Raw genomic sequence first — 72089 nt, 5'->3', positions numbered from 1 at the left:
GTCACTCAGAAAAAATCAGGACATTCTGATGTACAGTTTCAAAATAAAATACCTTTGAAGCTGAGCTATATATGAGCTATCATCCCTGTTTTTAGATGAGAATAAAACAATAACTGTCCAGTATCAAAAACTCATCTCACTCCAGGGTGATAGCATGACACCCCACCTAGTCACTTAGGGAGAATCAGGACATTTTGATGTAGAGTTTCAAAATAAAAGACCTTTGAAATCTCATATATGAGCTATCATCCCTCTGTATTTAGATAAGAATAAAACAAACACTGTCCAGTATCAAAGACGCATCTCACTCCAGGGTGATAGCAGGACACCCCACCTAGTCACTCAGAAAAAATCAGGACATTCTGATGTAGAGTTTCAAAATAAAATACCTTTGAAATCTCTATTGTATGAGCTATCATCCCTGTTTTTAGATGAGAATAAAACAAAAACTGTCCAGTATCAAAGACTCATCTCACTCCAGGGTGATAGCAGGACACCCCACCTAGTCACTCAGAAAATAACAGGACATTCTGATGTAGAGTTTCAAAATAAAATACCTTTGAAGTCTCATATATGAGCTATCATCCCTGTTTTTAGATGAGAATAAAACAATAACTGTCCGATATCAAAGACTCAACAAACACCAGGGTGATAGCAGGACACCCCACCTAGTCACTCAGAAAAAATCAGGACATTCTGATGTACAGTCTCAAAATAAAAGACCTTTGAAATCTCATATATGAGCTATCATCCCTCTCTGTTTAGATGAGAATAAAACAAAAACTGTCCAGTATCAAAGACTCATCTCACTCCAGGGTGATAGCAGGACACCCCACCTGGTCACTCAAAAAATAACAGGACATTCTGATGTAGAGTTTCAAAATAAAATACCTTTGAAATCTCTATTGTATGAGCTATCATCCCTATTTTTAGATGAGAATAAAACAAATACTGTCCAGTATCAAAGACTCATCTCACTCCAGGGTGATAGCAGGACTCCCCACCTAGTCACTCAGGGAGAATCAGGACATTCTGAATTACAGTTTCAAAATAAAAGACCTTTGAAATCTCTATTGCATGAGCTATCATCACTGTTTTTAGATGAGAATAAAACAAAAATTGTCCCGTATCAAAGACTCATCTCACTCCAGGGTGATAGCAGGACACCCCATCTAGTCACTCAGAAAAAATCAGGACATTCTGATGTAGAGTTTCAAAATAAAATACCTTTGAAATCTCTATTGTATGAGCTATCATCCCTGTTTTTAGATGAGAATAAAACAAAAACTGTCCAGTATCAAAGACGCATCTCACTCCAGGGTGATAGCAGGACACGCCACCTAGTCACTCAGAAAAAATCAGGACATTCTGATGTACAGTTTCAAAATAAAAGACCTTTGAAATCTCATATATGAGCTATCATCCCTCTCTGTTTAGATGAGAATAAAACAAAAACTGTCCAGTATCAAAGACTCATCTCACTCCAGGGTGATAGCAGGACACCCCACCTAGTCACTCAGAAAAAATCAGGACATTCTGATGTAGAGTTTCAAAATAAAATACCTTTGAAATCTCTATTGTATGAGCTATCATCCCTATTTTTAGATGAGAATAAAACAAAGACTGTCCAGTATCAAAGACTCATCTCACTCCAGGGTGATAGCAGGACACCCCATCTAGTCACTCAGAAAAAATCAGGACATTCTGGTGTACAGTTTCAAAATAAAATACCTTTGAAGTCTCATATATGAGCTATCATCCCTGTTTTTAGATGAGAATAAAACAATAACTGTCCAATATCAAAGACTCATCAAACTCCAGGGTGATAGCAGGACACCCCACCTAGTCACTCTGAAAAAATCAGGACATTCTGATGTACAGTTTCAAAATAAAAGACCTTTGAAATCTCTATTGTATGTGCTATCATCCCTGTTTTTAGATGAGAATAAAACAAAGACTGTCCAGTATCAAAGACTCATCTCACTCCAGGGTGATAGCAGCACACCCCATCTAGTCACTCGGAAAAAAATCAGGACATTCTGGTGTACAGTTTCAAAATAAAAGACCTTTGAAATCTCTATTGCATGAGCTATCATCCCTGTTTTTAGATGAGAATAAAACAAAAATTGTCCCGTATCAAAGACTCATCTCACTCCAGGGTGATAGCAGGACACCCCATCTAGTCACTCAGAAAAAATCAGGACATTCTGATGTAGAGTTTCAAAATAAAATACCTTTGAAATCTCTATTGCATGAGCTATCATCCCTGTTTTTAGATGAGAATAAAACAAAAACTGTCCAGTATCAAAGACTCATCTCACTCCAGGGTGATAGCAGGACACCCCACCTCGTCACTCAGGGAGAATCAGGACTTTCTGATGTAGAGTTTCAAAATAAAAGACCTTTGAAATCTCTATTGCATGAGCTATCATCCCTGTTTTTAGATGAGAATAAAACAAATACTGTCCAATATCAAAGACTCATCTCACTCCAGGGTGATAGCAGGACACCCCATCTAGTCACTCAGAAAAAATCAGGACATTCTGATGTACAGTTTCAAAATAAAAGACCTTTGAAATCTCATATATGAGCTATCATCCCTCTCTGTTTAGATGAGAATAAAACAAAAACTGTCCAGTATCAAAGACTCATCTCACTCCAGGGTGATAGCAGGACACCCCACCTGGTCACTCAAAAAATAACAGGACATTCTGATGTAGAGTTTCAAAATAAAATACCTTTGAAATCTCTATTGTATGAGCTATCATCCCTATTTTTAGATGAGAATAAAACAAATACTGTCCAGTATCAAAGACTTATCTCACTCCAGGGTGATAGCAGGACACCCCATCTAGTCACTCAGAAAAAATCAGGACATTCTGGTGTACAGTTTCAAAATAAAATACCTTTGAAGTCTCATATATGAGCTATCATCCCTGTTTTTAGATGAGAATAAAACAATAACTGTCCAATATCAAAGACTCAACAAACTCCAGGGTGATAGCAGGACACCCCACCTAGTCACTCAGAACAAATCAGGACATTCTGATGTACAGTTTCAAAATAAAAGAACTTTGAAATCTCATATATGAGCTATCATCCCTCTCTGTTTAGATGAGAATAAAACAAAAACTGTCCAGTATCAAAGACTCATCTCACTCCAGGGTGATAGCAGGACACCCCATCTAGTCACTCAGAAAAAATCAGGACATTCTGATTTAGAGTTTCAAAATAAAATACCTTTGAAATCTCTATTGTATGTGCTATCATCCCTGTTTTTAGATGAGAATAAAACAAAAACTGTCCAGTATCAAAGACTCATCTCACTCCAGGGTGATAGCAGGACACCCCACCTAGTCACTCAGAAAAAATCAGGACATTCTGATGTAGAGTTTCAAAATAAAATACCTTTGAAATCTCTATAGTATGAGCTATCATCCCTATTTTTAGATGAGAATAAAACAAAGACTGTCCAGTATCAAAGACTCATCTCACTCCAGGGTGATAGGAGGACACCCCATCTAGTCACTCAGAAAAAATCAGGACATTCTGGTGTACAGTTTCAAAATAAAATACCTTTGAAGTCTCATATATGAGCTATCATCCCTGTTTTTAGATGAGAATAAAACAATAACTGTCCAATATCAAAGACTCAACAAACTCCAGGGTGATAGCAAGACACCCCACCTAGTCACTCAGAAAAAATCAGGACATTCTGATGTACAGTTTCAAAATAAAAGACCTTTGAAATCTCATATATGAGCTATCATCCCTCTCTGGGATGGGAAAAATCAGGACATTCTGATGTAGAGTTTCAAAATAAAATACCTTTGAAATCTCTATTGTATGAGCTATCATCCCTATTTTTAGATGAGAATAAAACAAAGACTGTCCAGTATAAAAGACTCATCTCACTCCAGGGTGATAGCAGGACACCCCATCTAGTCACTCAGAAAAAATCAGGACATTCTGGTGTACAGTTTCAAAATAAAATACCTTTGAAGCTGAGCTATATATGAGCTATCATCCCTGTTTTTAGATGAGAATAAAACAATAACTGTCCAATATCAAAGACTCATCAAACTCCATGGTGATAGCAGGACACCCCACCTAGTCACTCAGAAAAAATCAGGACATTCTGAATTAGAGTTTCAAAATAAAATACCTTTGAAATCTCTATTGTATGAGCTATCATCCCTGTATTTAGATGAGAATAAAACAAAAACTGTCCAGTATCAAAGACTCATCTCACTCCAGGGTGATAGCAGGAAACCCCATCTAGTCACTCAGAAAAAATCAGGACATTCTGATGTAGAGTTTCAAAATAAAATACCTTTGAAATCTCTATTGTATGAGCTATCATCCCTGTATTTAGATGAGAATAAAACAAAAACTGTCCAGTATCAAAGACGCATCTCACTCCAGGGTGATAGCAGGACACCCCACCTAGTCACTCAGGGAGAATCAGGACATTCTGATGTAGAGTTTCAAAATAAAAGACCTTTGAAATCTCATATATGAGCTATCATCCCTCTCTGTTTAGATGAGAATAAAACAAAAAATGTCCAGTATAAAAGACTCATCTCACTCCAGGGTGATAGCAGGACACCCCATCTAGTCACTCAGAAAAAATCAGGACATTCTGGTGTACAGTTTCAAAATAAAATACCTTTGAAGCTGAGCTATATATGAGCTATCATCCCTGTTTTTAGATGAGAATAAAACAATAACTGTCCAATATCAAAGACTCATCAAACTCCAGGGTGATAGCAGGACACCCCACCTAGTCACTCAGAAAAAATCAGGACATTCTGAATTAGAGTTTCAAAATAAAATACCTTTGAAATCTCTATTGTATGAGCTATCATCCCTGTATTTAGATGAGAATAAAACAAAAACTGTCCAGTATCAAAGACTCATCTCACTCCAGGGTGATAGCAGGAAACCCCATCTAGTCACTCAGAAAAAATCAGGACATTCTGATGTAGAGTTTCAAAATAAAATACCTTTGAAATCTCTATTGTATGAGCTATCATCCCTGTATTTAGATGAGAATAAAACAAAAACTGTCCAGTATCAAAGACGCATCTCACTCCAGGGTGATAGCAGGACACCCCATCTAGTCACTCAGAAAAAATCAGGACATTCTGATGTAGAGTTTCAAAATAAAATACCTTTGAAATCTCTATTGTATGAGCTATCATCCCTGTTTTTAGATGAGAATAAAACAAAAACTGTCCAGTATCAAAGACGCATCTCACTCCAGGGTGATAGCAGGACACCCCACCTAGTCACTCAGGGAGAATCAGGACATTCTGATGTAGAGTTTCAAAATAAAAGACCTTTGAAATCTCATATATGAGCTATCATCCCTCTCTGTTTAGATGAGAATAAAACAAAAAATGTCCAGTATCAAAGACTAATCTCACTCCAGGGTGATAGCAGGACACCCCACCTAGTCACTCAGAAAAAATCAGGACATTCTGATGTAGAGTTTCAAAATAAAAGACCTTTGAAATCTCATATATGAGCTATAATACCTCTCTGTTTAGATGAGAATAAAACAAAAACTCTCAAGTATCAAAGACTGATCTCACTCCAGGGTGATAGCAGGACACGCCACCTAGTCACTCAGAAAAAATCAGGACATTCTGATGTAGAGTTTCAAAATAAAAGACCTTTGAAATCTCATATATGAGCTATAATACCTCTCTGTTTAGATGAGAATAAAATAAAAACTCTCAAGTATCAAAGACTGATCTCACTCCAGGGTGATAGCAGGACACGCCACCTAGTCACTCAGGGAGAATCAGGACATTCTGATGTAGAGTTTCAAAATAAAAGACCTTTGAAATCTCATATATGAGCTATCATCCCTCTCTGTTTAGATGAGAATAAAACAAAAAATGTCCAGTATCAAAGACGCATTTCACTCCAGGGACACCCCACCTAGTCACTCAGGGAGAATCAGGACATTCTGATGTAGAGTTTCAAAATAAAAGACCTTTGAAATCTCATATATGAGCTATAATACCTCTCTGTTTAGATGAGAATAAAACAAAAACTCTCAAGTATCAAAGACTGATCTCACTCCAGGGTGATAGCAGGACACGCCACCTAGTCACTCAGAAAAAATCAGGACATTCTGATGTACAGTTTCAAAATAAAAGACCTTTGAAATCTCATATATGAGCTATCATCCCTCTCTGTTTATATGAGAATAAAACAAAAACTGTCCAGTATCAAAGACGCATCTCACTCCAGGGACACCCCACCTAGTCACTCAGGGAGAATCAGGACATTCTGATGTAGAGTTTCAAAATAAAAGACCTTTGAAATCTCATATATGAGCTATCATCCCTCTCTGTTTAGATGAGAATAAAACAAAAAATGTCCAGTATCAAAGACTAATCTCACTCCAGGGTGATAGCAGGACACCCCACCTAGTCACTCAGAAAAAATCAGGACATTCTGATGTAGAGTTTCAAAATAAAAGACCTTTGAAATCTCATATATGAGCTATCATCCCTCTCTGTTTAGATGAGAATAAAACAAAAAATGTCCAGTATCAAAGACGCATCTCACTCCAGGGACACCCCACCTAGTCACTCAGGGAGAATCAGGACATTCTGATGTAGAGTTTCAAAATAAAAGACCTTTGAAATCTCATATATGAGCTATAATACCTTTCTGTTTAGATGAGAATAAAACAAAAACTCTCAAGTATCAAAGACTGATCTCACTCCAGGGTGATAGCAGGACACGCCACCTAGTCACTCAGAAAAAATCAGGACATTCTGATGTACAGTTTCAAAATAAAAGACCTTTGAAATCTCATATATGAGCTATCATCCCTCTCTGTTTATATGAGAATAAAACAAAAACTGTCCAGTATCAAAGACTCATCTCACTCCAGGGTGATAGCAGGACACCCCACCTAGTCACTCAGAAGAAATCAGGACATTCTGATGTAGAGTTTCAAAATAAAATACCTTTGAAATCTCTATTGTATGAGCTATCATCCCTATTTTTAGATGAGAATAAAACAAAGACTGTCCAGTATCAAAGACTCATCTCACTCCAGGGTGATAGCAGGACACCCCATCTAGTCACTCAGAAAAAATCAGGACATTCTGGTGTACAGTTTCAAAATAAAATACCTTTGAAGTCTCATATATGAGCTATCATCCCTGTTTTTAGATGAGAATAAAACAATAACTGTCCAATATCAAAGACTCATCAAACTCCAGGGTGATAGCAGGACACCCCACCTAGTCACTCAGAAAAAATCAGGACATTCTGATGTACAGTCTCAAAATAAAAGACCTTTGAAATCTCATATATGAGCTATCATCCCTCTCTGTTTAGATGAGAATAAAACAAAAACTGTCCAGTATCAAAGACTCATCTCACTCCAGGGTGATAGCAGGACACCCCACCTAGTCACTCAGGGAGAATCAGGACTTTCTGATGTAGAGTTTCAAAATAAAAGACCTTTGAAATCTCTATTGCATGAGCTATCATCCCTGTTTTTAGATGAGAATAAAACAAATACTGTCCAATATCAAAGACTCATCTCAATCCAGGGTGATAGCAGGACACCCCATCTAGTCACTCAGAAAAAATCAGGACATTCTGATGTAGAGTTTCAAAATAAAATACCTTTGAAATCTCTATTGTATGAGCTATCATCCCTGTTTTTAGATGAGAATAAAACAAAAACCGTCCAGTATCAAAGACTCATCTCTCTCCAGGGTGATAGCAGGACACCCCACCTAGTCACTCAGAAAAAATCAGGACATTCTGATGTAGAGTTTCAAAATAAAATACCTTTGAAATCTCATATATGAGCTATCATCTCTGTTTTTAGATGAGAATAACACAATAACTGTCCAATATCAAAGACTCATCAAACTCCAGGGTGATAGCAGGACAACCCACCTAGTCACTCAGAAAAAATCAGGACATTCTGATGTACAGTTTCAAAATAAAATACCTTTGAAGCTGAGCTATATATGAGCTATCATCCCTGTTTTTAGATGAGAATAAAACAATAACTGTCCAGTATCAAAAACTCATCTCACTCCAGGGTGATAGCATGACACCCCACCTAGTCACTCAGGGAGAATCAGGACATTCTGATGTAGAGTTTCAAAATAAAAGACCTTTGAAATCTCATATATGAGCTATCATCCCTCTGTATTTAGATAAGAATAAAACAAACACTGTCCAGTATCAAAGACGCATCTCACTCCAGGGTGATAGCAGGACACCCCACCTAGTCACTCAGAAAAAATCAGGACATTCTGATGTAGAGTTTCAAAATAAAATACCTTTGAAATCTCTATTCTATGAGCTATCATCCCTATTTTTAGATGAGAATAAAACAAAGACTGTCCAGTATCAAAGACGCATCTCACTCCAGGGTGATAGCAGGACACCCCATCTAGTCACTCAGGGAGAATCAGGACATTCTGATGTAGAGTTTCAAAATAAAATACCTTTGAAATCTCTATTGTATGAGCTATCATCCCTGTTTTTAGATGAGAATAAAACAAAAACTGTCCAGTATCAAAGACTCATCTCACTCCAGGGTGATAGCAGGACACCCCACCTAGTCACTCAGAAAAAATCAGGACAGTCTGATGTAGAGTTTCAAAATAAAATACCTTTGAAGTCTCATATATGAGTTATCATCTCTGTTTTTAGATGATAATAAAACAATAACTGTCCAATATCAAAGACTCATCAAACTCCAGGGTGATAGCAGGACAACCCACCTAGTCACTCAGAAAAAATCAGGACATTCTGATGTACAGTTTCAAAATAAAATACCTTTGAAGCTGAGCTATATATGAGCTATCATCCCTGTTTTTAGATGAGAATAAAACAATAACTGTCCAGTATCAAAAACTCATCTCACTCCAGGGTGATAGCATGACACCCCACCTAGTCACTTAGGGAGAATCAGGACATTTTGATGTAGAGTTTCAAAATAAAAGACCTTTGAAATCTCATATATGAGCTATCATCCCTCTGTATTTAGATAAGAATAAAACAAACACTATCCAGTATCAAAGACGCATCTCACTCCAGGGTGATAGCAGGACACCCCACCTAGTCACTCAGGGAGAATCAGGACATTCTGATGTAGAGTTTCAAAATAAAAGACCTTTGAAATCTCATATATGAGCTATAATCCCTCTCTGTTTAGATGAGAATAAAACAAAAACTGTCCAGTATCAAAGACTCATCTCACTCCAGGGTGATAGCAGGACACCCCACCTAGTCACTCAGAAAAAATCAGGACATTCTGATGTAGAGTTTCAAAATAAAATACCTTTGAAATCTCTATTCTATGAGCTATCATCCCTATTTTTAGATGAGAATAAAACAAAGACTGTCCAGTATCAAAGACGCATCTCACTCCAGGGTGATAGCAGGACACCCCACCTAGTCACTCAGAAAAAATCAGGACATTCTGATGTAGAGTTTCAAAATAAAATACCTTTGAAAGCTCTATTGTATGAGCTATCATCCCTGTTTTTAGATGAGAATAAAACAAAAACTGTCCAGTATCAAAGACTCATCTCACTCCAGGGTGATAGCAGGACACCCCACCTAGTCACTCAGAAAATAACAGGACATTCTGATGTAGAGTTTCAAAATAAAATACCTTTGAAGTCTCATATATGAGCTATCATCCCTGTTTTTAGATGAGAATAAAACAATAACTGTCCAATATCAAAGACTCAACAAACACCAGGGTGATAGCAGGACACCCCACCTAGTCACTCAGAAAAAATCAGGACATTCTGATGTACAGTCTCAAAATAAAAGACCTTTGAAATCTCATATATGAGCTATCATCCCTCTCTGTTTAGATGAGAATAAAACAAAAACTGTCCAGTATCAAAGACTCATCTCACTCCAGGGTGATAGCAGGACACCCCACCTGGTCACTCAAAAAATAACAGGACATTCTGATGTAGAGTTTCAAAATAAAATACCTTTGAAATCTCTATTGTATGAGCTATCATCCCTATTTTTAGATGAGAATAAAACAAATACTGTCCAGTATCAAAGACTTATCTCACTCCAGGGTGATAGCAGGACACCCCATCTAGTCACTCAGAAAAAATCAGGACATTCTGGTGTACAGTTTCAAAATAAAATACCTTTGAAGTCTCATATATGAGCTATCATCCCTGTTTTTAGATGAGAATAAAACAATAACTGTCCAATATCAAAGACTCAACAAACTCCAGGGTGATAGCAGGACTCCCCACCTAGTCACTCAGGGAGAATCAGGACTTTCTGATGTAGAGTTTCAAAATAAAAGACCTTTGAAATCTCTATTGCATGAGCTATCATCCCTGTTTTTAGATGAGAATAAAACAAATACTGTCCAATATCAAAGACTCATCTCACTCCAGGGTGATAGCAGGACTCCCCACCTAGTCACTCAGGGAGAATCAGGACATTCTGAATTACAGTTTCAAAATAAAAGACCTTTGAAATCTCTATTGCATGAGCTATCATCCCTGTTTTTAGATGAGAATAAAACAAAAATGGTCCCGTATCAAAGACTCATCAAACTCCAGGGTGATAGCAGGACAACCCACCTAGTCACTCAGAAAAAATCAGGACATTCTGATGTAGAGTTTCAAAATAAAATACCTTTGAAATCTCATATATGAGCTATCATCTCTGTTTTTAGATGAGAATAACACAATAACTGTCCAATATCAAAGACTCATCAAACTCCAGGGTGATAGCAGGACAACCCACCTAGTCACTCAGAAAAAATCAGGACATTCTGATGTACAGTTTCAAAATAAAATACCTTTGAAGCTGAGCTATATATGAGCTATCATCCCTGTTTTTAGATGAGAATAAAACAATAACTGTCCAGTATCAAAAACTCATCTCACTCCAGGGTGATAGCATGACACCCCACCTAGTCACTCAGGGAGAATCAGGACATTCTGATGTAGAGTTTCAAAATAAAAGACCTTTGAAATCTCATATATGAGCTATCATCCCTCTGTATTTAGATAAGAATAAAACAAACACTGTCCAGTATCAAAGACGCATCTCACTCCAGGGTGATAGCAGGACACCCCACCTAGTCACTCAGAAAAAATCAGGACATTCTGATGTAGAGTTTCAAAATAAAATACCTTTGAAATCTCTATTCTATGAGCTATCATCCCTATTTTTAGATGAGAATAAAACAAAGACTGTCCAGTATCAAAGACGCATCTCACTCCAGGGTGATAGCAGGACACCCCATCTAGTCACTCAGGGAGAATCAGGACATTCTGATGTAGAGTTTCAAAATAAAATACCTTTGAAGTCTCATTTATGAGCTATCATCCCTGTTTTTAGATGAGAATAAAACAATAACTGTCCAATATCAAAGACTCAACAAACACCAGGGTGATAGCAGGACACCCCACCGAGTCACTCAGAAAAAATCAGGACATTCTGATGTACAGTTTCAAAATAAAAGACCTTTGAAATCTCATATATGAGCTATCATCCCTCTCTGTTTAGATGAGAATAAAACAAAGACTGTCCAGTATCAAAGACTCATCTCACTCCAGGGTGATAGCAGGACACCCCACCTAGTCACTCAGAAAAAATCAGGACATTCTGATGTAGAGTTTCAAAATAAAATACCTTTGAAATCTCTATTGTATGAGCTATCATCCCTATTTTTAGATGAGAATAAAACAAAGACTGTCCAGTATCAAAGACTCATCTCACTCCAGGGTGATAGCAGGACACCCCATCTAGTCACTCGGAAAAAAATCAGGACATTCTGGTGTACAGTTTCAAAATAAAATACCTTTGAAGTCTCATATATGAGCTATCATCCCTCTCTGTTTAGATGAGAATAAAACAAAAACTGTCCAGTATCAAAGACTCATCTCACTCCAGGGTGATAGCAGGACACCCCACCTAGTCACTCAGGGAGAATCAGGACTTTCTGATGTAGAGTTTCAAAATAAAAGACCTTTGAAATCTCTATTGCATGAGCTATCATCCCTGTTTTTAGATGAGAATAAAACAAATACTGTCCAATATCAAAGACTCATCTCACTCCAGGGTGATAGCAGGACACCCCATCTAGTCACTCAGAAAAAATCAGGACATTCTGATGTAGAGTTTCAAAATAAAATACCTTTGAAATCTCTATTGTATGAGCTATCATCCCTGTTTTTAGATGAGAATAAAACAAAAACTGTCCAGTATCAAAGACTCATCTCACTCCAGGGTGATAGCAGGACACCCCACCTAGTCACTCAGAAAAAATCAGGACAGTCTGATGTAGAGTTTCAAAATAAAATACCTTTGAAGTCTCATATATGAGCTATCATCTCTGTTTTTAGATGATAATAAAACAATAACTGTCCAATATCAAAGACTCATCAAACTCCAGGGTGATAGCAGGACAACCCACCTAGTCACTCAGAAAAAATCAGGACATTCTGATGTACAGTTTCAAAATAAAATACCTTTGAAGCTGAGCTATATATGAGCTATCATCCCTGTTTTTAGATGAGAATAAAACAATAACTGTCCAGTATCAAAAACTCATCTCACTCCAGGGTGATAGCATGACACCCCACCTAGTCACTTAGGGAGAATCAGGACATTTTGATGTAGAGTTTCAAAATAAAATACCTTTGAAGTCTCATTTATGAGCTATCATCCCTGTTTTTAGATGAGAATAAAACAATAACTGTCCAATATCAAAGACTCAACAAACACCAGGGTGATAGCAGGACACCCCACCGAGTCACTCAGAAAAAATCAGGACATTCTGATGTACAGTTTCAAAATAAAAGACCTTTGAAATCTCATATATGAGCTATCATCCCTCTCTGTTTAGATGAGAATAAAACAAAGACTGTCCAGTATCAAAGACTCATCTCACTCCAGGGTGATAGCAGGACACCCCACCTAGTCACTCAGAAAAAATCAGGACATTCTGATGTAGAGTTTCAAAATAAAATACCTTTGAAATCTCTATTGTATGAGCTATCATCCCTATTTTTAGATGAGAATAAAACAAAGACTGTCCAGTATCAAAGACTCATCTCACTCCAGGGTGATAGCAGGACACCCCATCTAGTCACTCGGAAAAAAATCAGGACATTCTGGTGTACAGTTTCAAAATAAAATACCTTTGAAGTCTCATATATGAGCTATCATCCCTCTCTGTTTAGATGAGAATAAAACAAAGACTGTCCAGTATCAAAGACTCATCTCACTCCAGGGTGATAGCAGGACACCCCACCTAGTCACTCAGGGAGAATCAGGACTTTCTGATGTAGAGTTTCAAAATAAAAGACCTTTGAAATCTCTATTGCATGAGCTATCATCCCTGTTTTTAGATGAGAATAAAACAAATACTGTCCAATATCAAAGACTCATCTCACTCCAGGGTGATAGCAGGACACCCCATCTAGTCACTCAGAAAAAATCAGGACATTCTGATGTAGAGTTTCAAAATAAAATACCTTTGAAATCTCTATTGTATGAGCTATCATCCCTGTTTTTAGATGAGAATAAAACAAAAACTGTCCAGTATCAAAGACTCATCTCACTCCAGGGTGATAGCAGGACACCCCACCTAGTCACTCAGAAAAAATCAGGACAGTCTGATGTAGAGTTTCAAAATAAAATACCTTTGAAGTCTCATATATGAGCTATCATCTCTGTTTTTAGATGATAATAAAACAATAACTGTCCAATATCAAAGACTCATCAAACTCCAGGGTGATAGCAGGACAACCCACCTAGTCACTCAGAAAAAATCAGGACATTCTGATGTACAGTTTCAAAATAAAATACCTTTGAAGCTGAGCTATATATGAGCTATCATCCCTGTTTTTAGATGAGAATAAAACAATAACTGTCCAGTATCAAAAACTCATCTCACTCCAGGGTGATAGCATGACACCCCACCTAGTCACTTAGGGAGAATCAGGACATTTTGATGTAGAGTTTCAAAATAAAAGACCTTTGAAATCTCATATATGAGCTATCATCCCTCTGTATTTAGATAAGAATAAAACAAACACTATCCAGTATCAAAGACGCATCTCACTCCAGGGTGATAGCAGGACACCCCACCTAGTCACTCAGGGAGAATCAGGACATTCTGATGTAGAGTTTCAAAATAAAAGACCTTTGAAATCTCATATATGAGCTATAATCCCTCTCTGTTTAGATGAGAATAAAACAAAAACTGTCCAGTATCAAAGACTCATCTCACTCCAGGGTGATAGCAGGACACCCCACCTAGTCACTCAGAAAAAATCAGGACATTCTGATGTAGAGTTTCAAAATAAAATACCTTTGAAAGCTCTATTGTATGAGCTATCATCCCTGTTTTTAGATGAGAATAAAACAAAAACTGTCCAGTATCAAAGACTCATCTCACTACAGGGTGATAGCAGGACACCCCACCTAGTCACTCAGAAAATAACAGGACATTCTGATGTAGAGTTTCAAAATAAAATACCTTTGAAGTCTCATATATGAGCTATCATCCCTGTTTTTAGATGAGAATAAAACAATAACTGTCCAATATCAAAGACTCAACAAACACCAGGGTGATAGCAGGACACCCCACCTAGTCACTCAGAAAAAATCAGGACATTCTGATGTACAGTCTCAAAATAAAAGACCTTTGAAATCTCATATATGAGCTATCATCCCTCTCTGTTTAGATGAGAATAAAACAAAAACTGTCCAGTATCAAAGACTCATCTCACTCCAGGGTGATAGCAGGACACCCCACCTGGTCACTCAAAAAATAACAGGACATTCTGATGTAGAGTTTCAAAATAAAATACCTTTGAAATCTCTATTGTATGAGCTATCATCCCTATTTTTAGATGAGAATAAAACAAATACTGTCCAGTATCAAAGACTTATCTCACTCCAGGGTGATAGCAGGACACCCCATCTAGTCACTCAGAAAAAATCAGGACATTCTGGTGTACAGTTTCAAAATAAAATACCTTTGAAGTCTCATATATGAGCTATCATCCCTGTTTTTAGATGAGAATAAAACAATAACTGTCCAATATCAAAGACTCAACAAACTCCAGGGTGATAGCAGGACTCCCCACCTAGTCACTCAGGGAGAATCAGGACTTTCTGATGTAGAGTTTCAAAATAAAAGACCTTTGAAATCTCTATTGCATGAGCTATCATCCCTGTTTTTAGATGAGAATAAAACAAATACTGTCCAATATCAAAGACTCATCTCACTCCAGGGTGATAGCAGGACTCCCCACCTAGTCACTCAGGGAGAATCAGGACATTCTGATGTAGAGTTTCAAAATAAAAGACCTTTGAAATCTCTATTGCATGAGCTATCATCCCTGTTTTTAGATGAGAATAAAACAAAAATGGTCCCGTATCAAAGACTCATCTCACTCCAGGGTGATAGCAGGACACCCCATCTAGTCACTCAGAAAAAATCAGGACATTCTGATGTAGAGTTTCAAAATAAAATACCTTTGAAATCTCTATTGTATGAGCTATCATCCCTATTTTTAGATGAGAATAAAACAAAGACTGTCCAGTATCAAAGACTCATCTCACTCCAGGGTGATAGCAGGACACCCCATCTAGTCACTCAGAAAACATCAGGACATTCTGGTGTACAGTTTCAAAATAAAATACCTTTGAAGTCTCATATATGAGCTATCATCCCTGTTTTTAGATGAGAATAAAAAAATAACTGTCCAATATCAAAGACTCATCAAACTCCAGGGTGATAGCAGGACACCCCACCTAGTCACTCAGAACAAATCAGGACATTCTGATGTACAGTTTCAAAATAAAAGACCTTTGAAATCTCATATATGAGCTATCATCCCTCTCTGTTTAGATGAGAATAAAACAAAAACTGTCCAGTATCAAAGACTCATCTCACTCCAGGGTGATAGCAGGACACCCCATCTAGTCACTCAGAAAAAATCAGGACATTCTGATTTAGAGTTTCAAAATAAAATACCTTTGAAATCTCTATTGTATGTGCTATCATCCCTGTTTTTAGATGAGAATAAAACAAAAACTGTCCAGTATCAAAGACTCATCTCACTCCAGGGTGATAGCAGGACACCCCACCTAGTCACTCAGAAAAAATCAGGACATGCTGATGTAGAGTTTCAAAATAAAATACCTTTGAAATCTCTATTGTATGAGCTATCATCCCTATTTTTAGATGAGAATAAAACAAAGACTGTCCAGTATCAAAGACTCATCTCACTCCAGGGTGATAGCAGGACACCCCATCTAGTCACTCAGAAAACATCAGGACATTCTGGTGTACAGTTTCAAAATAAAATACCTTTGAAGTCTCATATATGAGCTATCATCCCTGTTTTTAGATGAGAATAAAACAATAACTGTCCAATATCAAAGACTCATCAAACTCCAGGGTGATAGCAGGACACCCCACCTAGTCACTCAGAACAAATCAGGACATTCTGATGTACAGTTTCAAAATAAAAGACCTTTGAAATCTCATATATGAGCTATCATCCCTCTCTGTTTAGATGAGAATAAAACAAAAACTGTCCAGTATCAAAGACTCATCTCACTCCAGGGTGATAGCAGGACACCCCATCTAGTCACTCAGAAAAAATCAGGACATTCTGATTTAGAGTTTCAAAATAAAATACCTTTGAAATCTCTATTGTATGTGCTATCATCCCTGTTTTTAGATGAGAATAAAACAAAAACTGTCCAGTATCAAAGACTCATCTCACTCCAGGGTGATAGCAGGACACCCCACCTAGTCACTCAGAAAAAATCAGGACATTCTGATGTAGAGTTTCAAAATAAAATACCTTTGAAATCTCTATTGTATGAGCTATCATCCCTATTTTTAGATGAGAATAAAACAAAGACTGTCCAGTATCAAAGACTCATCTCACTCCAGGGTGATAGCAGGACACCCCATCTAGTCACTCAGAAAAAAATCAGGACATTCTGGTGTACAGTTTCAAAATAAAATACCTTTGAAGTCTCATATATGAGCTATCATCCCTGTTTTTAGATGAGAATAAAACAATAACTGTCCAATATCAAAGACTCAACAAACTCAAGGGTGATAGCAAGACACCCCACCTAGTCACTCAGAAAAAATCAGGACATTCTGATGTACAGTTTCAAAATAAAAGACCTTTGAAATCTCATATATGAGCTATCATCCCTCTCTGGGATGGGAAAAATCAGGACATTCTGATGTAGAGTTTCAAAATAAAATACCTTTGAAATCTCTATTGTATGAGCTATCATCCCTATTTTTAGATGAGAATAAAACAAAGACTGTCCAGTATCAAAGACTCATCTCACTCCAGGGTGATTGCAGGACACCCCATCTAGTCACTCAGAAAAAAATCAGGACATTCTGGTGTACAGTTTCAAAATAAAATACCTTTGAAGTCTCATATATGAGCTATCATCCCTGTTTTTAGATGAGAATAAAACAATAACTGTCCAATATCAAAGACTCATCAAACTCCAGGGTGATAGCAGGACAACCCACCTAGTCACTCAGAAAAAATCAGGACATTCTGATGTACAGTTTCAAAATAAAAGACCTTTGAAATCTCATATATGAGCTATCATCCCTCTCTGTTTAGATGAGAATAAAACAAAAACTGTCCAGTATCAAAGACTCATCTCACTCCAGGGTGATAGCAGGACACCCCACCTAGACACTCAGGGAGAATCAGGACATTCTGAAATACAGTTTCAAAATAAAATACCTTTGAAATCTCTATTGTATGAGCTATCATCCCTATTTTTAGATGAGAATAAAACAAAGACTGTCCAGTATAAAAGACTCATCTCACTCCAGGGTGATAGCAGGACACCCCATCTAGTCACTCAGAAAAAATCAGGACATTCTGGTGTACAGTTTCAAAATAAAATACCTTTGAAGCTGAGCTATATATGAGCTATCATCCCTGTTTTTAGATGAGAATAAAACAATAACTGTCCAATATCAAAGACTCATCAAACTCCAGGGTGATAGCAGGACACCCCACCTAGTCACTCAGAAAAAATCAGGACATTCTGAATTAGAGTTTCAAAATAAAATACCTTTGAAATCTCTATTGTATGAGCTATCATCCCTGTATTTAGATGAGAATAAAACAAAAACTGTCCAGTATCAAAGACTCATATCACTCCAGGGTGATAGCAGGAAACCCCATCTAGTCACTCAGAAAAAATCAGGACATTCTGATGTAGAGTTTCAAAATAAAATACCTTTGAAATCTCTATTGTATGAGCTATCATCCCTGTATTTAGATGAGAATAAAACAAAAACTGTCCAGTATCAAAGACGCATCTCACTCCAGGGTGATAGCAGGACACCCCATCTAGTCACTCAGAAAAAATCAGGACATTCTGATGTAGAGTTTCAAAATAAAATACCTTTGAAATCTCTATTGTATGAGCTATCATCCCTGTTTTTAGATGAGAATAAAACAAAAACTGTCCAGTATCAAAGACGCATCTCACTCCAGGGTGATAGCAGGACACCCCACCTAGTCACGCAGGGAGAATCAGGACATTCTGATGTAGAGTTTCAAAATAAAAGACCTTTGAAATCTCATATATGAGCTATCATCCCTCTCTGTTTAGATGAGAATAAAACAAAAAATGTCCAGTATAAAAGACTCATCTCACTCCAGGGTGATAGCAGGACACCCCATCTAGTCACTCAGAAAAAATCAGGACATTCTGGTGTACAGTTTCAAAATAAAATACCTTTGAAGCTGAGCTATATATGAGCTATCATCCCTGTTTTTAGATGAGAATAAAACAATAACTGTCCAATATCAAAGACTCATCAAACTCCAGGGTGATAGCAGGACACCCCACCTAGTCACTCAGAAAAAATCAGGACATTCTGAATTAGAGTTTCAAAATAAAATACCTTTGAAATCTCTATTGTATGAGCTATCATCCCTGTATTTAGATGAGAATAAAACAAAAACTGTCCAGTATCAAAGACTCATCTCACTCCAGGGTGATAGCAGGAAACCCCATCTAGTCACTCAGAAAAAATCAGGACATTCTGATGTAGAGTTTCAAAATAAAATACCTTTGAAATCTCTATTGTATGAGCTATCATCCCTGTATTTAGATGAGAATAAAACAAAAACTGTCCAGTATCAAAGACGCATCTCACTCCAGGGTGATAGCAGGACACCCCATCTAGTCACTCAGAAAAAATCAGGACATTCTGATGTAGAGTTTCAAAATAAAATACCTTTGAAATCTCTATTGTATGAGCTATCATCCCTGTTTTTAGATGAGAATAAAACAAAAACTGTCCAGTATCAAAGACGCATCTCACTCCAGGGTGATAGCAGCACACCCCACCTAGTCACTCAGGGAGAATCAGGACATTCTGATGTAGAGTTTCAAAATAAAAGACCTTTGAAATCTCATATATGAGCTAGCATCCCTCTCTGTTTAGATGAGAATAAAACAAAAAATGTCCAGTATCAAAGACTAATCTCACTCCAGGGTGATAGCAGGACACCCCACCTAGTCACTCAGAAAAAATCAGGACATTCTGATGTAGAGTTTCAAAATAAAAGACCTTTGAAATCTCATATATGAGCTATCATCCCTCTCTGTTTAGATGAGAATAAAACAAAAAATGTCCAGTATCAAAGACGCATCTCACTCCAGGGACACCCCACCTAGTCACTCAGGGAGAATCAGGACATTCTGATGTAGAGTTTCAAAATAAAAGACCTTTGAAATCTCATATATGAGCTATAATACCTCTCTGTTTAGATGAGAATAAAACAAAAACTCTCAAGTATCAAAGACTGATCTCACTCCAGGGTGATAGCAGGACACGCCACCTAGTCACTCAGAAAAAATCAGGACATTCTGATGTACAGTTTCAAAATAAAAGACCTTTGAAATCTCATATATGAGCTATCATCCCTCTCTGTTTATATGAGAATAAAACAAAAACTGTCCAGTATCAAAGACTCATCTCACTCCAGGGTGATAGCAGGACACCCCACCTAGTCACTCAGAAGAAATCAGGACATTCTGATGTAGAGTTTCAAAATAAAATACCTTTGAAATCTCTATTGTATGAGCTATCATCCCTATTTTTAGATGAGAATAAAACAAAGACTGTCCAGTATCAAAGACTCATCTCACTCCAGGGTGATAGCAGGACACCCCATCTAGTCACTCAGAAAAAATCAGGACATTCTGGTGTACAGTTTCAAAATAAAATACCTTTGAAGTCTCATATATGAGCTATCATCCCTGTTTTTAGATGAGAATAAAACAATAACTGTCCAATATCAAAGACTCATCAAACTCCAGGGTGATAGCAGGACACCCCACCTAGTCACTCAGAAAAAATCAGGACATTCTGATGTACAGTCTCAAAATAAAAGACCTTTGAAATCTCATATATGAGCTATCATCCCTCTCTGTTTAGATGAGAATAAAACAAAAACTGTCCAGTATCAAAGACTCATCTCACTCCAGGGTGATAGCAGGACACCCCACCTAGTCACTCAGGGAGAATCAGGACTTTCTGATGTAGAGTTTCAAAATAAAAGACCTTTGAAATCTCTATTGCATGAGCTATCATCCCTGTTTTTAGATGAGAATAAAACAAATACTGTCCAATATCAAAGACTCATCTCAATCCAGGGTGATAGCAGGACACCCCATCTAGTCACTCAGAAAAAATCAGGACATTCTGATGTAGAGTTTCAAAATAAAATACCTTTTAAATCTCTATTGTATGAGCTATCATCCCTGTTTTTAGATGAGAATAAAACAAAAACTGTCCAGTATCAAAGACTCATCTCTCTCCAGGGTGATAGCAGGACACCCCACCTAGTCACTCAGAAAAAATCAGGACATTCTGATGTAGAGTTTCAAAATAAAATACCTTTGAAATCTCATATATGAGCTATCATCTCTGTTTTTAGATGAGAATAACACAATAACTGTCCAATATCAAAGACTCATCAAACTCCAGGGTGATAGCAGGACAACCCACCTAGTCACTCAGAAAAAATCAGGACATTCTGATGTACAGTTTCAAAATAAAATACCTTTGAAGCTGAGCTATATATGAGCTATCATCCCTGTTTTTAGATGAGAATAAAACAATAACTGTCCAGTATCAAAAACTCATCTCACTCCAGGGTGATAGCATGACACCCCACCTAGTCACTCAGGGAGAATCAGGACATTCTGATGTAGAGTTTCAAAATAAAAGACCTTTGAAATCTCATATATGAGCTATCATCCCTCTGTATTTAGATAAGAATAAAACAAACACTGTCCAGTATCAAAGACGCATCTCACTCCAGGGTGATAGCAGGACACCCCACCTAGTCACTCAGGGAGAATCAGGACATTCTGATGTAGAGTTTCAAAATAAAAGACCTTTGAAATCTCATATATGAGCTATAATCCCTCTCTGTTTAGATGAGAATAAAACAAAAACTGTCCACTATCAAAGACTCATCTCACTCCAGGGTGATAGCAGGACACCCCACCTAGTCACTCAGAAAAAATCAGGACATTCTGATGTAGAGTTTCAAAATAAAATACCTTTGAAATCTCTATTCTATGAGCTATCATCCCTATTTTTAGATGAGAATAAAACAAAGACTGTCCAGTATCGAAGACGCATCTCACTCCAGGGTGATAGCAGGACACCCCACCTAGTCACTCAGAAAAAATCAGGACATTCTGATTTAGAGTTTCAAAATAAAATACCTTTGAAATCTCATATATGAGCTATCATCCCTGTTTTTAGATGAGAATAAAACAATAACTGTCCAGTATCAAAAACTCATCTCACTCCAGGGTGATAACAGGACACCCCACCTAGTCACTCAGGGAGAATCAGGACTTTCTGATGTAGAGTTTCAAAATAAAAGACCTTTGAAATCTCTATTGCATGAGCTATCATCCCTGTTTTTAGATGAGAATAAAACAAATACTGTCCAATATCAAAGAATCATCTCACTCCAGGGTGATAGCAGGACTCCCCACCTAGTCACTCAGGGAGAATCAGGACATTCTGAAGTACAGTTTCAAAATAAAAGACCTTTGAAATCTCTATTGCATGAGCTATCATCCCTGTTTTTAGATGATAATAAAACAAAAACTGTCCAGTATCAAAGACGCATCTCACTCCAGGGTGATAGCAGGACATCCCACCTAGTCACTCAGGGAGAATCAGGACATTCTGATGTAGAGTTTCAAAATAAAAGACCTTTGAAATCTCATATATGAGCTATCATCCCTGTTTTTAGATGAGAATAAAACAATAACTGTCTAATATCAAAGACTCATCAAACTCCAGGGTGATAGCAGGACACCCCACCTAGTCACTCAGCAAAAATCAGGACATTCTGATGTAGAGTTTCAAAATAAAAGACCTTTGAAATCTCATATATGAGCTATCATCCCTGTTTTTAGATGAGAATAAAACAAAAACTGTCCAGTATCAAAGACTCCTCTCACTCCAGGGTGATAGCAGGACACCCCACCTAGTCACTCAGAAAAAATCAGGACATTCTGATGTAGAGTTTCAAAATAAAAGACCTTTGAAATCTCATATATGAGCTATCATCCCTGTTTTTAGATGAGAATAAAACAAACACTGTCCAGTATCAAAGACCCATCTCACTCCAGGGTGATAGCATGACACCCCACCTAGTCACTCAGGGAGAATCAGGAGATTCTGATGTACAGTTTCAAAATAAAAGACCTTTGAAATCTCTATTGTATGAGCTATCATCCCTCTCTGTTTAGATGAGAATAAAACCAAAACACTCCAGTATTAAAGACTCATCTCACTCCAGGGTGATAGCAGGACACCCCACCTAGAGAACCCAGAAAAGATCAGGACATTCTGATGTACAGTTTCAAAATAAAAGACATTTGAAATCTCTATTGCATGAGCTAGCATCCCTGTTTTTAGATGAGAATGAAACAAAAACTGTCCAGTATCAAAGACTCATCTCACTATAGGTTTATAGCAGGACACCCCTTCTAGTCACTCCGAAAACAAATCAGGACATTCTGATGTAGAGTTTCAAAATAAAATACCTTTGAAATATCATATATGAGCTATCATCCCTCTCTGTTTAGATGAGAATAAAACAAAAACTCTCCAGTATCAAAGACGCATCTCACTCCAGGGTGATAGCAGGACACCCCACCTAGAGAACTGAGAAAACATCAGGACATTCTGATGTAGTGTTTCAAAATAAAAGACCTTTGACATCTCTATTGTATGAGCTATCATCCCTGTTTTTAGATGAAAATAAAACAAAAACTGTCCAGTATCAAAGACGCATCTCACTCCAGGGTGATAGCAGGACACCCCACCTAGTCACTCAGGGAGAATCAGGACATTCTGATTTAGAGTTTCAAAATAAAATACCTTTGAAGTCTCATATATGAGCTATCATCCCTGTTTTTAGATTGGAATAAAACAAACACTGTCCAGTATCAAAGACTCATCTAACTCCATGGTGATAGCAGGACACCCCATCTAGTCACTCAGAAAAAATCAGGACATTCTGATGTAGAGTTTCAAAATAAAAGAAAATTGAAATCTCATATATGAGCTATCCTCCCTCTCTGTTTAGATGAGAATAAAACAAAAACTCTCCAGTATCAAAGACTCATCTCAATCCAGGGTGATAGCAGGACACCCCACCTAGTCACTCAGGGAGAATCAGGACATTCTGATTTATAGTTTCAAAATAAAATACCTTTGAAGTCTCATATATGAGTTATCATCCCTGTTTTTAGATGGGAATAAAACACACACTGTCCAGTATCAAAGACTCATCTAACTCCATGGTGACAGCAGGACATCCCATCTAGTCACTCAGAAAAAATCAGGACATTCTGATCTAGAGTTTCAAAATAAAAGACCTTTGAAATCTCATGTATGAGCTATCATCCCTCTCTGTTTAGATGAGAATAAAACAAAGACTCTCCAGTATCAAAGACACATCTCACTCCAGGGTGATAGCATGACACCCCACCTAGTCACTCAGGGAGAATCAGGAGATTCTGATGTAGAGTTTCAAAATAAAAGACCTTTTAAATCTCTATTGTATGAGCTATCATCCCTGTTTTTAGATGAGAATAAAACAAACACTGTCCAGTATCAAAGACCTATCTTACTCCAGGGTGATAGCAGGACACCCCATCTAGTCACTCCGAAGAAAAATCAGGACATTCTGATGTAGAGTTTCAAAATAAAAGACCTTTGAAATCTCATATATGAGCTATCATCCCTCTCTGTTTAGATGAGAATAAAACAAAAACTCTCCAGTATCAAAGACTCATCTCACTCCAGGGTGATAGCATGAAACCCCACCTAGTCACTCAGGGACAATCAGGACATTCTGCTTTAGAGTTTCAAAATAAAATACCTTTGAAATCTCATATATGAGCTATCATCCCAGTTTTTAGATGGGAATAAAACAAACACTGTCCAGTATCAAAGACAGATCTCAATCCAGGGTGATAGCAGGACACCCCACCTAGTCACTCAGGGAGAATCAGGAGATTCTGATGTAGAGTTTCAAAATAAAAGACCTTTTAAATCTCTATTGTATGAGCTATCATCCCTGTTTTTAGATGAAAATAAAACAAAAACTGTCCAGTATCAAAGACTGATCTCAATCCAGGGTGATAGCAGGACACCCCACCTAGTCACTCAGGGAGAATCAAGACATTCTGATTTAGAGTTTCAAAATAAAATACCTTTGAAGTCTCATATATGAGCTATCATCCCTGTTTTTAGATGGGAATAAAACACACACTGTCCAGTATCAAAGACTCATCTAACTCCATGGTGACAGCAGGACACCCCATCTAGTCACTCAGAAAAAATCAGGACATTCTGATCTAGAGTTTCAAAATAAAAGACCTTTGAAATCTCATGTATGAGCTATCATCCCTCTCTGTTTAGATGAGAATAAAACAAAGATTATCCAGTATCAAAGACACATCTCACTCCAGGGTGATAGCAGGAAACCCCACCTAGTCACTCAGGGACAATCAGGACATTCTGCTTTAGAGTTTCAAAATAAAATACCTTTGAAGTCTCATATGTGACCCGCTCTATCGAAATCAGTCGGAAGTCGCAACGGCTCATTTCAAAATAAACGTGGATTTGAGTAAAAAACTAGTTTTTCGGGGTTTTGGTGTTTTGTTTGATTTCAAATAAACAACGTCTTGGCTTTCAGAATCTGAAACTTTTATTTCCAAAATCAAACGATAAATACATGTTTGAAGCTTGTAATGGGAAGATGACAGCTCTCACGCTGCTCTTCCGCAGCGCTGCCCCCCCTCCCTCCGGCTGACATTATGAATGAAAAGCGTATAGTAAACATGAATAACACGGCAGAGTCCGTGATAGTTTATTTTCATCTGATTTCAAATAAACAAAGTCTTGGCTTTCAGAATATTAAACTTGTTTTGCCAAATTCAGATGATAAATACAACTTTGAAGCTTGTAAAGGCATCATTACGAGCGGAGAACGGAGTAACGTAACGTCACAGCTGGCATAACAACAGCCGGTGTTTCTTGTGAGGGTTTTCCCCGGGAAACCAACACAATACACACAAACGCAAAATACACAAACACACACACACACACACTATATAAACCAACATTATTCCTCGCGACCTTCACCCAGTAAAACGAAAATATTTTTCCTCCGTACTTTGACAATTTATTAGCCGCTAATCAGATCGATGGATTCCAGAGAAGATCAAATCGCAAGACTGTTGAACTCCAACATTGTGAGAGGGACAGCCTCTGATGAGCAATGGGTTCAGCTGATCACTGATTACTTTTTGATGGCACCGGTTGAAGTTTCCCCGTTATCCGGCTCCGATTTAGAGTCAGACAGCCCTGACACTGACAGCAGCCCTCAGACCACGGATGCTGAAGAGGATGAGGACACCACAGAGGAACAACCACTGCTGAACGACCCGGTGGCTGAGACACTTCAGTCCGTACGGCATTATGTGAGAGAGGACAGCGCTCAAGAGATTGAGAGGGCCCGTGACTACAGGTGTAGCTGTACATTTAATGATGGAGTTCCCTGTTACACCCGTTACACCCCTGAGGAGATGGTCAAGAGATGAGACCAAATGAATGAAATGACTAATGGTAAGTAACGTTATAACGTTATATTATTTAAATACCTTTGACTGTGGTAACGATGTGTGTGTGAGTATGGGTTAGTGTTAAAAACATAACAATTAAAATAATGCTCACATAACCACCTACAACTTAAAGTTGGCTAATACTCATTGAAAAATTATTGTGGTGAACATTTTCATAAATGTTTCAACCCTACATTTTATCCACATGGGGAGACATATTTTTTTGGCTACCCCTTAAATCACATGTGGCCCCAGCCTAATTATCTAAAGATTTGCAGAGATAGGCAGCTACAAATGTATTATCTCATGTGAGAGCAGTTTACTCTGGAGTCACTGCCAGACTAGCCTGTACTTATTATTACCCTTTATAATAGATAGAATATGTGTGTATGGGAGTGTGTTTAACATAATACTATAGGCAATGTGTAGGGGGTGGGCCTGTGTGTTCTGTTACACGTTAAAGATTTAAGTTGTGTGTGATGAGTGATTGACACAACACATTATGCAATGTTATATGATTTTCCAGGTGAAAAGCATTTGGTGCTACTTGGAAAGATAAGCTCCAACATAAACCTCTCCAAAGAGACCGCTTGTGCAAAGAGAGGACACCAAAAGGAGCGGAAACAGCAGAGAACGTCCTATTTCTTAGATGGGCACAAAATCTGCCGGGAGACTTTCAAGTTTCTACATGGGTGAGTTTGATTTTGAAAAGGCTACTTCACTTTTGGTAGTGTTACTATTTTCAAATGAAGTGGTAATAAGCCATGCATGAGTTGAACTGAGTTTGACAATAACTGAATAGAAGCAGAATTTACAGCAATAGTAATACATAAATAAATAAATAAATATATATATATAAACATGCTTTTACATAATGAAAAAATACAACGACAATGTATATACTACAATGCATACATTAAAGAAAGCCATAAAAAACAATCAAAGACTGATGTTTTAAACCATTCCAGAATTTCTCAAGACAAGCTGACAGGTATCATCAAGTTCTTCAAGGAACATGGCTTGGCCTCAAGGATAAGACGTGGTGGTCGTGTGGTGACCAAAAGGGTGTTGTCCTTTGAAGACATCCAGCGAATTGTACGGTTCATTACCAACTTTGCAGATGTCTTTGCCATGCCACTTCCTGGACGGATTCCAGGGTTTAAGAGGACGGACATCAGTGTTCTACCAACAACTGAGACCAAGTCCTCTGTGTGGCGGAAATACAAGGTTCAGATGCAGGAGAAGGGTGGGTATTTTCTTATATTTTAATCTTGTTTTTTTGGGGGTTTTTTACACGAGGAAACCTCAATGGAAAACTAATGATGAGTAATCTAACAATGCTATATTTGTCTTTAATCACCTTTCCAGGTCACCGTGCTGCTGGCAACAGCACATTTAGGAAGCTGTGGAAGGAGCTGACTCCCAGTGTCATTATTGGGAGGCCGATGACAGACCTATGTTGGTTCTGTCAGAAAAACAACATTGCCATCTACCGCAGCTCCAACTTTCCCGACTGTGTCAAGTCAGCGAAGCTCAGGAAGCAGGAAGAACACCTCCGCACCGTGGGGGTGGAGCGTCAGGCTTACCAGGAGATGGTCGCCAGCTGTAAAGAAACAGCTAGAGAGCTGGGTGTCAAATTAGGACCCAACCAACCCTGTAGCAGAGACATCACCATCCACTACAGCTTTGACTATGCACAGCAGGTGAGGTGTGTGAATGCGATGAATGCTGTTATAATCCAGAATGTTTGGAATGTAACAATATGAATATTCACACATTTTTAGAATTAGAGTATAGATCACTCATTAGTTAATTCATCTGTTGGTCTGGTGTTACAGGTTCACTACCCCAGTGACCCTCTCCAGCCCGGGCCCATTTACTTTATGGTTGCCAGGAAGTGTGGACTGTTTGGTGTCTGCTGTGAAGGTGTTCCTCAGCAGGTAAACTACCTCATAGATGAGGCTCATTGCAGCAGCAAGGGTTCCAATGCTGTCATTGCCTACCTCCACCACTTCTTCTCTCAGTATGGGCTTGGGGAGAAACATGTTCACCTGCACTGTGACAACTGCTCTGGTCAGAACAAAAACAGATACCTCCTCTGGTACCTTGCTTGGCGGTGCATGGTGGGACTCCATGAAGATATCTCCCTCAACTTTCTTATTGCTGGCCACACCAAATTTGCACCTGACTGGTGCTTTGGCCTGTTTAAGCAGCAGTTCCGCCGCACACCAGTGTCCTGCCTGAAGGACATCAGCCAGGCTGTCAGGTCCAGTACCGTCACTGGAGTCAACATCCCCCAGCTGGTTGGCAATGAGTCAGGGGAGACCTTCGTCAAAACAGACGACTGGCACAACTTCCTTGCCCCCAGCTTCAGACCGCTTCCAGGTATCAAGAGGTACCATCACCTACGCTTCACCAGTGCCGAGCCTGGAGTGGTCTACGCCAAGGAGTTTGAACGTAAAGAAGAAGAATCCTTCAAGCTGCTACGCACAGGGTGCTTTACTGACCAGGAGGCACGTCCCACTGAACTGACTCCCCCTGGGCTTGATGAAAAACGGCAGTGGTATCTTTTTGAGAAGATCAGAGAGTTCTGCACTGAGGACACCAAAGACATCACCTGCCCCAAACCCTTAACACCTCATCCTTAATGAGTGAGAGTGCATAATACATCAACACTATGTCATTCTTCTATAACTGCTGTAAATATATATTTCAAATTGGTTTTAAGTACTGTTAGCTACTCTGTTGATTGTTTGCTATTTTTATATTGTGTAGTATATTTATCTGTTCTGTTGCTTGCTTCTTTCTCTAAATTAGCTTTTGTGCCAAATTATTCTAATGTTGTTAGAGGTTAACATGCAATCAGTTCATTTAAGTATTTATTCATAGTGTTTTTCATAAAAATTGTATATTGATGATTCTGCACGTGGGTGTGGGTGTGCACGTGAGTACGGGCGTGCACGTGAGTACGGGTGTGCATGTGGTCTGGGTGTGCACATGGCCATGTACATGGGAATAGATGTGTGCGCATAAGCATGTGCTCAAACATGACCAAAATACATACATAAATTGATGAACGTGCACGTGAGTTCGGGAGTGTACGGGAGTGCACGTTGGTACGGCGTGCATGTGTATGTGAGTGCCTTTGTTCCATGTATTGATGTATGAAAGTGACAACAAGAGAACAGTATATTGTGTGTGTGTGTGTGTGTGTGTGTGTGTGTGTGTGTGTGTGTGTGTGTGTGTGTGTGTGTGTGTGTGTGTGTGTGTGTGTGTGTGTGTGTGTGTGTGTGTTTTTGTGCAAACAGCTCTAGATGAATTCGTTTTATGGTATGGTTCATTTGAATAAATACCTAAGAAAGTACTGCAAACTTTGAAGGCCTTTTTCTCAAAATCATGGTTCGATGACATTCATTATGTAAAGTGACGTATTTTGCTTAATATTTGGAGGACAAAAACAATATTGATATCATTAGAAAGCTAAGAATCTCATCTTTCCAACAGTGTATCAAACTCAAAATGTGTTTCAGGGTCAATGTGACTGAAAATGATAGAGCAGGTCACATATATGAGCTATCATCCCTGTTTTTAGATGGGAATAAAACAAACACTGTCCAGTATCAAAGACAGATCTCAATCCAGGGTGATAGCAGGACACCCCACCTAGTCACTCAGGGAGAATCAGAACATTCTGATGTAGAGTTTCAAAATAAAAGACCTTTGTAATCTCTATTGTATGAGCTATCATCCCTGTATTTAGATGAAAATAAAACAAAAACTGTCAAGTATCAAAGAATCATCTCAATCCAGGGTGATAGCAGGACACCCCACCTAGTCACTCAGGGAGAATCAGGACATTCTGATTTAGAGTTTCAAAATAAAATACCTTTGAAGTCTCTATTGTATGAGCTATCATCCCTGTTTTTAGATGAGAATAAAACAAACACTGTCCAGTATCAAAGACCTATCTAACTCCAGGGTGATAGCAGGACACCCCATCTAGTCACTCCGAAGAAAAATCAGGACATTCTGATGTAGAGTTTCAAAATAAAAGTCCTTTGAAATCTCATATATGAGCTATCATCCCTCTCTGTTTAGATGAGAATAAAACAAAAACTCTACAGTATTAAAGACTCATCTCACTCCAGGGTGATAGCATGACACCCCACCTAGTCACTCAGGGAGAATCAGGAGATTCTGATGTAGAGTTTCAAAATAAAATACCTTTTAAATCTCTATTTTATGAGCTATCATCCCTGTTTTTAGATGAGAATAAAACAAACACTGTCCAGTATCAAAGACCTATCTTACTCCAGGGTGATAGCAGGACACCCCATCTAGTCACTCCGAAGAAAAATCAGGACATTCTGATGTAGAGTTTCAAAATAAAAGACCTTTGAAATCTCATATATGAGCTATCATCCCTTTCTGTTTAGATGAGAATAAAACAACAACTCTCCAGTATCAAAGACTCATCTCACTCCAGGGTGATAGCAGGAAACCCCACCTAGTCACTCAGGGACAATCAGGACATTCTGCTTTAGAGTTTCAAAATAAAATACCTTTGAAGTCTCATATATGAGCTATCATCCCTGTTTTTAGATGGGAATAAAACAAACACTGTCCAGTATCAAAGACAGATCTCAATCCAGGGTGATAGCAGGACACCCCACCTAGTCACTCAGGGAGAATCAGGACATTCTGATTTAGAGTTTCAAAATAAAATACCTTTGAAGTCTCATATATGAGCTATCATCCCTGTTTTTAGATGGGAATAAAACACACACTGTCCAGTATCAAAGACTCATCTAACTCCATGGTGACAGCAGGACACCCCATCTAGTCACTCAGAAAAAATCAGGACATTCTGATCTAGAGTTTCAAAATAAAAGACCTTTGAAATCTCATATATGAGCTATCATCCCTCTCTGTTTAGATGAGAATAAAACAAAGATTCTCCAGTATCAAAGACACATCTCACTCCAGGGTGATAGCATGACACCCCACTTAGTCACTCAGGGAGAATCAGGAGATTCTGATGTAGAATTTCAAAATAAAAGACCTTTTAAATCTCTATTGTATGAGCTATCATCCCTGTTTTTAGATGAGAATAAAACAAACACTGTCCAGTATCAAAGACCTATCTCACTCCAGGGTGATAGCAGGATACCCCATCTAGTCACTCCGAAGAAAAACAGGACATTCTGATGTAGAGTTTCAAAATAAAAGACCTTTGAAATCTCATATATGAGCTATCATCCCTCTGTATTTAGATAACAATAAAACAAACACTGTCCAGTATCAAATACTCATTTCCCTTCAGGGTGATAACAGGACACCCCACCTAGTCACTCAGGGAGAATCAGGACTTTCTGATGTAGATTTTCAAAATAAAAGACCTTTGAAATCCCTATTGTATGAGCTATCATCCCTTTTTTTAGATGAGAATAAAACAAAAACTGTCCAGTATCAAAGACACATCTCAGTCCAGGGTGATAGCAGGACACCGCACCTAGTCACTCAGGGACAATCAGGACATTCTGCTTTAGAGTTTCAAAATAAAATACCTTTGAAGTCTCATATATGAGCTATCATCCCTGTTTTTAGATGGGAATAAAACAAACACTGTCCTGTATCAAAGACTCATCTAACTCCATGGTGATAACAGGACACCCCATCTAGTCACTCAGAAAAAATCAGGACATTCTGATGTAGAGTTTCAAAATAAAAGAAAATTGAAATCTCATATATGAGCTATCCTCCCTCTCTGTTTAGATGAGAATAAAACAAAAACTCTCCAGTATCAAAGACTCATCTCAATCCAGGGTGATAGCAGGACACCCCATCTAGTCACTCAGGGAGAATCAGGACATTCTGATGTAGAGTTTCAAAATAAAATACCTTTGAAGTCTCATATATGAGCTATCATCCCTGTTTTTAGATGGGAATAAAACACACACTGTCCAGTATCAAATACTCATTTCCCTCCAGGGTGATAACAGGACACCCCACCTAGTCACTCAGGGAGAATCAGGACTTTCTGATGTAGAGTTTCAAAATAAAAGACCTTTGAAATCTCTATTGCATGAGCTATCATCCCTGTTTTTAGATGAGAATAAAACAAAAATTGTCCAGTATCAAAGACGCATCTCACTCCAGGGTGATAGCAGGACACCCCACCTAGTCACTCAGGGAGAATCAGGACATTCTGATTTAGAGTTTCAAAATAAAATACCTTTGAAGTCTCATATATGAGCTATCATCCCTGTTTTTAGATTGGAATAAAACAAACACTGTCCAGTATCAAAGACTCATCTAACTCCATGGTGATAGCAGGACACCCCTTCTAGTCACTCAGAAAAAATCAGGACATTCTGATGTAGAGTTTCAAAATAAAAGACCTTTGAAATCTCATATATGAGCTATCATCCCTCTGCATTTAGATAAGAATAAAACAAACACTGTCCAGTATCAAATACTCATTTCCCTTCAGGGTGATAACAGGACACCCCACCTAGTCACTCAGGGAGAATCAGGACTTTCTGATGTAGAGTTTCAAAATAAAAGACCTTTGAAGTCTCATATATGAGCTATCATCCCTGTTTTTAGATGAGAATAAAACAAAAACAGTCCAGTATCAAAGACTCATCTAACTCCAGGGTGTAGCAGGACACCCAACCTAGTCACTCAGGGAGAATCAGGACATTCTGATGTAGACATTCAAAATAAAAGACCTTTGAAATCTCTATTGTATGAGCTATCATCCCTGTTTTTAGATGAGAATAAAACAAACACTGTCCAGTATCAAAGACAGATCTCAATCCAGGGTGATAGCAGGACACCCCACCTAGTCACTCAGGGAGAATCAGAACATTCTGATGTAGAGTTTCAAAATAAAAGACCTTTGTAATTTCTATTGTATGAGCTATCATCCCTGTATTTAGATGAAAATAAAACAAAAACTGTCCAGTATCAAAGACTCATCTCAATCCAGGGTGATAGCAGGACATCCCACCTAGTCACTCAGGGAGAATGAGGACATTCTGATTTAGAGTTTTAAAATAAAATACCTTTGAAGTCTCATATATGAGCTATCATCCCTCTCTGTTTAGATGAGAATAAAACAAAGACTCTCCAGTATCAAAGACACATCTCACTCCAGGGTGATAGCATGACACCCCACCTAGTCACTCAGGGAGAATCAGGAGATTCTGATGTAGAGTTTCAAAATAAAAGACCTTTTAAATCTCTATTGTATGAGCTATCATCCCTGTTTTTAGATGAGAATAAAACAAACACTGTCCAGTATCAAAGACCTATCTTACTCCAGGGTGATAGCAGGACACCCCATCTAGTCACTCCAAAGAAAAATCAGGACATTCTGATGTAGAGTTTCAAAATAAAAGACCTTTGAAATCTCATATATGAGCTATCATCCCTCTCTGTTTAGATGAGAATAAAACAAAAACTCTCGAGTATCAAAGACTCATCTCACTCCAGGGTGATAGCAGGAAACCCCACCTAGTCACTCAGGGACAATCAGGACATTCTGCTTTAGAGTTTCAAAATAAAATACCTATGAAGTCTCATATATGAGCTATCATCCCTGTATTTAGATGGGAATAACACAAACACTGTCCAGTATCAAAGACAGATCTCAATCCAGGGTGATAGCAGGACACCCCACCTAGTCACTCAGGGAGAATCAGAACATTCTGATCGATAGTTTCAAAATAAAAGACCTTTGAAATCTCATGTATGAGCTATCATCCCTCTCTGTTTAGATGAGAATAAAACAAAGACTCTCCAGTATCAAAGACACATCTCACTCCAGGGTGATAGAATGACACACCACCTAGTCACTCAGGGAGAATCAGGAGATTCTGATGTAGAGTTTCAAAATAAAAGACCTTTTAAATCTCTATTGTATGAGCTATCATCCCTGTTTTTAGATGAGAATAAAACAAACACTGTCCAGTATCAAAGACCTATCTTACTCCAGGGTGATAGCAGGACACCCCATCTAGTCACTCCGAAGAAAAATCAGGACATTCTGATGTAGAGTTTCAAAATAAAAGACCTTTGAAATCTCATATATGAGCTATCATCCCTCTCTGTTTAGATGAGAATAAAACAAAAACTCTCCAGTATCAAAGACTCATCTCACTCCATGGTGACAGCAGGACACCCCATCTAGTCACTCAGAAAAAATCAGGACATTCTGATCTAGAGTTTCAAAATAAAAGACCTTTGTAATCTCTATTGTATGAGCTATCATCCCTGTTTTTAGATGAGAATAAAACAAACACTGTCCAGTATCAAATACTCATTTCCCTTCAGGGTGATACCAGGACACCCCACCTAGTCACTCAGGGAGAATCAGGACCTTATGATGTAGAGTTTCAAAATAAAAGACCTTTGAAGTCTCATATATGAGCTATCTTCCCTGTTTTTAGATGAGAATAAAACAAAAACAGTCCAGTATCAAAGACTCATCTAACTCCAGGGTGTAGCAGGACACCCCACCTAGTCACTCAGGGAGAATCAGGACATTCTGATGTAGAGTTTCAAAATAAAAGACCTTTTAAATCTCTATTGTATGAGCTATCATCCCTGTTTTTAGATGAAAATAAAACAAAAACTGTCCAGTATCAAAGACTCATCTCAATCCAGGGTGATAGCAGGACACCCCACCTAGTCACTCAGGGAGAATCAGGACATTCTGATTTATAGTTTCAAAATAAAATACCTTTGAAGTCTCATATATGACTTATCATCCCTGTTTTTAGATGGGAATAAAACACACACTGTCCAGTATCAAAGACTCATCTAACTCCATGGTGACAGCAGGACATCCCATCTAGTCACTCAGAAAAAATCAGGACATTCTGATCTAGAGTTTCAAAATAAAAGACCTTTGAAATCTCATGTATGAGCTATCATCCCTCTCTGTTTAGATGAGAATAAAACAAAGACTCTCCAGTATCAAAGACACATCTCACTCCAGGGTGATAGCATGACACCCCACCTAGTCACTCAGGGAGAATCAGGAGATTCTGATGTAGAGTTTCAAAATAAAAGACCTTTTAAATCTCTATTGTATGAGCTATCATCCCTGTTTTTAGATGAGAATAAAACAAACACTGTCCAGTATCAAAGACCTATCTTACTCCAGGGTGATAGCAGGACACCCCATCTAGTCACTCCGAAGAAAAATCAGGACATTCTGATGTAGAGTTTCAAAATAAAAGACCTTTGAAATCTCATATATGAGCTATCATCCCTCTCTGTTTAGATGAGAATAAAACAAAAACTCTCCAGTATCAAAGACTCATCTCACTCCAGGGTGATAGCATGAAACCCCACCTAGTCACTCAGGGACAATCAGGACATTCTGCTTTAGAGTTTCAAAATAAAATACCTTTGAAATCTCATATATGAGCTATCATCCCAGTTTTTAGATGGGAATAAAACAAACACTGTCCAGTATCAAAGACAGATCTCAATCCAGGGTGATAGCAGGACACCCCACCTAGTCACTCAGGGAGAATAAGAACATTCTGATGTAGAGTTTCAAAATAAAAGACCTTTGTAATCTCTATTGTATGAGCTATCATCCCTGTATTTAGATGAAAATAAAACAAAAACTGTCCAGTATCAAAGACTGATCTCAATCCAGGGTGATAGCAGGACACCCCACCTAGTCACTCAGGGAGAATCAAGACATTCTGATTTAGAGTTTCAAAATAAAATACCTTTGAAGTCTCATATATGAGCTATCATCCCTGTTTTTAGATGGGAATAAAACACACACTGTCCAGTATCAAAGACTCATCTAACTCCATGGTGACAGCAGGACACCCCATCTAGTCACTCAGAAAAAATCAGGACATTCTGATCTAGAGTTTCAAAATAAAAGACCTTTGAAATCTCATGTATGAGCTATCATCCCTCTCTGTTTAGATGAGAATAAAACAAAGATTATCCAGTATCAAAGACACATCTCACTCCAGGGTGATAGCAAGAAACCCCACCTAGTCACTCAGGGACAATCAGGACATTCTGCTTTAGAGTTTCAAAATAAAATACCTTTGAAGTCTCATATGTGACCCGCTCTATCGAAATCAGTCGGAAGTCGCAACGGCTCATTTCAAAATAAACGTGGATTTGAGTAAAAAACTAGTTTTTCGGGGTTTTGGTGTTTTGTTTGATTTCAAATAAACAACGTCTTGGCTTTCAGAATCTGAAACTTTTATTTCCAAAATCAAACGATAAATACATGTTTGAAGCTTGTAATGGGAAGATGACAGCTCTCACGCTGCTCTTCCGCAGCGCTGCCCCCCCTCCCTCCGGCTGACATTATGAATGAAAAGCGTATAGTAATCATGAATAACACGGCAGAGTCCGTGATAGTTTATTTTCATCTGATTTCAAATAAACAAAGTCTTGGCTTTCAGAATATTAAACTTGTTTTGCCAAATTCAGATGATAAATACAACTTTGAAGCTTGTAAAGGCATCATTACGAGCGGAGAACGGAGTAACGTAACGTCACAGCTGGCATAACAACAGCCGGTGTTTCTTGTGAGGGTTTTCCCCGGGAAACCAACACAATACACACAAACGCAAAATACACAAACACACACACACACACACTATATAAACCAACATTATTCCTCGCGACCTTCACCCAGTAAAACGAAAATATTTTTCCTCCGTACTTTGACAATTTATTAGCCGCTAATCAGATCGATGGATTCCAGAGAAGATCAAATCGCAAGACTGTTGAACTCCAACATTGTGAGAGGGACAGCCTCTGATGAGCAATGGGTTCAGCTGATCACTGATTACTTTTTGACGGCACCGGTTGAAGTGTCCCCGTTATCCGGCTCCGATTTAGAGTCAGACAGCCCTGACACTGACAGCAGCCCTCAGACCACGGATGCTGAAGAGGATGAGGACACCACAGAGGAACAACCACTGCTGAACGACCCGGTGGCTGAGACACTTCAGTCCGTACGGCATTATGTGAGAGAGGACAGCGCTCAAGAGATTGAGAGGGCCCGTGACTACAGGTGTAGCTGTACATTTAATGATGGAGTTCCATGTTACACCCGTTACACCCCTGAGGAGATGGTCAAGAGATGAGACCAAATGAATGAAATGACTAATGGTAAGTAACGTTATAACGTTATATTATTTAAATACCTTTGACTGTGGTAACGATGTGTGTGTGAGTATGGGTTAGTGTTAAAAACATAACAACAATTAAAATAATGCTCACATAACCACCTACAACTTAAAGTTGGCTAATACTCATTGAAAAATTATTGTGGTGAACATTTTCATAAATGTTTCAACCCTACATTTTATCCACATGGGGAGACATATTTTTTTGGCTACCCCTTAAATCACATGTGGCCCCAGCCTAATTATCTAAAGATTTGCAGAGATAGGCAGCTACAAATGTATTATCTCATGTGAGAGCAGTTTACTCTGGAGTCACTGCCAGACTAGCCTGTACTTATTATTACCCTTTATAATAGATAGAATATGTGTGTATGGGAGTGTGTTTAACATAATACTATAGGCAATGTGTGGGGGGTGGGCCTGTGTGTTCTGTTACACGTTAAAGATTTAAGTTGTGTGTGATGAGTGATTGACACAACACATTATGCAATGTTATATGATTTTCCAGGTGAAAAGCATTTGGTGCTACTTGGAAAGATAAGCTCCAACATAAACCTCTCCAAAGAGACCGCTTGTGCAAAGAGAGGACACCAAAAGGAGCGGAAACAGCAGAGAACGTCCTATTTCTTAGATGGGCACAAAATCTGCCGGGAGACTTTCAAGTTTCTACATGGGTGAGTTTGATTTTGAAAAGGCTACTTCACTTTTGGTAGTGTTACTATTTTCAAATGAAGTGGTAATAAGCCATGCATGAGTTGAACTGAGTTTGACAATAACTGAATAGAAGCAGAATTTACAGCAATAGTAATACATAAATAAATAAATATATATATATATATACATGCTTTTACATAATGAAAAAATACAACGACAATGTATATACTACAATGCATACATTAAAGAAAGCCATAAAAAACAATCAAAGACTGATGTTTTAAACCATTCCAGAATTTCTCAAGACAAGCTGACAGGTATCATCAAGTTCTTCAAGGAACATGGCTTGGCCTCAAGGATAAGACGTGGTGGTCGTGTGGTGACCAAAAGGGTGTTGTCCTTTGAAGACATCCAGCGAATTGTACGGTTCATTACCAACTTTGCAGATGTCTTTGCCATGCCACTTCCTGGACGGATTCCAGGGTTTAAGAGGACGGACATCAGTGTTCTACCAACAACTGAGACCAAGTCCTCTGTGTGGCGGAAATACAAGGTTCAGATGCAGGAGAAGGGTGGGTATTTTCTTATATTTTAATCTTGTTTTTTTGGGGGTTTTTTACACGAGGAAACCTCAATGGAAAACTAATGATGAGTAATCTAACAATGCTATATTTGTCTTTAATCACCTTTCCAGGTCACCGTGCTGCTGGCAACAGCACATTTAGGAAGCTGTGGAAGGAGCTGACTCCCAGTGTCATTATTGGGAGGCCGATGACAGACCTATGTTGGTTCTGTCAGAAAAACAACATTGCCATCTACCGCAGCTCCAACTTTCCCGACTGTGTCAAGTCAGCGAAGCTCAGGAAGCAGGAAGAACACCTCCGCACCGTGGGGGTGGAGCGTCAGGCTTACCAGGAGATGGTCGCCAGCTGTAAAGAAACAGCTAGAGAGCTGGGTGTCAAATTAGGACCCAACCAACCCTGTAGCAGAGACATCACCATCCACTACAGCTTTGACTATGCGCAGCAGGTGAGGTGTGTGAATGTGATGAATGCTGTGATAATCCAGAATGTTTGGAATGTAACAATATGAATATTCACACATTTTTAGAATTAGAGTATAGATCACTCATTAGTTAATTCATCTGTTGGTCTGGTGTTACAGGTTCACTACCCCAGTGACCCTCTCCAGCCCGGGCCCATTTACTTTATGGTTCCCAGGAAGTGTGGACTGTTTGGTGTCTGCTGTGAAGGTGTTCCTCAGCAGGTAAACTACCTCATAGATGAGGCTCATTGCAGCAGCAAGGGTTCCAATGCTGTCATTGCCTACCTCCACCACTTCTTCTCTTAGTATGGGCTTGGGGAGAAACATGTTCACCTGCACTGTGACAACTGCTCTGGTCAGAACAAAAACAGATACCTCCTCTGGTACCTTGCTTGGCGGTGCATGGTGGGACTCCATGAAGATATCTCCCTCAACTTTCTTATTGCTGGCCACACCAAATTTGCACCTGACTGGTGCTTTGGCCTGTTTAAGCAGCAGTTCCGCCGCACACCAGTGTCCTGCCTGAAGGACATCAGCCAGGCTGTCAGGTCCAGTACCGTCACTGGAGTCAACATCCCCCAGCTGGTTGGCAATGAGTCAGGGGAGACCTTCGTCAAAACAGACGACTGGCACAACTTCCTTGCCCCCAGCTTCAGACCGCTTCCAGGTATCAAGAGGTACCATCACCTACGCTTCACCAGTGCCGAGCCTGGAGTGGTCTACGCCAAGGAGTTTGAACGTAAAGAAGAAGAATCCTTCAAGCTGCTACGCACAGGGTGCTTTACTGACCAGGAGGCACGTCCCACTGAACTGACTCCCCCTGGGCTTGATGAAAAACGGCAGTGGTATCTTTTTGAGAAGATCAGAGAGTTCTGCACTGAGGACACCAAAGACATCACCTGCCCCAAACCCTTAACATCTCATCCTTAATGAGTGAGAGTGCATAATACATCAACACTATGTCATTCTTCTATAAATGCTGTAAATATATATTTCAAATTGGTTTTAAGTACTGTTAGCTACTCTGTTGATTGTTTGCTATTTTTATATTGTGTAGTATATTTATCTGTTCTGTTGCTTGCTTCTTTCTCTAAATTAGCTTTTGTGCCAAATTATTCTAATGTTGTTAGAGGTTAACATGCAATCAGTTCATTTAAGTATTTATTCATAGTGTTTTTCATAAAAATTGTATATTGATGATTCTGCACGTGGGTGTGGGTGTGCACGTGAGTACGGGTGTGCACGTGAGTACGGGTGTGCATGTGGTCTGGGTGTGCACATGGCCATGTACATGGGAATAGATGTGTGCGCATAAGCATGTGCTCAAACATGACCAAAATACATACATAAATTGATGAACGTGCACGTGAGTTCGGGAGTGTACGGGAGTGCACGTTGGTACGGCGTGCATGTGTATGTGAGTGCCTTTGTTCCATGTATTGATGTATGAAAGTGACAACAAGAGAACAGTATATTGTGTGTGTGTGTGTGTGTGTGTGTGTGGGGTGTGTGTGTGTGTGTGTGTGTGTGTGTGTGTGTGTGTGTGTGTGTGTGTGTGTGTGTGTGTGTGTGTGTGTGTGTGTGTGTGTGTGTGTGTGTGTGTGTGTGTGTGTGTGTGTGTTTTTGTGCAAACAGCTCTAGATGAATTCGTTTTATGGTATGGTTCATTTGAATAAATACCTAAGAAAGTACTGCAAACTTTGAAGGCCTTTTTCTCAAAATCATGGTTCGATGACATTCATTATGTAAAGTGACGTATTTTGCTTAATATTTGGAGGACAAAAACAATATTGATATCATTAGAAAGCTAAGAATCTCATCTTTCCAACAGTGTATCAAACTCAAAATGTGTTTCAGGGTCAATGTGACTGAAAATGATAGAGCAGGTCACATATATGAGCTATCATCCCTGTTTTTAGATGGGAATAAAACAAACACTGTCCAGTATCAAAGACAGATCTCAATCCAGGGTGATAGCAGGACACCCCACCTAGTCACTCAGGGAGAATCAGAACATTCTGATGTAGAGTTTCAAAATAAAAGACCTTTGTAATCTCTATTGTATGAGCTATCATCCCTGTATTTAGATGAAAATAAAACAAAAACTGTCAAGTATCAAAGAATCATCTCAATCCAGGGTGATAGCAGGACACCCCACCTAGTCACTCAGGGAGAATCAGGACATTCTGATTTAGAGTTTCAAAATAAAATACCTTTGAAGTCTCTATTGTATGAGCTATCATCCCTGTTTTTAGATGAGAATAAAACAAACACTGTCCAGTATCAAAGACCTATCTAACTCCAGGGTGATAGCAGGACACCCCATCTAGTCACTCCGAAGAAAAATCAGGACATTCTGATGTAGAGTTTCAAAATAAAAGTCCTTTGAAATCTCATATATGAGCTATCATCCCTCTCTGTTTAGATGAGAATAAAATAAAAACTCTACAGTATTAAAGACTCATCTCACTCCAGGGTGATAGCATGACACCCCACCTAGTCACTCAGGGAGAATCAGGAGATTCTGATGTAGAGTTTCAAAATAAAATACCTTTTAAATCTCTATTTTATGAGCTATCATCCCTGTTTTTAGATGAGAATAAAACAAACACTGTCCAGTATCAAAGACCTATCTTACTCCAGGGTGATAGCAGGACACCCCATCTAGTCACTCCGAAGAAAAATCAGGACATTCTGATGTAGAGTTTCAAAATAAAAGACCTTTGAAATCTCATATATGAGCTATCATCCCTTTCTGTTTAGATGAGAATAAAACAACAACTCTCCAGTATCAAAGACTCATCTCACTCCAGGGTGATAGCAGGAAACCCCACCTAGTCACTCAGGGACAATCAGGACATTCTGCTTTAGAGTTTCAAAATAAAATACCTTTGAAGTCTCATATATGAGCTATCATCCCTGTTTTTAGATGGGAATAAAACAAACACTGTCCAGTATCAAAGACAGATCTCAATCCAGGGTGATAGCAGGACACCCCACCTAGTCACTCAGGGAGAATCAGGACATTCTGATTTAGAGTTTCAAAATAAAATACCTTTGAAGTCTCATATATGAGCTATCATCCCTGTTTTTAGATGGGAATAAAACACACACTGTCCAGTATCAAAGACTCATCTAACTCCATGGTGACAGCAGGACACCCCATCTAGTCACTCAGAAAAAATCAGGACATTCTGATCTAGAGTTTCAAAATAAAAGACCTTTGAAATCTCATATATGAGCTATCATCCCTCTCTGTTTAGATGAGAATAAAACAAAGATTCTCCAGTATCAAAGACACATCTCACTCCAGGGTGATAGCATGACACCCCACTTAGTCACTCAGGGAGAATCAGGAGATTCTGATGTAGAATTTCAAAATAAAAGACCTTTTAAATCTCTATTGTATGAGCTATCATCCCTGTTTTTAGATGAGAATAAAACAAACACTGTCCAGTATCAAAGACCTATCTCACTCCAGGGTGATAGCAGGATACCCCATCTAGTCACTCCGAAGAAAAACAGGACATTCTGATGTAGAGTTTCAAAATAAAAGACCTTTGAAATCTCATATATGAGCTATCATCCCTGTTTTTAGATGAGAATAAAACAAACACTGTCCAGTATCAAAGACCCATCTCACTCCAGGGTGATAGCATGACACCCCACCTAGTCACTCAGGGAGAATCAGGAGATTCTGATGTACAGTTTCAAAATAAAAGACCTTTGAAATCTCTATTGTATGAGCTATCATCCCTCTCTGTTTAGATGAGAATAAAACCAAAACACTCCAGTATTAAAGACTCATCTCACTCCAGGGTGATAGCAGGACACCCCACCTAGAGAACCCAGAAAAGATCAGGACATTCTGATGTACAGTTTCAAAATAAAAGACATTTGAAATCTCTATTGCATGAGCTAGCATCCCTGTTTTTAGATGAGAATGAAACAAAAACTGTCCAGTATCAAAGACTCATCTCACTATAGGTTTATAGCAGGACACCCCTTCTAGTCACTCTGAAAACAAATCAGGACATTCTGATGTAGAGTTTCAAAATAAAATACCTTTGAAATCTCATATATGAGCTATCATCCCTCTCTGTTTAGATGAGAATAAAACAAAAACTGTCCAGTATCAAAGACGCATCTCACTCCAGGGTGATAGCAGGACACCCCACCTAGTCACTCAGGGAGAATCAGGACATTCTGATTTAGAGTTTCAAAATAAAATACCTTTGAAGTCTCATATATGAGCTATCATCCCTGTTTTTAGATTGGAATAAAACAAACACTGTCCAGTATCAAAGACTCATCTAACTCCATGGTGATAGCAGGACACCCCACCTAGAGAACTGAGAAAACATCAGGACATTCTGATGTAGTGTTTCAAAATAAAAGACCTTTGACATCTCTATTGTATGAGCTATCATCCCTGTTTTTAGATGAAAATAAAACAAAAACTGTCCAGTATCAAAGACGCATCTCACTCCAGGGTGATAGCAGGACACCCCACCTAGTCACTCAGGGAGAATCAGGACATTCTGATTTAGAGTTTCAAAATAAAATACCTTTGAAGTCTCATATATGAGCTATCATCCCTGTTTTTAGATTGGAATAAAACAAACACTGTCCAGTATCAAAGACTCATCTAACTCCATGGTGATAGCAGGACACCCCATCTAGTCACTCAGAAAAAATCAGGACATTCTGATGTAGAGTTTCAAAATAAAAGAAAATTGAAATCTCATATATGAGCTATCCTCCCTCTCTGTTTAGATGAGAATAAAACAAAAACTCTCCAGTCTCAAAGACTCATCTCAATCCAGGGTGATAGCAGGACACCCCATCTAGTCACTCAGGGAGAATCAGGACATTATGATGTAGAGTTTCAAAATAAAAGACCTTTGAAATATCATATATGAGCTATCATCCCTCTGCATTTAGATAAGAATAAAACAAACACTGTCCAGTATCAAATACTCATTTCCCTTCAGGGTGATAACAGGACACCCCACCTAGTCACTCAGGGAGAATCAGGACTTTCTGATGTAGAGTTTCAAAATAAAAGACCTTTGAAATCTCTATTGTATGAGCTATCATCCCTGTTTCTAGATGAGAATAAAACAAAGACTGTCCAGTATCAAAGACTCATCTCACTCCAGGGTGATAGCAGGACACCCCTTCTAGTAACTCCGAAAAAATCAGGACATTCTGATGTAGAGTTTCAAAATAAAAGTCCTTTGAAATCTCATGTATGAGCTATCATCCCTCTCTGTTTAGATGATAATAAAACAAAGACTCTCCAGTATCAAAGACACATCTCACTCCAGGGTGATAGCATGACACCCCATCTAGTCACTCAGAAAAAATCAGGACATTCTGATCTAGAGTTTCAAAATAAAAGACCTTTGAAATCTCATGTATGAGCTATCATCCCTCTCTGTTTAGATGAGAATAAAACAAAGACTCTCCAGTATCAAAGACACATCTCACTCCAGGGTGATAGCACGACACCCCACCTAGTCACTCAGGGAGAATCAGGAGATTCTGATGTAAAGTTTCAAAATAAAAGACCTTTTAAATCTCTATTTTATGAGCTATCATCCCTGTTTTTAGATGAGAATAAAACAAACACTGTCCAGTATCAAAGACCTATCTTACTCCAGGGTGATAGCAGGACACCCCATCTACTCACTCCAAAGAAAAATCAGGACATTCTGATGTAGAGTTTCAAAATAAAAGACCTTTGAAATCTCATATATGAGCTATCATCCCTCTGTATTTAGATAAGAATAAAACAAACACTGTCTAGTATCAAATACTCATTTCCCTTCAGGGTGATAACAGGACACCCCACCTAGTCACTCAGGGAGAATCAGGACTTTCTGATGTAGATTTTCAAAATAAAAGACCTTTGAAATCCCTATTGTATGAGCTATCATCCCTTTTTTTAGATGAGAATAAAACAAAAACTGTCCAGTATCAAAGACACATCTCAGTCCAGGGTGATAGCAGGCCACCGCACCTAGTCACTCAGGGACAATCAGGACATTCTGCTTTAGAGTTTCAAAATAAAATACCTTTGAAGTCTCATATATGAGCTATCATCCCTGTTTTTAGATGGGAATAAAACAAACACTGTCCAGTATCAAAGACTCGTCTAAGTCCATGGTGATAGCAGGACACCCTATCTAGTCCCTCAGAAAAAAACAGGACATTCTGATGTAGAGTTTCAAAATAAAAGACCTTTGAAATCTCATATATGAGCTATCATCCCTGTTTTTAGATGAGAATAAAACAAACACTGTCCAGTATCAAAGACCCATCTCACTCCAGGGTGATAGCATGACACCCCACCTAGTCACTCAGGGAGAATCAGGAGATTCTGATGTACAGTTTCAAAATAAAAGACCTTTGAAATCTCTATTGTATGAGCTATCATCCCTCTCTGTTTAGATGAGAATAAAACCAAAACACTCCAGTATTAAAGACTCATCTCACTCCAGGGTGATAGCATGACACCCCACCTAGTCACTCAGGGAGAATCAGGAGATTCTGATGTAAAGTTTCAAAATAAAAGACCTTTTAAATCTCTATTGTATGAGCTAGCATCCCTGTTTTTAGATGAGAATGAAACAAAAACTGTCCAGTATCAAAGACTCATCTCACTATAGGTTTATAGCAGGACACCCCTTCTAGTCACTCCGAAAACAAATCAGGACATTCTGATGTAGAGTTTCAAAATAAAATACCTTTGAAATATCATATATGAGCTATCATCCCTCTCTGTTTAGATGAGAATAAAACAAAAACTCTCCAGTATCAAAGACGCATCTCACTCCAGGGTGATAGCAGGACACCCCACCTAGAGAACTGAGAAAACATCAGGACATTCTGATGTAGTGTTTCAAAATAAAAGACCTTTGACATCTCTATTGTATGAGCTATCATCCCTGTTTTTAGATGAAAATAAAACAAAAACTGTCCAGTATCAAAGACGCATCTCACTCCAGGGTGATAGCAGGACACCCCATCTAGTCACTCAGGGAGAATCAGGACATTCTGATGTAGAGTTTCAAAATAAAATACCTTTGAAGTCTCATATATGAGCTATCATCCCTGTTTTTAGATGGGAATAAAACACACACTGTCCAGTATCAAATACTCATTTCCCTCCAGGGTGATAACAGGACACCCCACCTAGTCACTCAGGGAGAATCAGGACTTTCTGATGTAGAGTTTCAAAATAAAAGACCTTTGAAATCTCTATTGCATGAGCTATCATCCCTGTTTTTAGATGAGAATAAAACAAAAATTGTCCAGGATCAAAGACGCATCTCACTCCAGGGTGATAGCAGGACACCCCACCTAGTCACTCAGGGAGAATCAGGACATTCTGATTTAGAGTTTCAAAATAAAATACCTTTGAAGTCTCATATATGAGCTATCATCCCTGTTTTTAGATTGGAATAAAACAAACACTGTCCAGTATCAAAGACTCATCTAACTCCATGGTGATAGCAGGACACCCCATCTAGTCACTCAGAAAAAATCAGGACATTCTGATGTAGAGTTTCAAAATAAAAGAAAATTGAAATCTCATATATGAGCTATCCTCCCTCTCTGTTTAGATGAGAATAAAACAAAAACTCTCCAGTATCAAAGACTCATCTCAATCCAGGGTGATAGCAGGACACCCCATCTAGTCACTCAGGGAGAATCAGGACATTCTGATGTAGAGTTTCAAAATAAAATACCTTTGAAGTCTCATATATGAGCTATCATCCCTGTTTTTAGATGGGAATAAAACACACACTGTCCAGTATCAAATACTCATTTCCCTCCAGGGTGATAACAGGACACCCCACCTAGTCACTCAGGGAGAATCAGGACTTTCTGATGTAGAGTTTCAAAATAAAAGACCTTTGAAATCTCTATTGCATGAGCTATCATCCCTGTTTTTAGATGAGAATAAAACAAAAATTGTCCAGTATCAAAGACGCATCTCACTCTAGGGTGATAGCAGGACACCCCACCTAGTCACTCAGGGAGAATCAGGACATTCTGATTTAGAGTTTCAAAATAAAATACCTTTGAAGTCTCATATATGAGCTATCATCCCTGTTTTTAGATTGGAATAAAACAAACACTGTCCAGTATCAAAGACTCATCTAACTCCATGGTGATAGCAGGACACCCCTTCTAGTCACTCAGAAAAAATCAGGACATTCTGATGTAGAGTTTCAAAATAAAAGACCTTTGAAATCTCATATATGAGCTATCATCCCTCTGCATTTAGATAAGAATAAAACAAACACTGTCCAGTATCAAATACTCATTTCCCTTCAGGGTGATAACAGGACACCCCACCTAGTCACTCAGGGAGAATCAGGACTTTCTGATGTAGAGTTTCAAAATAAAAGACCTTTGAAGTCTCATATATGAGCTATCATCCCTGTTTTTAGATGAGAATAAAACAAAAACAGTCCAGTATCAAAGACTCATCTAACTCCAGGGTGTAGCAGGACACCCCACCTAGTCACTCAGGGAGAATCAGGACATTCTGATGTAGACATTCAAAATAAAAGACCTTTGAAATCTCTATTGTATGAGCTATCATCCCTGTTTTTAGATGAGAATAAAACAAACACTGTCCAGTATCAAAGACAGATCTCAATCCAGGGTGATAGCAGGACACCCCACCTAGTCACTCAGGGAGAATCAGAACATTCTGATGTAGAGTTTCAAAATAAAAGACCTTTGTAATTTATATTGTATGAGCTATCATCCCTGTATTTAGATGAAAATAAAACAAAAACTGTCCAGTATCAAAGACTCATCTCAATCCAGGGTGATAGCAGGACATCCCACCTAGTCACTCAGGGAGAATCAGGACATTCTGATTTAGAGTTTTAAAATAAAATACCTTTGAAGTCTCATATATGAGCTATCATCCCTCTCTGTTTAGATGAGAATAAAACAAAGACTCTCCAGTATCAAAGACACATCTCACTCCAGGGTGATAGCATGACACCCCACCTAGTCACTCAGGGAGAATCAGGAGATTCTGATGTAGAGTTTCAAAATAAAAGACCTTTTAAATCTCTATTGTATGAGCTATCATCCCTGTTTTTAGATGAGAATAAAACAAACACTGTCCAGTATCAAAGACCTATCTTACTCCAGGGTGAAAGCAGGACACCCCATCTAGTCACTCCAAAGAAAAATCAGGACATTCTGATGTAGAGTTTCAAAATAAAAGACCTTTGAAATCTCATATATGAGCTATCATCCCTCTCTGTTTAGATGAGAATAAAACAAAAACTCTCGAGTATCAAAGACTCATCTCACTCCAGGGTGATAGCAGGAAACCCCACCTAGTCACTCAGGGACAATCAGGACATTCTGCTTTAGAGTTTCAAAATAAAATACCTATGAAGTCTCATATATGAGCTATCATCCCTGTTTTTAGATGGGAATAACACAAACACTGTCCAGTATCAAAGACAGATCTCAATCCAGGGTGATAGCAGGACACCCCACCTAGTCACTCAGGGAGAATCAGAACATTCTGATCGATAGTTTCAAAATAAAAGACCTTTGAAATCTCATGTATGAGCTATCATCCCTCTCTGTTTAGATGAGAATAAAACAAAGACTCTCCAGTATCAAAGACACATCTCACTCCAGGGTGATAGAATGACACCCCACCTAGTCACTCAGGGAGAATCAGGAGATTCTGATGTAGAGTTTCAAAATAAAAGACCTTTTAAATCTCTATTGTATGAGCTATCATCCCTGTTTTTAGATGAGAATAAAACAAACACTGTCCAGTATCAAAGACCTATCTTACTCCAGGGTGATAGCAGGACACCCCATCTAGTCACTCCAAAGAAAAATCAGGACATTCTGATGTAGAGTTTCAAAATAAAAGACCTTTGAAATCTCATATATGAGCTATCATCCCTCTCTGTTTAGATGAGAATAAAACAAAAACTCTCGAGTATCAAAGACTCATCTCACTCCAGGGTGATAGCAGGAAACCCCACCTAGTCACTCAGGGACAATCAGGACATTCTGCTTTAGAGTTTCAAAATAAAATACCTATGAAGTCTCATATATGAGCTATCATCCCTGTTTTTAGATGAGAATAAAACAAAAACTGTCCAGTATCAAATACTCATTTCCCTTCAGGGTGATAACAGGACAACCCACCTAGTCACTCAGGGAGAATCAGGACCTTCTGATGTAGAGTTTCAAAATAAAAGACCTTTGAAATCTCTATTGTATGAGCTATCATCCCTTTTTTAGATGAGAATAAAACAAAAACTGTCCAGTATCAAAGACGCATCTCAGTCCAGGGTGAAAGCAGGACACCGCACCTAGTCACTCAGGGACAATCAGGACATTCTGCTTTAGAGTTTCAAAATAAAATACCTTTGAAGTCTCATATATGAGCTATCATCCCTGTTTTTAGATGGGAATAAAACAAACACTGTCCAGTATCAAAGACTCATCTAACTCCATGGTGATAGCAGGACACCCCATCTAGTCCCTCAGAAAAAAACAGGACATTCTGATGTAGAGTTTCAAAATAAAAGACCTTTGGAATCTCATATATGAGCTATCATCCCTCTGTATTTAGATAAGAATAAAACAAACACTGTCCAGTATCAAATACTCATTTCCCTTCAGGGTGATAACAGGACACCCCACCTAGTCACTCAGGGAGAATCAGGACTTTCTGATGTAGAGTTTCAAAATAAAAGACCTTTGAAGTCTCATATATGAGCTATCATCCCTGTTTTTAGATGAGAATAAAACAAAAACAGTCCAGTATCAAAGACTCATCTAACTCCAGGGTGTAGCAGGACACCCCACCTAGTCACTCAGGGAGAATCAGGACATTCTGATGTAGACATTCAAAATAAAAGACCTTTGAAATCTCTATTGTATGAGCTATCATCCCTGTTTTTAGATGAGAATAAAACAAACACTGTCCAGTATCAAAGAGCCATCTCACTCCAGGGTGATAGCAGGAAACCCCACCTAGTCACTCAGGGATAATGAGGACATTCTGCTTTAGAGTTTCAAAATAAAATACCTTTGAAGTCTCATATATGAGCTATCATCCCTGTTTTTAGATGGCAATAAAACACACACTGTCCAGTATCAAAGAATCATCTAACTCCATGGTGACAGCAGGACACCCCATCTAGTCACTCAGAAAAAATTCAGGACATTCTGATCTAGAGTTTCAAAATAAAAGACCTTTGAAATCTCATATATGAGCTATCATCCCTCTCTGTTTAGATGAGAATAAAACAAAAACTCTCCAGTATCAAAGACTCATCTCACTCCAGGGTGATAGCAGGAAACCCCACCTAGTCACTCAGGGACAATCAGGACATTCTGCTTTAGAGTTTCAAAATAAAATACCTTTGAAGTCTCATATATGAGCTATCATCCCTGTTTTTAGATGGGAATAAAACAAACATTGTCCAGTATCAAAGACAGATTTCAATCCAGGGTGATAGCAGGACACCCCACCTAGTCACTCAGGGAGAATCAGAACATTCTGATGTAGAGTTTCAAAATAAAAGGCCTTTGTAATCTCTATTGTATGAGCTATCATCCCTGTATTTAGATGAAAATAAAACAAAAACTGTCCAGTATCAAATACTCATCTCAATCCAGGGTGATAGCAGGACACCCAACCTAGTCACTCAGGGAGAATCAGGACATTCTGATTTAGAGTTTCAAAATAAAATACCTTTGAAGTCTCATATATGAGCTATCATCCCTGTTTTTAGATGGGAATAAAACACACACTGTCCAGTATCAAAGACTCATCTAACTCCATGGTGACAGCAGGACACCCCATCTAGTCACTCAGAAAAAATCAGGACATTCTGATCTAGAGTTTCAAAATAAAAGACCTTTGAAATCTCATATATGAGCTATCATCCCTCTCTGTTTAGATGAGAATAAAACAAAGATTCTCCAGTATCAAAGACACATCTCACTCCAGGGTGATAGCATGACACCCCACTTAGTCACACAGGGAGAATCAGGAGATTCTGATGTAGAATTTCAAAATAAAAGACCTTTTAAATCTCTATTGTATGAGCTATCATCCCTGTTTTTAGATGAGAATAAAACAAACACTGTCCAGTATCAAAGACCTATCTCACTCCAGGGTGATAGCAGGATACCCCATCTAGTCACTCCGAAGAAAGATCAGGACATTCTGATGTAGAGTTTCAAAATAAAAGACCTTTGAAATCTCATATATGAGCTATCATCCCTCTCTGTTTAGATGAGAATAAAACAAAAACTCTCCAGTATCAAAGACTCATCTCACTCCAGGGTGATAGCAGGAAACCCCACCTAGTCACTCAGGGACAATCAGGACATTCTGCTTTAGAGTTTCAAAATAAAATACCTTTGAAGTCTCATATATGAGCTATAATCCCTGTTTTTAGATGGGAATAAAACAAACACTGTCCAGTATCAAAGACTCATCTAACTCCATGGTGATAGCAGGACACCCCATCTAGTCCCTCAGAAAAAAACAGGACATTCTGATGTAGAGTTTCAAAATAAAAGACCTTTGAAATCTCATATATGAGCTATCATCCCTCTCTGTTTAGATGAGAATAAAACAAAGACTCTCCAGTATCAAAGACACATCTCACTCCAGGGTGATAGCACGACACCCCACCTAGTCACTCAGGGAGAATCAGGAGATTCTGATGTAAAGTTTCAAAATAAAAGACCTTTTAAATCTCTATTTTATGAGCTATCATCCCTGTTTTTAGATGAGAATAAAACAAACACTGTCCAGTATCAAAGACCTATCTTACTCCAGGGTGATAGCAGGACACCCCATCTACTCACTCCAAAGAAAAATCAGGACATTCTGATGTAGAGTTTCAAAATAAAAGACCTTTGAAATCTCATATATGAGCTATCATCCCTCTGTATTTAGATAAGAATAAAACAAACACTGTCTAGTATCAAATACTCATTTCCCTTCAGGGTGATAACAGGACACCCCACCTAGTCACTCAGGGAGAATCAGGACTTTCTGATGTAGATTTTCAAAATAAAAGACCTTTGAAATCCCTATTGTATGAGCTATCATCCCTTTTTTTAGATGAGAATAAAACAAAAACTGTCCAGTATCAAAGACACATCTCAGTCCAGGGTGATAGCAGGCCACCGCACCTAGTCACTCAGGGACAATCAGGACATTCTGCTTTAGAGTTTCAAAATAAAATACCTTTGAAGTCTCATATATGAGCTATCATCCCTGTTTTTAGATGGGAATAAAACAAACACTGTCCAGTATCAAAGACTCGTCTAAGTCCATGGTGATAGCAGGACACCCTATCTAGTCCCTCAGAAAAAAACAGGACATTCTGATGTAGAGTTTCAAAATAAAAGACCTTTGAAATCTCATATATGAGCTATCATCCCTGTTTTTAGATGAGAATAAAACAAACACTGTCCAGTATCAAAGACCCATCTCACTCCAGGGTGATAGCATGACACCCCACCTAGTCACTCAGGGAGAATCAGGAGATTCTGATGTACAGTTTCAAAATAAAAGACCTTTGAAATCTCTATTGTATGAGCTATCATCCCTCTCTGTTTAGATGAGAATAAAACCAAAACACTCCAGTATTAAAGACTCATCTCACTCCAGGGTGATAGCATGACACCCCACCTAGTCACTCAGGGAGAATCAGGAGATTCTGATGTAAAGTTTCAAAATAAAAGACCTTTTAAATCTCTATTGTATGAGCTAGCATCCCTGTTTTTAGATGAGAATGAAACAAAAACTGTCCAGTATCAAAGACTCATCTCACTATAGGTTTATAGCAGGACACCCCTTCTAGTCACTCCGAAAACAAATCAGGACATTCTGATGTAGAGTTTCAAAATAAAATACCTTTGAAATATCATATATGAGCTATCATCCCTCTCTGTTTAGATGAGAATAAAACAAAAACTCTCCAGTATCAAAGACGCATCTCACTCCAGGGTGATAGCAGGACACCCCACCTAGAGAACTGAGAAAACATCAGGACATTCTGATGTAGTGTTTCAAAATAAAAGACCTTTGACATCTCTATTGTATGAGCTATCATCCCTGTTTTTAGATGAAAATAAAACAAAAACTGTCCAGTATCAAAGACGCATCTCACTCCAGGGTGATAGCAGGACACCCCATCTAGTCACTCAGGGAGAATCAGGACATTCTGATGTAGAGTTTCAAAATAAAATACCTTTGAAGTCTCATATATGAGCTATCATCCCTGTTTTTAGATGGGAATAAAACACACACTGTCCAGTATCAAATACTCATTTCCCTCCAGGGTGATAACAGGACACCCCACCTAGTCACTCAGGGAGAATCAGGACTTTCTGATGTAGAGTTTCAAAATAAAAGACCTTTGAAATCTCTATTGCATGAGCTATCATCCCTGTTTTTAGATGAGAATAAAACAAAAATTGTCCAGGATCAAAGACGCATCTCACTCCAGGGTGATAGCAGGACACCCCACCTAGTCACTCAGGGAGAATCAGGACATTCTGATTTAGAGTTTCAAAATAAAATACCTTTGAAGTCTCATATATGAGCTATCATCCCTGTTTTTAGATTGGAATAAAACAAACACTGTCCAGTATCAAAGACTCATCTAACTCCATGGTGATAGCAGGACACCCCATCTAGTCACTCAGAAAAAATCAGGACATTCTGATGTAGAGTTTCAAAATAAAAGAAAATTGAAATCTCATATATGAGCTATCCTCCCTCTCTGTTTAGATGAGAATAAAACAAAAACTCTCCAGTATCAAAGACTCATCTCAATCCAGGGTGATAGCAGGACACCCCATCTAGTCACTCAGGGAGAATCAGGACATTCTGATGTAGAGTTTCAAAATAAAATACCTTTGAAGTCTCATATATGAGCTATCATCCCTGTTTTTAGATGGGAATAAAACACACACTGTCCAGTATCAAATACTCATTTCCCTCCAGGGTGATAACAGGACACCCCACCTAGTCACTCAGGGAGAATCAGGACTTTCTGATGTAGAGTTTCAAAATAAAAGACCTTTGAAATCTCTATTGCATGAGCTATCATCCCTGTTTTTAGATGAGAATAAAACAAAAATTGTCCAGTATCAAAGACGCATCTCACTCTAGGGTGATAGCAGGACACCCCACCTAGTCACTCAGGGAGAATCAGGACATTCTGATTTAGAGTTTCAAAATAAAATACCTTTGAAGTCTCATATATGAGCTATCATCCCTGTTTTTAGATTGGAATAAAACAAACACTGTCCAGTATCAAAGACTCATCTAACTCCATGGTGATAGCAGGACACCCCTTCTAGTCACTCAGAAAAAATCAGGACATTCTGATGTAGAGTTTCAAAATAAAAGACCTTTGAAATCTCATATATGAGCTATCATCCCTCTGCATTTAGATAAGAATAAAACAAACACTGTCCAGTATCAAATACTCATTTCCCTTCAGGGTGATAACAGGACACCCCACCTAGTCACTCAGGGAGAATCAGGACTTTCTGATGTAGAGTTTCAAAATAAAAGACCTTTGAAGTCTCATATATGAGCTATCATCCCTGTTTTTAGATGAGAATAAAACAAAAACAGTCCAGTATCAAAGACTCATCTAACTCCAGGGTGTAGCAGGACACCCCACCTAGTCACTCAGGGAGAATCAGGACATTCTGATGTAGACATTCAAAATAAAAGACCTTTGAAATCTCTATTGTATGAGCTATCATCCCTGTTTTTAGATGAGAATAAAACAAACACTGTCCAGTATCAAAGACAGATCTCAATCCAGGGTGATAGCAGGACACCCCACCTAGTCACTCAGGGAGAATCAGAACATTCTGATGTAGAGTTTCAAAATAAAAGACCTTTGTAATTTATATTGTATGAGCTATCATCCCTGTATTTAGATGAAAATAAAACAAAAACTGTCCAGTATCAAAGACTCATCTCAATCCAGGGTGATAGCAGGACATCCCACCTAGTCACTCAGGGAGAATCAGGACATTCTGATTTAGAGTTTTAAAATAAAATACCTTTGAAGTCTCATATATGAGCTATCATCCCTCTCTGTTTAGATGAGAATAAAACAAAGACTCTCCAGTATCAAAGACACATCTCACTCCAGGGTGATAGCATGACACCCCACCTAGTCACTCAGGGAGAATCAGGAGATTCTGATGTAGAGTTTCAAAATAAAAGACCTTTTAAATCTCTATTGTATGAGCTATCATCCCTGTTTTTAGATGAGAATAAAACAAACACTGTCCAGTATCAAAGACCTATCTTACTCCAGGGTGAAAGCAGGACACCCCATCTAGTCACTCCAAAGAAAAATCAGGACATTCTGATGTAGAGTTTCAAAATAAAAGACCTTTGAAATCTCATATATGAGCTATCATCCCTCTCTGTTTAGATGAGAATAAAACAAAAACTCTCGAGTATCAAAGACTCATCTCACTCCAGGGTGATAGCAGGAAACCCCACCTAGTCACTCAGGGACAATCAGGACATTCTGCTTTAGAGTTTCAAAATAAAATACCTATGAAGTCTCATATATGAGCTATCATCCCTGTTTTTAGATGGGAATAACACAAACACTGTCCAGTATCAAAGACAGATCTCAATCCAGGGTGATAGCAGGACACCCCACCTAGTCACTCAGGGAGAATCAGAACATTCTGATCGATAGTTTCAAAATAAAAGACCTTTGAAATCTCATGTATGAGCTATCATCCCTCTCTGTTTAGATGAGAATAAAACAAAGACTCTCCAGTATCAAAGACACATCTCACTCCAGGGTGATAGAATGACACCCCACCTAGTCACTCAGGGAGAATCAGGAGATTCTGATGTAGAGTTTCAAAATAAAAGACCTTTTAAATCTCTATTGTATGAGCTATCATCCCTGTTTTTAGATGAGAATAAAACAAACACTGTCCAGTATCAAAGACCTATCTTACTCCAGGGTGATAGCAGGACACCCCATCTAGTCACTCCAAAGAAAAATCAGGACATTCTGATGTAGAGTTTCAAAATAAAAGACCTTTGAAATCTCATATATGAGCTATCATCCCTCTCTGTTTAGATGAGAATAAAACAAAAACTCTCGAGTATCAAAGACTCATCTCACTCCAGGGTGATAGCAGGAAACCCCACCTAGTCACTCAGGGACAATCAGGACATTCTGCTTTAGAGTTTCAAAATAAAATACCTATGAAGTCTCATATATGAGCTATCATCCCTGTTTTTAGATGAGAATAAAACAAAAACTGTCCAGTATCAAATACTCATTTCCCTTCAGGGTGATAACAGGACAACCCACCTAGTCACTCAGGGAGAATCAGGACCTTCTGATGTAGAGTTTCAAAATAAAAGACCTTTGAAATCTCTATTGTATGAGCTATCATCCCTTTTTTAGATGAGAATAAAACAAAAACTGTCCAGTATCAAAGACGCATCTCAGTCCAGGGTGAAAGCAGGACACCGCACCTAGTCACTCAGGGACAATCAGGACATTCTGCTTTAGAGTTTCAAAATAAAATACCTTTGAAGTCTCATATATGAGCTATCATCCCTGTTTTTAGATGGGAATAAAACAAACACTGTCCAGTATCAAAGACTCATCTAACTCCATGGTGATAGCAGGACACCCCATCTAGTCCCTCAGAAAAAAACAGGACATTCTGATGTAGAGTTTCAAAATAAAAGACCTTTGGAATCTCATATATGAGCTATCATCCCTCTGTATTTAGATAAGAATAAAACAAACACTGTCCAGTATCAAATACTCATTTCCCTTCAGGGTGATAACAGGACACCCCACCTAGTCACTCAGGGAGAATCAGGACTTTCTGATGTAGAGTTTCAAAATAAAAGACCTTTGAAGTCTCATATATGAGCTATCATCCCTGTTTTTAGATGAGAATAAAACAAAAACAGTCCAGTATCAAAGACTCATCTAACTCCAGGGTGTAGCAGGACACCCCACCTAGTCACTCAGGGAGAATCAGGACATTCTGATGTAGACATTCAAAATAAAAGACCTTTGAAATCTCTATTGTATGAGCTATCATCCCTGTTTTTAGATGAGAATAAAACAAACACTGTCCAGTATCAAAGAGCCATCTCACTCCAGGGTGATAGCAGGAAACCCCACCTAGTCACTCAGGGATAATGAGGACATTCTGCTTTAGAGTTTCAAAATAAAATACCTTTGAAGTCTCATATATGAGCTATCATCCCTGTTTTTAGATGGCAATAAAACACACACTGTCCAGTATCAAAGAATCATCTAACTCCATGGTGACAGCAGGACACCCCATCTAGTCACTCAGAAAAAAATCAGGACATTCTGATCTAGAGTTTCAAAATAAAAGACCTTTGAAATCTCATATATGAGCTATCATCCCTCTCTGTTTAGATGAGAATAAAACAAAAACTCTCCAGTATCAAAGACTCATCTCACTCCAGGGTGATAGCAGGAAACCCCACCTAGTCACTCAGGGACAATCAGGACATTCTGCTTTAGAGTTTCAAAATAAAATACCTTTGAAGTCTCATATATGAGCTATCATCCCTGTTTTTAGATGGGAATAAAACAAACATTGTCCAGTATCAAAGACAGATTTCAATCCAGGGTGATAGCAGGACACCCCACCTAGTCACTCAGGGAGAATCAGAACATTCTGATGTAGAGTTTCAAAATAAAAGGCCTTTGTAATCTCTATTGTATGAGCTATCATCCCTGTATTTAGATGAAAATAAAACAAAAACTGTCCAGTATCAAATACTCATCTCAATCCAGGGTGATAGCAGGACACCCAACCTAGTCACTCAGGGAGAATCAGGACATTCTGATTTAGAGTTTCAAAATAAAATACCTTTGAAGTCTCATATATGAGCTATCATCCCTGTTTTTAGATGGGAATAAAACACACACTGTCCAGTATCAAAGACTCATCTAACTCCATGGTGACAGCAGGACACCCCATCTAGTCACTCAGAAAAAATCAGGACATTCTGATCTAGAGTTTCAAAATAAAAGACCTTTGAAATCTCATATATGAGCTATCATCCCTCTCTGTTTAGATGAGAATAAAACAAAGATTCTCCAGTATCAAAGACACATCTCACTCCAGGGTGATAGCATGACACCCCACTTAGTCACACAGGGAGAATCAGGAGATTCTGATGTAGAATTTCAAAATAAAAGACCTTTTAAATCTCTATTGTATGAGCTATCATCCCTGTTTTTAGATGAGAATAAAACAAACACTGTCCAGTATCAAAGACCTATCTCACTCCAGGGTGATAGCAGGATACCCCATCTAGTCACTCCGAAGAAAGATCAGGACATTCTGATGTAGAGTTTCAAAATAAAAGACCTTTGAAATCTCATATATGAGCTATCATCCCTCTCTGTTTAGATGAGAATAAAACAAAAACTCTCCAGTATCAAAGACTCATCTCACTCAAGGGTGATAGCAGGAAACCCCACCTAGTCACTCAGGGACAATCAGGACATTCTGCTTTAGAGTTTCAAAATAAAATACCTTTGAAGTCTCATATATGAGCTATAATCCCTGTTTTTAGATGGGAATAAAACAAACACTGTCCAGTATCAAAGACTCATCTAACTCCATGGTGATAGCAGGACACCCCATCTAGTCCCTCAGAAAAAAACAGGACATTCTGCTTTAGAGTTTCAAAATAAAATACCTTTGAAGTCTCATATATAATCCCTCAGTATCCGTCTGCATTGTCGGTTTTCCTCCCGTTTCTCCAGCATGTTCCGCTGCATTCAGCTCGGCTTCTTCCACTTTCTTCGCCGCCCCCCGCATTCCAGACATTCCAGACATTCCAGGATTCACGTCCTTATTCTCCGTTCTTTTCTCCATTTTCTCTACAACGCACCTTCAATGTTTGTCCCCCCAGACAGCTGAGCTGTTTGGGGGGGGTTTTGCCGGAAAAGATCGCGATTAAAACGCTTGTTTTAATCACTTTGTCCCGTTTCCTCAGCAAACAATTGACCTGCTTCCTCCAGCACTCTCGCTGCGTTCGCGCTGTTGCTCCTCGTATTTTCTCCTCTGATGTTCACAAAACACGGTTTGAAAGTATCCCCCCCGACAGCAGAGCTGTTTGGGGGGCTGTTTGTCCAAAAATAAAGTGCAAAAACCGTCTTATTTGCTCCACTTTGTCCAAATTCGTCCCAAACCTTTGCGTCCACACATACACTGCACGTTAACGCAGTGAGCCACTGGACCTGAGTACTCAAACATGCCTACTTTTGCATCTTAGAAACTCTGAATTCACTAAATGTACAACTTTTTCTCCATCAACATGAACAAATGAGACATTAAATAACATCTACAGATCAAGACGAAGCGAATGGAAGCGGTCCCAGCCTCGTAGCTGTGAACAGCTGTGATCGCAGGAAAATGCTGTTACAAAGATTTCTCAGTATATCTCCGGGACATTTCCCTGGCTTTCCCACCGTCACAATGGACAAACGAGACATGAAATAACATCAACAGATCAAGACGAAGCGAATGGAGGTACCCCCGGAGTCATAGCATGTGTAAATCGAGACGAAACATCTCTCTCTCCCCCGCCTGCTTGCGAGGGGGAGGGGCAGTTTACACACACACGCAGCTGCTGCATGCAGCAACACACACACAGGGAGGAGATGGCAGAGAGAACGCACTCCCCTGAAAACTCCCCTTGAATTCCTCCAGACTCAGAAAATGTAAAATATAACTTTTTGGAGATCCATAGAAAAAGGGTGAAAATGAAAAAGAGAATGCCACAGCATGGATTCGAACAAGCGACCAACCGCATCCAGGGGCGAGCATTAACGCAGTGAGCCACTGGACCTGAGTACTCAAACATGCCTACTTTTGCATCTTAGAAACTCTGAATTCACTAAATGTAAAACTTTTTCTCCATCAAAATGAACAACTGAGACATTAAATAACATCTACAGATCAAGACGAAGCGAATGGAAGCGGTCCCAGCCTCGTAGCTGTGAACAGCTGTGATCGCAGGAAAATACTGTTACAAAGATTTCTCAGTATATCTCCGGGACATTTCCCTGGCTTTCCCACCGTCACAATGGACAAACGAGACATTAAATAACATCAACAGATCAAGACGAAGCGAATGGAGGTACCCCCGGAGTCATAGCATGTGTAAATCGAGACGAAACATCTCTCTCTCCCCCGCCTGCTTGCGAAGGGGAGGGGCAGTTTACACACACACGCAGCTGCTGCATGCAGCAACGCACACACAGGGAGGAGATGGCAGAGAGAACGCACTCCACTGAAAACTCCCCTTGAATTCCTCCAGACTCAGAAAATGTAAAAGTTCACTTTTTGGAGGTCCATAGAAAAAGGGTGAAAATGGAAAAAAGTATTCGAAAATAGTGCCTCATAAGGCGGGTAGAGTCCCTTGAAAACTCCCCTTGAATTCCTCCAGACTCAGAAAAAGTCAAAGTTGACTTTTTGGAGATCCATAGAAAAAGGGTGAAAATTAAAAAAAGTATACCACAGCATAGATTCGAACACGCAACCAACCACATCCAGGGGCGAGCATTAACGCAGTGAGCCACTGGACCTGAGTACTCAAACATGCCTACTTTTGCATCTTAGACACTCTGAATTCACTAAATGAACAACTTTTTCTCCATCAAAATGAACAAATGAGACATGAAATAACATCTACAGATCAAGACGAAGCGAATGGAAGCGGTCCCAGCCTCGTAGCTTTGAACAGCTGTGATCGCAGGAAAATGCTGTTACAAAGATTTCTCAGTATATCTCCGGGACATTTCCCTGGCTTTCCCACCGTCACAATGGACAAACGAGACATGAAATAACGTCAACAGATCAAGACGAAGCGAATGGAAGTACCCCCGGAGTCATAGCATGTGTAAATCGAGACGAAACATCTCTCTCTCCCCCGGCTGCTTGCGAAGGGGAGGGGCAGTTTACACACACACACGCAGCTGCTGCATGCAGCAACGCACACAGAGGGAGGAGATGGCAGAGAGAATGCACTCCCCTGAAAACTCCCCATGAATTCATCCAGACTCAGAAAATGTAAAAGTTCACTTTTTGGAGATCCATAGAAAAAGGTTGAAAATGGAAAAAAGTATTCGAAAATAGTGCCTCATAAGGCGAGTAGAGTCCCTTGAAAACTCCCCTTGAATTCCTCCAGACTCAGAAAAAGTCAAAGTTGACTTTTTGGAGATCCATAGAAAAAGGGTGAAAATGAAAAAAAGTATGCCACAGCATGGATTCGAACACGCGACCAACCGCATCCAGGGGCGAGCGTTAACGCAGTGAGCCACTGGACCTGAGTACTCAAATATGCCTACTTGTGCATCTTAGACACTCTGAATTCACTAAATGTACAACTTTTTCTCCATCAAAATGAACAAATGAGACATGAAATAACATCTACAGATCAAGACGAAGCGAATGGAAGCAGTCCCAGCCTCGTAGCTGTGAACAGCTGTGATCGCAGGAAAAAGCTGTTACAAAGATTTCTCAGTATATCTCCGGGACATTTCCCTAGCTTTCCCACCGTCACAATGGACAAACGAGACATGAAATAACATCAACAGATCAAGACGAAGCGAATGGAAGTACCCCCGGAGTCATAGCATGTGTAAATCGAGACGAAACATCTCTCTCTCCCCCGCCTGCTTGCGAAGGGGAGGGGCAGTTTACACACACACACGCAGCTGCTGCATGCAGCAACGCACACAGAGGGAGGAGATGGCAGAGAGAATGCACTCCCCTGAAAACTCCCCATGAATTCCTCCAGACTCCGAAAATGTAAAAGTTCACTTTTTGGAGATCCATAGAAAAAGGGTGAAAATGGAAAAAAGTATTCGAAAATAGTGCCTCATAAGGCGGGTAGAGTCCCTTGAAAACTCCCCTTGAATTCCTCCAGACTCAGACAAAGTCAAAGTTGACTTTTTGGAGATCCATAGAAAAAGGGTGAAAATGAAAAAAAGTATACCACAGCATGGATTCGAACACGTGACCAACCGCATCCAGGGGCGAGCGTTAACGCAGTGAGCCACTGGACCTGAGTACTCAAACATGCCTACTTTTGCATCTTAGACACTCTGAATTCACTAAATGTACAACTTTTTCTCCATCAAAATGAACAAATGAGACATGAAATAACATCTACAGATCAAGACGAAGCGAATGGAAGCGGTCCCAGCCTCGTAGCTTTGAACAGCTGTGATCACAGGAAAATGCTGTTACAAAGATTTCTCAGTATATCTCCGGGACATTTCCCTGGCTTTCCCACCGTCACAATGGACAAACGAGACATGAAATAACATCAACAGATCAAGACGAAGCGAATGGAAGTACCCCCGGAGTCATAGCATGTGTAAATCGAGACGAAACATCTCTCTCTCCCCCGCCTGCTTGCGAAGGGGAGGGGCAGTTTACACACACACACGCAGCTGCTGCATGCAGCAACGCACACAGAGGGAGGAGATGGCAGAGAGAATGCACTCCCCTGAAAACTCCCCTTTGAATTCCTCCAGACTCAGAAAATGTAAAAGTTCACTTTTTGGAGATCCATAGAAAAAGGGTGAAAATGGAAAAAAGTATTCGAAAATAGTGCCTCATAAGGCGGGTAGAGTCCCTTGAAAACTCCCCTTGAATTCCTCCAGACTCAGAAAAAGTCAAAGTTGACTTTTTGGAGATCCATAGAAAAAGGGTGAAAATGAAAAAAAGTATGCCACAGCATGGACTCGAACACGCGACCAACCGCATCCAGGGGCGAGCGTTAACGCAGTGAGCCACTGGACCTGAGTACTCAAACATGCCTACTTGTGCATCTTAGAAACTCTGAATTCACTAAATGTACAACTTTTTCTCCATCAAAATGAACAAATGAGACATTAAATAACATCTACAGATCAAGACGAAGCGAATGGAAGCGGTCCCAGCCTCGTAGCTGCGAACAGCTGTGATCGCAGGAAAATGCTGTTACAAAGATTTCTCAGTATATCTCCGGGACATTTCCCTGGCTTTCCCACCGTCACAATGGACAAACGAGACATGAAATAACATCAACAGATCAAGACGAAGCGAATGGAGGTACCCCCGGAGTCATAGCATGTGTACATCGAGACGAAAGATCTCTCTCTCCCCCGCCTGCTTGCGAGGGGGAGGGGCAGTTTACACACACACGCAGCTGCTGCATGCAGCAACACACACACAGGGAGGAGATGGCAGAGAGAACGCACTCCCCTGAAAACTCCCCTTGAATTCCTCCAGACTCAGAAAATGTAAAAGATCACTTTTTGGAGATCCATAGAAAAAGGGTGAAAATGAAAAAAAGAATGCCACAGCATGGATTCGAACACGCGACCAACCGCATCCAGGTGCGAGCGTTAACACAGTGAGCCACTGGACCTGAGTACTCAAACATGCCTACTTGTGCATCTTAGACACTCTGAATGTACTAAATGTACAACTTTTTCTCCATCAAAATGAACAAATGAGACATTAAATAACATCTACAGATCAAGACGAAGCGAATGGAAGCGGTCCCAGCCTCGTAGCTGTGATCGCAGGAAAATGCTGTTACAAAGATTTCTCAGTATATCTCCGGAACATTTCCCTGGCTTTCCCACCGTCACAATGGACAAACGAGACATGAAATAACATCAACAGATCAAGACGAAGCGAATGGAAGTACCCCCGGAGTCATAGCATGTGTAAATCGAGACGAAACATCTCTCTCTCCCCCGCCTGCTTGCGAAGGGGAGGGGCAGTTTACACACACACACGCAGCTGCTGCATGCAGCAACGCACACAGAGGGAGGAGATGGCAGAGAGAATGCACTCCCCTGAAAACTCCCCTTGAATTCCTCTAGACTCAGAAAATGTAAAAGTTCACTTTTTGGAGATCCATAGAAAAAGGGTGAAAATGGAAAAAATAGTATTCGAAAATAGTGCCTCATAAGGCGGCTAGAGTCCCTTGAAAACTCCCCTTGAATTCCTCCAGACTCAGAAAATGTAAAAGATCACTTTTTGGAGATCCATAGAAAAAGGGTGAAAATGAAAAAAAGAATGACACAGCATGGATTCGAACACGCGACCAACCGCATCCAGGGGAGAGCGTTAACCCAGTGAGCCACTGGACCTGAGTACTCAAACATGCCTACTTGTGCATCTTAGACACTCTGAATGTACTAAATGTACAACTTTTTCTCCATCAAAATGAACAAATGAGACATTAAATAACATCTACAGATCAAGACGAAGCAAATGGAAGCGGTCCCAGCCTCGTAGCTGTGATCGCAGGAAAATGCTGTTACAAAGATTTCTCAGTATATCTCCGGGACATTTCCCTGGCTTTCCCACCGTCACAATGGACAAACGAGACATGAAATAACATCAACAGATCAAGACGAAGCGAATGGAAGTACCCCCGGAGTCATAGCATGTGTAAATCGAGACGAAACATCTCTCTCTCCCCCGCCTGCTTGCGAAGGGGAGGGGCAGTTTACACACACACACGCAGCTGCTGCATGCAGCAACGCACACACAGGGAGAAGATGGCAGAGAGAATGCACTCCCCTGAAAACTCCCCTTGAATTCCTCCAGACTCAGAAAATGTAAAAGTTGACTTTTTGGAGATCCATAGAAAAAGGGTGAAAATGAAAAAAAGTATGCCACACCATGGATTCGAACACGCGACCAACCGCATCCAGGGGCGAGCGTTAACGCAATGAGCCACTGGACCTGAGTACTCAAAAATGCCTACTTGTGCATCTTAGACACTCTGAATTCACTAAATGTACAACCTTTTCTCCATCAAAATGAACAAATGAGACATGAAATAACATCTCCAGATCAAGACGAAGCGAATGGAAGCGGTCCCAGCCTCGTAGCTGTGAACAGCTGTGATCGCAGGAAAATGCTGTTACAAAGATTTCTCAGTATATCTCCGGGACATTTCCCTGGCTTTCCCACCGTCACAATGGACAAACGAGACATGAAATAACATCAACAGATCAAGAAGAAGCGAATGGAAGTACCCCCGGAGTCATAGCATGTGTAAATCGAGACGAAACATCTCTCTCTCCCCCGCCTGCTTGCGAAGGGGAGGGGCAGTTTACACACACACACGCTCTGCTGCATGCAGCAACGCACACACAGGGAGGAGATGGCAGAGAGAATGCACTCCCCTGAAAGCTCCCCTTGAATTCCTCCAGACTCAGAAAATGTAAAAGTTCACTTTTTGGAGATCCATAGAAAAAGGGTGAAAATGGAAAAAAGTATTCGAAAATAGTGCCTCATAAGGCGGGTAGAGTCCTTTGAAAACTCCCCTTGAATTCCTCCAGACTCAGAAAAAGTCAAAGTTGACTTTTTGGAGATCCATAGAAAAAGGGTGAAAATGAAAAAAAGAATGCCACAGCATGGATTCGAACACGCGACCAACCGCATCCAGGGGCGAGCGTTAACGCAGTGAGCCACTGGACCTGAGTACTCAAACATGCCTACTTGTGCATCTTAGACACTCTGAATTCACTAAATGTACAACCTTTTCTCCATCAAAATGAACAAATGAGACATGAAATAACATCTCCAGATCAAGACGAAGCGAATGGAAGCGGTCCCAGCCTCGTAGCTGTGAACAGCTGTGATCGCAGGAAAATGCTGTTACAAAGATTTATCAGTATATCTCCGGGACATTTCCCTGGCTTTCCCACCGTCACAATGGACAAACGAGACATGAAATAACATCAACAGATCAAGACGAAGCGAATGGAGGTACCCCCGGAGTCATAGCATGTGTAAATCGAGACGAAACATCTCTCTCTCCCCCGCCTGCTTGCGAGGGGGAGGGGCAGTTTACACACTCACGCAGCTGCTGCATGCAGCAACACACACACAGGGAGGAGATGGCAGAGAGAACGCACTCCCCTGAAAACTCCCCTTGAATTCCTCCAGACTCAGAAAATGTAAAAGATCACTTTTTGGAGATCCATAGAAAAAGGGTGAAAATTAAAAAAAGAATGCCACAGCATGGATTCGAACACTCGACCAACCGCATCCAGGGGCGAGCGTTAACCCAGTGAGCCACTGGACCTGAGTACTCAAACATGCCTACTTTTGCATCTTAGAAACTCTGAATTTACTAAATGTACAACTTTTTCTCCATCAAAATGAACAAATGAGACATTAAATAACATCTACAGATCAAGACGAAGCGAATGGAAGCGGTCCCAGCCTCGTAGCTGCGAACAGCTGTGATCGCAGGAAAATGCTGTTACAAAGATTTCTCAGTATATCTCCGGGACATTTCCCTGGCTTTCCCACCGTCACAATGGACAAACGAGACATGAAATAACATCAACAGATCAAGACGAAGCGAATGGAAGTACCCCCGGAGTCATAGCATGTGTAAATCGAGACGAAACATCTCTCTCTCCCCCGCCTGCTTGCGAAGGGGGGGGGGGGGCAGTTTACACACACACACACGCAGCTGCTGCATGCAGCAACGCACACAGAGGGAGGAGATGGCAGAGAGAATGCACTCCCCTGAAAACTCCCCTTGAATTCCTCCAGACTCAGAAAATGTAAAAGTTCACTTTTTGGAGATCCATAGAAAAAGGGTGAAAATGGAAAAAAGAATGCCGCAGCATAGATTCGAACACTCGACCAACCGCATCCAGGGGCGAGTGTTAACGCAGTGAGCAACAGGACCTGAGTACTCAAATATGCCTACTTGTGCATCTTAGACACTCTGAATTCACTAAATGTACAACTTTTTCTCCATCAAAATGAACAAATGAGACATGAAATAACATCTACAGATCAAGACGAAGCGAATGGAAGCGGTCCCAGCCTCGTAGCTGTGATCGCAGGAAAATGCTGTTACAAAGATTTCTCAGTATATCTCCGGGACATTTCCCTGGCTTTCCGACCGTCCCAATGGACAAACGACACATGAAATAACATCAACAGATCAAGACGAAGCTAATGGAAGTACCCCCGGAGTCATAGCATGTGTAAATCGAGACGAAACATCTCTCTCTCCCCCGCCTGCTTGCGAAGGGGAGGGGCAGTTTACACACACACACGCAGCTGCTACATGCAGCAACGCACACACAGGGAGGAGATGGCAGAGAGAACGCACTCCCCTGAAAACTCCCCTTGAATTCCTCCAGACTCAGAAAAAGTCAAAGTTGACTTTTTGGAGATCCATAGAAAAAGGGTGAAAATGAAAAAAAGTATGCCACAGCATGGACTCGAACATGCGACCAACCGCATCCAGGGGCGAGCGTTAACGCAGTGAGCCACTGGACCTGAGTACTCAAACATGCCTACTTGTGCATCTTAGAAACTCTGAATTCACTAAATGTACAACTTTTTCTCCATCAAAATGAACAAATGAGACATTAAATAACATCTACAGATCAAGACGAAGCGAATGGAAGCGGTCCCAGCCTCGTAGCTGTGAACAGCTGTGATCGCAGGAAAATGCTGTTACAAAGATTTATCAGTATATCTCCGGGACATTTCCCTGGCTCTCCCACCGTCACAATGGACAAACGAGACATGCAATAACATCAACAGATCAAGACGAAGCGAATGGAAGTACCCCTGGAGTCATAGCATGTGTAATTCGAGACGAAACATCTCTCTCTCCCCCGCCTGCTTGCGAAGGGGAGGGGCAGTTTACACGCAGCTGCTGCATGCAGCAACGCACACACAGGGAGGAGATGGCAGAGAGAATGCACTCCCCTGAAAACTCCCCTTGAATTCCTCCAGACTCAGAAAATGTAAAAGTTCACTTTTTGGAGATCCATAGAAAAAGGGTGAAAATGGAAAAAAGTATTCGAAAATAGTGCCTCATAAGGTGGGTAGAGTCCCTTGAAAACTCCCCTTGAATTCCTCCAGACTCAGAAAAAGTCAAAGTTGACTTTTTGGAGATCCATAGAAAAAGGGTGAAAATGAAAAAAAGTATGCCACAGCATGGATTCAAACACGCGACCAACCGCATCCAGGGGCGAGCATTAACGCAGTGAGCCACTGGACCTGAGTACTCAAACATGCCTACTTGTGCATCTTAGAAACTCTGAATTCACTAAATGTACAACTTTTTCTCCATCAAAATGAACAAATGAGACATTAAATAACATCTACAGATCAAGACGAAGCGAATGGAAGCGGTCCCACTCTCGTAGCTGTGAACAGCTGTGATCGCAGGAAAATGCTGTTACAAAGATTTCTCAGTATATCTCCGGGACATTTCCCTGGCTTTCCCACCGTCACAATGGACAAACGAGACATGAAATAACATCAACAGATCAAGACGAAGCGAATGGAGGTACCCCCGGAGTCATAGCATGTGTAAATCGAGACGAAACATCTGTCTCTCCCCCGCCTGCTTGCGAGAGGGAGGGGCAGTTTACACACACACGCAGCTGCTGCATGCAGCAACACACACACAGGGAGGAGATGGCAGAGAGAACGCACTCCCCTGAAAACTCCCCTTGAATTCCTCCAGACTCAGAAAATGTAAAAGATCACTTTTTGGAGATCCATAGAAAAAGGGTGAAAATGAAAAAAAGTATGCCACACCATGGATTCGAACACGCGACCAACCGCATCCAGGGGCGAGCGTTAACGCAATGAGCCACTGGACCTGAGTACTCAAAAATGCCTACTTGTGCATCTTAGACACTCTGAATTCACTAAATGTACAACCTTTTCTCCATCAAAATGAACAAATGAGACATGAAATAACATCTCCAGATCAAGACGAAGCGAATGGAAGCGGTCCCAGCCTCGTAGCTGTGAACAGCTGTGATCGCAGGAAAATGCTGTTACAAAGATTTCTCAGTATATCTCCGGGACATTTCCCTGGCTTTCCCACCGTCACAATGGACAAACGAGACATGAAATAACATCAACAGATCAAGAAGAAGCGAATGGAAGTACCCCCGGAGTCATAGCATGTGTAAATCGAGACGAAACATCTCTCTCTCCCCCGCCTGCTTGCGAAGGGGAGGGGCAGTTTACACACACACACGCTCTGCTGCATGCAGCAACGCACACACAGGGAGGAGATGGCAGAGAGAATGCACTCCCCTGAAAGCTCCCCTTGAATTCCTCCAGACTCAGAAAATGTAAAAGTTCACTTTTTGGAGATCCATAGAAAAAGGGTGAAAATGGAAAAAAGTATTCGAAAATAGTGCCTCATAAGGCGGGTAGAGTCCTTTGAAAACTCCCCTTGAATTCCTCCAGACTCAGAAAAAGTCAAAGTTGACTTTTTGGAGATCCATAGAAAAAGGGTGAAAATGAAAAAAAGAATGCCACAGCATGGATTCGAACACGCGACCAACCGCATCCAGGGGCGAGCGTTAACGCAGTGAGCCACTGGACCTGAGTACTCAAACATGCCTACTTGTGCATCTTAGACACTCTGAATTCACTAAATGTACAACCTTTTCTCCATCAAAATGAACAAATGAGACATGAAATAACATCTCCAGATCAAGACGAAGCGAATGGAAGCGGTCCCAGCCTCGTAGCTGTGAACAGCTGTGATCGCAGGAAAATGCTGTTACAAAGATTTATCAGTATATCTCCGGGACATTTCCCTGGCTTTCCCACCGTCACAATGGACAAACGAGACATGAAATAACATCAACAGATCAAGACGAAGTGAATGGAGGTACCCCCGGAGTCATAGCATGTGTAAATCGAGACGAAACATCTCTCTCTCCCCCGCCTGCTTGCGAGGGGGAGGGGCAGTTTACACACTCACGCAGCTGCTGCATGCAGCAACACACACACAGGGAGGAGATGGCAGAGAGAACGCACTCGCCTGAAAACTCCCCTTGAATTCCTCCAGACTCAGAAAATGTAAAAGATCACTTTTTGGAGAGCCATAGAAAAAGGGTGAACATTAAAAAAAGAATGCCACAGCATGGATTCGAACACTCGACCAACCGCATCCAGGGGCGAGCGTTAACCCAGTGAGCCACTGGACCTGAGTACTCAAACATGCCTACTTTTGCATCTTAGAAACTCTGAATTTACTAAATGTACAACTTTTTCTCCATCAAAATGAACAAATGAGACATTAAATAACATCTACAGATCAAGACGAAGCGAATGGAAGCGGTCCCAGCCTCGTAGCTGCGAACAGCTGTGATCGCAGGAAAATGCTGTTACAAAGATTTCTCAGTATATCTCCGGGACATTTCCCTGGCTTTCCCACCGTCACAATGGACAAACGAGACATGAAATAACATCAACAGATCAAGACGAAGCGAATGGAAGTACCCCCGGAGTCATAGCATGTGTAAATCGAGACGAAACATCTCTCTCTCCCCCGCCTGCTTGCGAAGGGGGGGGGGGGGCAGTTTACACACACACACACGCAGCTGCTGCATGCAGCAACGCACACAGAGGGAGGAGATGGCAGAGAGAATGCACTCCCCTGAAAACTCCCCTTGAATTCCTCCAGACTCAGAAAATGTAAAAGTTCACTTTTTGGAGATCCATAGAAAAAGGGTGAAAATGGAAAAAAGTATTCGAAAATAGTGCCTCATAAGGCGGGTAGAGTCCCTTGAAAACTCCCCTTGAATTCCTCCAGACTCAGAAAAAGTCAAAGTTGACTTTTTGGAGATCCATAGAAAAAGGGTGAAAATGAAAAAAAGTATGCCACAGCATGGATTCGAACACGCGACCAACCGCATCCAGGGGCGAGCATTAACGCAGTGAGCCACTGGACCTGAGTACTCAAACATGCCTACTTGTGCATCTTAGAAACTCTGAATTCACTAAATGTACAACTTTTTCTCCATCAAAATGAACAAATGAGACATTAAATAACATCTACAGATCAAGACGAAGCGAATGGAAGCGGTCCCAGCCTCGTAGCTGTGAACAGCTGTGATCGCAGGAAAATGCTGTTTCAAAGATTTCTCAGTATATCTCCGGGACATTTCCCTGGCTTTCCCACCGTCACAATGGACAAACGAGACATGCAATAACATCAACAGATCAAGACGAAGCGAATGGAAGTACCCCTGGAGTCATAGCATGTGTAAATCGAGACGAAACATCTCTCTCTCCCCCGCCTGCTTGCGAAGGGGAGGGGCAGTTTACACACACACACGCAGCTGCTGCATGCAGCAACGCACACACAGGGAGGAGATGGCAGAGAGAACGCACTCCCCTGAAAACTCCCCTTGAATTCCTCCAGACTCAGAAAATGTAAAAGTTCACTTTTTGGAGATCCATAGAAAAAGGGTGAAAATGGAAAAAAGAATGCCGCAGCATAGATTCGAACACTCGACCAACCGCATCCAGGGGCGAGTGTTAACGCAGTGAGCAACAGGACCTGAGTACTCAAATATGCCTACTTGTGCATCTTAGACACTCTGAATTCAATAAATGTACAACTTTTTCTCCATCAAAATGAACAAATGAGACATGAAATAACATCTACAGATCAAGACGAAGCGAATGGAAGCGGTCCCAGCCTCGTAGCTGTGATCGCAGGAAAATGCTGTTACAAAGATTTCTCAGTATATCTCCGGGACATTTCCCTGGCTTTCCGACCGTCACAATGGACAAACGACACATGAAATAACATCAACAGATCAAGACGAAGCTAATGGAAGTACCCCCGGAGTCATAGCATGTGTAAATCGAGACGAAACATCTCTCTCTCCCCCGCCTGCTTGCGAAGGGGAGGGGCAGTTTACACACACACACGCAGCTGCTACATGCAGCAACGCACACACAGGGAGGAGATGGCAGAGAGAACGCACTCCCCTGAAA

The 72089-nt window shown here is 39.9% G+C and overlaps 2 protein-coding genes across 2 annotated transcripts; both read left to right on the top strand.

The window, feature by feature from the left end:
• Nucleotides 1–26695: 26695 nt before the first annotated feature.
• On the top strand, nt 26696–28907 carry LOC307027516 (uncharacterized protein; the record flags this gene model as incomplete). The annotated part of the gene is made up of 4 exons (XM_079695785.1): nt 26696–26951; nt 27228–27505; nt 27628–27962; nt 28098–28907. Exons 1-4 carry the CDS (start codon nt 26767–26769, stop codon nt 28905–28907), a joined length of 1608 nt encoding a protein of 535 aa, XP_079551911.1. The 5' UTR covers nt 26696–26766.
• Nucleotides 28908–37147: 8240 nt separating this feature from the next.
• Nucleotides 37148–39440, top strand: LOC307027517 (uncharacterized protein). The gene is made up of 3 exons (XM_079695786.1): nt 37148–38122; nt 38397–38674; nt 38797–39440. Exons 1-3 carry the CDS (start codon nt 37938–37940, stop codon nt 39192–39194), a joined length of 861 nt encoding a protein of 286 aa, XP_079551912.1. The 5' UTR covers nt 37148–37937; the 3' UTR covers nt 39195–39440.
• The last annotated feature ends 32649 nt before the right edge of the window (nt 39441–72089 follow it).

The sequence above is a fragment of the Notothenia rossii genome, assembly GCF_949606895.1.
Source record: "Notothenia rossii genome assembly, contig: scaffold_79, whole genome shotgun sequence".
NCBI classification, from domain to species: Eukaryota; Metazoa; Chordata; class Actinopteri; order Perciformes; family Nototheniidae; genus Notothenia; species Notothenia rossii.
This window is presented reverse-complemented; position numbering and strand designations above follow the sequence as displayed.

Coding starts and splice junctions, on each gene's coding strand:
- LOC307027517 (XM_079695786.1), top strand. CDS start 37,938: ATGTTATATGATTTTCCAGGTGAAAAGCATTTGGTGCTACTTGGAAAG. Junction 38,123..38,396: donor ACTTTCAAGTTTCTACATGG/GTGAGTTTGATT, acceptor AAACCATTCCAG/AATTTCTCAAGACAAGCTGA. Junction 38,675..38,796: donor GGTTCAGATGCAGGAGAAGG/GTGGGTATTTTC, acceptor TCACCTTTCCAG/GTCACCGTGCTGCTGGCAAC.